At 33.8% G+C, this 57,129-nt stretch overlaps 4 protein-coding genes and 1 non-coding gene across 6 annotated transcripts; 1 reads left to right on the plus strand and 4 right to left on the minus strand.

Annotated features, from left to right (window-relative positions):
- Positions 1-11,123: 11,123 nt before the first annotated feature.
- LOC147395248 (metallothionein-like protein type 2) lies at positions 11,124-11,960 on the minus strand. Its single transcript, XM_086451802.1, has 3 exons — positions 11,802-11,960; positions 11,614-11,700; positions 11,124-11,533 (listed from the first exon to the last, which is right to left on the minus strand). Exons 1-3 carry the CDS (start codon positions 11,864-11,866, stop codon positions 11,446-11,448), a joined length of 240 nt encoding a protein of 79 aa, XP_086307928.1. The 5' UTR covers positions 11,867-11,960; the 3' UTR covers positions 11,124-11,445.
- An 8,334-nt stretch (positions 11,961-20,294) lies between these two features.
- Positions 20,295-20,367, minus strand: TRNAK-CUU (transfer RNA lysine (anticodon CUU)). Its single transcript has one exon. It is a non-coding gene; the product is annotated as a tRNA-Lys (tRNA).
- A 4,342-nt stretch (positions 20,368-24,709) lies between these two features.
- Positions 24,710-28,989, minus strand: LOC147395250 (actin-like). Of its 2 annotated transcripts, none has more exons than XM_086450569.1 (4): positions 28,835-28,989; positions 26,117-26,672; positions 25,185-25,798; positions 24,710-25,047 (listed from the first exon to the last, which is right to left on the minus strand). In XM_086450569.1, exons 2-4 carry the CDS (start codon positions 26,433-26,435, stop codon positions 24,982-24,984), a joined length of 999 nt encoding a protein of 332 aa, XP_086306695.1. In that variant the 5' UTR covers positions 26,436-26,672; positions 28,835-28,989; the 3' UTR covers positions 24,710-24,981. The 2 variants fall into 2 exon arrangements, with proteins under 2 accessions (XP_086306695.1, XP_086306696.1); XM_086450570.1 differs by lacking the exon at positions 28,835-28,989 and having other exon boundaries at positions 26,117-26,519; positions 26,612-26,668.
- Positions 28,990-44,583: 15,594 nt separating this feature from the next.
- On the plus strand, positions 44,584-48,759 carry LOC147395251 (uncharacterized). Its single transcript, XM_086451519.1, has 3 exons — positions 44,584-44,978; positions 45,253-45,402; positions 48,242-48,759. The coding sequence occupies exons 1-3, from the start codon at positions 44,967-44,969 to the stop codon at positions 48,575-48,577; spliced, it is 498 nt and encodes a 165-aa protein (XP_086307645.1). The 5' UTR covers positions 44,584-44,966; the 3' UTR covers positions 48,578-48,759.
- Positions 48,760-51,534: 2,775 nt separating this feature from the next.
- LOC147395252 (putative E3 ubiquitin-protein ligase XBAT31) lies at positions 51,535-54,794 on the minus strand. Its single transcript, XM_086450975.1, has 8 exons — positions 54,524-54,794; positions 54,326-54,385; positions 54,130-54,201; positions 53,905-54,026; positions 53,643-53,783; positions 53,445-53,552; positions 52,872-53,130; positions 51,535-52,317 (listed from the first exon to the last, which is right to left on the minus strand). The coding sequence occupies exons 1-8, from the start codon at positions 54,701-54,703 to the stop codon at positions 51,931-51,933; spliced, it is 1,329 nt and encodes a 442-aa protein (XP_086307101.1). The 5' UTR covers positions 54,704-54,794; the 3' UTR covers positions 51,535-51,930.
- Positions 54,795-57,129: the final 2,335 nt, after the last annotated feature.

Consider the following 57,129-nt stretch of genomic DNA (forward strand, 5'->3'; position numbering starts at 1 on the left):
AGAGAGAGAGAATGAAAGCTCGCAAGAGAGAGAATGAGAGCTCGCGAGAGAGAGGTCGAGCGAGGGTTTGCGAGTGAGTGAGAGAGAGAGAGAGAGAGAGAGAGAGAGAGAGAGAAAGGGTTTTACAGAGAGTCCATTCGAGAGAGAGAGAGAATGGAGAGTCTCACTCTGTTTTTTTTTAGTTTAATGATAGAGGGAGGTAACACTAAATAATGGAAAGTATAAGGATGGCTCTGTAATTAATGTAAAACGGATAACTTATACGTTAAATCGAAGAGATTGAATCTGAACCGTTCATTTGCATTAAATCAGACGGCGCCAAAATGTTTGCCAAAATGTTTGTCAAAATGTTTTGCGCTGAACATTTCCCATATATATATATATATATAGGGTCCCTTTCAGCAACAAACATTTTGGCAAAACATTTTTCAAAACATGGGTTAGAGGTTTTGGAATGGGCTGATTTTTGGTGAGGATGATCTCTACGGTGAGGAGATCATCCTCATCAAAAATCAGCCCATTCCAAAACTTCTAACCCCATGTTTACAAGTTGAAAAATTGTGGACCGTCCAGTTTTTGTAAACCATTTTTGATGAGTTAGAAGTTTTGGAATGGGCTGATTTTTGGTGATGATGATCTCCTCACCGTAGAGATCATCCTCACCAAAAATCAGCCCATTCCAAAACCTCTAACCCATATTTTGAAAAATGTTTTGCCAAAATGTTTGTCAAAATGTTTGTTGCTGAACATTTCCCATATATATATATATATATATATGGGTCCCGTTCGGCACCCTAAGTTTTACCACACACTTTAACAAACGCGTTTTGTCCTACATGGGTTAGAAGTTTCGGAATGGGCTGATTTTTGGTGAGGATGATCTCTATGGTGAGGAGATCATCCTCACCAAAAATCAGCTCATTCCAAAACTTCTAACCCCATCAAAAATGATTTACAAAAAATGGACGGTCCACGATTTTTCAACTTGTAAACATGGGGCTAAACATTTCGGAATGGGCTGATTTTTGGGGAGGATGATCTTCTAATCATTGAGATCATCCTCACCAAAAATCAACCCATTCCAAAACTTCTAACCCATGTAGGACAAAAAACGTTTGTTAAAGTGTGTGGTAAAACTTAGGGTGCTGAACATTTCCCTATATATATATATATATATATAGGGGGCGTTCAATGGCCAACTTTTTAGCAAACTTTTTGGCAAAACATTTTTCAAAACATGAGTTAGAGGTTTTGGAATGGGCTGATTTTTGGTGAGGATGATCTCTATGGTGAGGAGATCATCATCACCAAAAATCAGCCCATTCCAAAACTTCTAACCCCATCAAAAACAGTTTACGAAAAATGGACGGTCCATGATTTTTCAACTGGTAAACATGGGTTAGAAGTTTTGGAATGGGCTGATTTTTGGTGAGGATGATCTCTACGGTGAGGAGATCATCATCACCAAAAATCAGCACATTCAAAAACTTCTAACCCCATCAAAAACAGTTTACAAAAAATGGACGGTCCACGATTTTTTAGCTTGTAAATATGGGTTAGAAGTTTTGGAATGGGCTGATTTTTGGTGAGGATGATCTCCTCACCGTAGAGATCATCCTCACCAAAAATCAGCCCATTCCAAAACCTCTAACTCATGTTTTGAAAAATGTTTTGCCAAAAAGTTGGCCATTGAACACCCCCCCCCTATATATATATATATATATATATCTCATTCACCACCCTATGCTTTACCAAACGTGTTTTGTCCTACATGGGTTAGAAGTTTTGGAATAGGCTGATTTTTGGTGAGGATGATCTCTATGGTGAGGAGATCATCCTCACCAAAAATCAACCCATTCCAAAACTTCTAACCCCATAAAAAATGGTTTACAAAAAATGGACGGTCCACGATTTTTCAACTTGTAAACATAGGGCTAGAAATTTCGGAAATGGCTGATTTGAAAAAAAATAAAATTCTTTGAGTCCGATGAAGGCTTTGTAGATGGACAGTCCATGATCTCCATTTTTTTAACGAAACATATTTTGAATCTAAGTGACATGGCTATCCTTCAATTGTCTAATATCACTACAGAGTACTATAAGGAAAACTCACTACAGAGGATCCACTTCCATTATTATAGTGTTTGGAAAAGCTGTGCGAAGGCCTCAACATGTTGAACACATTTCTAGTTTCCAAACTTGGTTGTTTGGTTAGAGTTAAAACTCTTTTCAACTAATCCAGAAATTTCAGTTGATTCTCTCGACCATCAATAAGTGAATGAGGCTCCGTAAAAATCACATGACAACAAATCTTTTCGACATCCTCTTGGTGTTTTTTGAAGATTTTTCTCCATTGTCTCTCATTTGTTTATGATTTCCATTCTCGTCATCTCCAATCAAATTCACCATTAAAGAGCTAAAAGCTTTCTTCTTCGAACTCTTTTTCTTTCAAACCCTCGCGTTATTTTCGATCGAATTTCCATTAAAGAGCTCAAAATCTCTTGAAAAACATAACAAAAGGTGAGCTCAGATTCTTAGAAGTACCTGAAGAGAGAGAGAAAGATCTACCAAACAGTTACGAGCTGAGGTTGTTAGGTTGGCTCATTTTACCTAAGTTTCAGCTAAAGAGAATAGATAGTGAGAGAGATGTGTTTGGTCGTTAGTAGTTCCAGATCATACACCAACATCAAGAGTAACTAGAGAGTCTTTTTGTGAACTTCAACTCAGGTAAGTTATGTTTTGTGTAATAGTCATTTCTTTCATTTTATTTTAATATTTCCAAGATATACTCGATAAGTGTCCTATGAATTATAGCATGTAGTGTCTTAACTATCAAAATTTGTAGTCAATCTATCACATTTATGGTAAATGACTCGGGTTGAATGGTTATATCTTGAGAATGCTTAGGTTTATCCCTAGTGCAACTCAACCTACCACATTTATGATAAATGACATAGTAAAAAGGTACATAGGCTGGATTAATAGCTAACCAAATAACACATAAACTTGTGCTTTGTATTTTATACACTGAAAGCCACATTTTGAATGCCTCCTACATGTAGATTGTATTCCTTGAGCCCATTCTATTCACTATCTTTTAATTATAACAAGAAAACTATAGAAACTAAGGTTGCAATAGCTATGAACCACACGATATCTTAATAATAATCTCTTCTATCTTTGTAACAAAACAATGTATAGGTCATTGATCTATGGATCGCCCAATTGTCTATTAGCCTTTTTTTATTGTATCTCAATTTACAAAATCTCTTAATTTAAATGCCATGAAAAAAATCATGTTGGGGTGCCATTAATAGCTTCTTATAAAATCATGTTGGGATGCCATTGGTAGCTTCTTATAAAATTATAAATTCACCAATAGCCCTTATAAGACTTTTGTTTGAGTCATGCGAATAAAAGCTTAATTTTTTTTTTACTATATTATATCTTTTTAGTTTTTGTAGTTTTTATCAAGATAATATCTAATCAACCATCAGTAAAGGCATATTGGGATTCAACGATACATAAAATTTAGGTGAAATGTTATGTTGAAGTAGTTAAAAAATATAGTAAAAGATGAGAAAATCTAATATCAAAAAAGCATGATTATTTTACAACTATATTTGAAGAAAAGTAAAAAAAATCTTACATCAAAGGTCAATACAAGAATCGTTGGGATTACGTGAAGGATAAATGGAAAGCATGAAAAAAAAATCTTAAGATGAAATCTGGATTAGGATAGGATGTACATATTGGATCCTTTGAAACAACTGAAGAATAATGAAAGTCATATGTTTTGGTATTTTTTTTTCATAAGATAATTGAAGTTAAATGAGTTAGTTAATTTTTTTTCTTCTGATTATGTTTTATATCTTTTATCAGTCAAATAAATATTTCAATCAATTTTGATATAAGACATTAGAGTACGAAAATGAGTTAAACCAAATATTTGGTAGGACCGTTGCAATGGAAAAATATTGTATGATTCCAAATGAGACTTCTTTAATCATATAAGATAATCGTGTTTCTCTAGATAATTTGAATGCAGATATTAATGATGTGAATGAAGAGTTAACACCAAATACTTCAATTGATCCAATTGAAAAATCTATTGAAGAGAAACGTACAAGACATCATAAGATATCAAATAAGTTTGAACCCTCTTTTACTACAAATGTAAATACGAAAAAGGAGTGCAAAAATGGATGATGTTGAAGTCTATAAAATGCTTTGAGTGATAACTAACAGTATAGAGGCAGATTAAAAAAAAAATGATGTAGAATGCAAACAAAGATATCTCATGCATCAACCTATTGAGTACTTTCCATGACATTTATCAGTGTGGACCAGTATGGATGTTTTTAGTTGACAAATTGTTCAAAGAGTCTTCTAACAATAAAATTTTTGTTGAATTAATGAATATTGATCGCATATTTACATTAGAGTGGATTAAAATGAAGTTTGAAGAGGTTTATAAGATCTCGTAGTGGACAATCTTCTAAGGATAAAGTAGATTTATGATTATAATTTCTTAAATATTATAATAGAACAATGATATATTTTTATTTTTTAATTACTTTTGTTGCTAGTAGACATTACTTTAGTTTATTAAATTTTTACATAAATTTTTACTTAATAGTTTTACATTATAGTTGATAGAAATATTTGTATTTAACTTTTTTATTTTTTATTTAAATTCTATAAGACATGTCTACATCAGGGAGTCGATTGAGTATACCACCTAACGAGTCATATTATCAGGACTCATATTTATTGTGGTTTAAATTTTTTCATAAAGTTAATTTCTTAAAGTAAGAGGATATATTTAAAAATTCATGCAAAATATTTTATCCTAATCTAAAGATATTTGGATAAGTATAAGTCATTGATTTGACAGCACACCCACGATAGATAATTTTTTGATACACCTCTCATTTAGGTGAAATTAGAAAAACTCTTGGATTTTCAAATTCTTGAATCACCTTTGACTTCAATCTTCCATTATAGATCGATATAAAATGTGTGAAATGCCCAATGTCTTCAATTTCAAAGGTAAAAAATTTTAATCAGAATAGATCAAATTTTGAGTTTGACCAATCCATTGATAGCTCTACACATCTCAAGTAATCTTGATCAAATATTGGGCTCATACTCTTATGTTCATATAATATTGAATAAAATGACCCACAACTTCAACTAATGGAAGACAAAATTTAGAACGGGAGACAGCTGGAATAACGATCAATCAATTGGATAAATTATAATATTGTTTGGGTAAAATAAAATGGGTTTCATTTTGTAAACAAAATCATTGGGTATTATTAAGAATCAATCAAATACCATTCAATGCTACAAATATTTAATGTATAACTCATTAATTTGTTATGGAAAATGCTAAAGTAACATTAAAATGTACATTAATTCTCACATCACTGACGTGGAAGTATGTACATAACCATAGATGCTTTTCATCGGTATACAAGTGAAAAGTATTTATGGTTATGTGTGCACCTCCACATCAGCAATGTGAGAATTGATGTACATTTCAATGCTACTCCAGCATAACTCATTTCTTATTTATAATAATACAAAGGATAACAATATTTAATTTAGGAGTCGTGCTGGAGTGCCCTCAAAATTGGATCTCATATGACACTTCTTGATGTGTAAATAGATAAGAACCATATATGCTTTTTCACTTGTACATCGAGGAAAGCATTTATGATTTCCATATGCTCTTGTGTGAGGATGTGCGATGTGAGGTCCAAGCTTGAGGTTAACTTCAGCATTATTGTTAATTTAGTCTTTTGCTGGTAGGCCCAAACCGACTTATTATTTATATTTTCTTCTTTAAAGTCTAAACTTTTTCAACTTTGTTACAGGTTCTTTGTGCCACAATGTTAACTATTTTTATTCTAAATGACACAAGTGTCCATCATTAATATCTCTGTCCACTACAATGACTATTTGCTTTTATTTTCTTCGAGTTGCACATATTTGAAGAATTGGCATGATTTTGATTGCTTGCGGTGGTGCATCTTACAATAAATTAAATCATGGCATGCAGTGGGCTACACTTCAACAGTTATTCTTTCTATCTGATAGACTTTTAGGTGAATGTTGATGAACTAATTAAAATATGTTCTGGGTGTAATATTGTTTCTAAGAAGATAAACTCGAATTTCAAATCAAGAAATTAAGATTGACAGAAATTTAAAAAAAAAAGACGTTTGAATCCAAAGAAATGTTGATAAAGTTTAAAATTGAATTTTCTAGAAGGAAATAAGGATGTAATGGTTTTGAAGTAAATTAAGGTTACGCGTTGAACACTGTAAATATTTAAGATAGACTGAATTTCCCGAATATTTTCTTTTATCTCCAGTTAAATTCTTGATAAATAGAAAAGGGTTGAGACCTGTGGACTCATGAGAAAACACATGATCACAACTATTTAGATACAAGATCCAACACTTGAGATTTATGTGGATCTGATAACACATGCATGTAGTTACAGAACCACCCTACCTACAACATTAAAAGATTTGATGTATTTCAACACACCTTAATAAACTACTACATAGCTAATATAATATTTTCTTACAATCACATGGTCAGTTGAATAAGGTACTTGCGATTAATTACATTTAATGTGACAACCCTTGTTTTAGTAATTAAATTATCGATGAATGATCGAAATTGTTTGTCAGCTTGTTAGAGATTGGTATTTGTTTATTGATGAGTCTTGATGCCAATGCCATGCCGTTGATTTAAAAGATGAGTTTATCTTGGTTCTTGAGAGAGAGAGAGAGAGTAGACGATCGAGCAGTAATAAGCTCAACTCAGATGGGTCTCAATTAAGTCAATTGTCGATTTAGGCTAGATCGGAACCTAATGGATTTTTAATCTGAAACTGATAAAATAACAAAATGGTCTACAATGGATCAATAAATGAGCTTAATGTCGATTTGATCATTCACAATGACCTCTATTGAATCTCACAAAAAGTGGGGGTTCATGTTGGGCCAATGGGCTTTTTGGCATCAGATTAAGCCTCTAAGAACCACAATGAAGTAGATTTAATAAAGATAAGGAAAGAAGATGAACTCTTTCAATGAAAGTCCATGGAGGTAATTATCACAAAAGAAATGGGTTGAACCAACGAAAGTCCTTTAAAATAAACATAGATTTTGGGCATATTTACTTTGATCTCTCACAAAATGAGGGACAGAATTGGGCATTGGACCCACTAGTTACAACTGGGCCGTAACACACATTAAAGCTTGAGGCTGTGGAAGGATGTAATGGGCTGATTATTTGGGCTTACTTAAGCCTACATTAAAGGAGTGCCCAATGCTTCTCAACAAAGTCAAAGTGCCTAATGGCTTGCTTACCTTATAGATGTATTATTCTTCAACCATAGAAAGAAAAATGAGAGATGATGTTTCAAACACTCTCTTGAACATGCATAAATTGGTTTCCAACGGTTACAAATTTGAATTCTAACAGGAAAGCACATGGATAAAATCAAATTATTTCCAATTTTGTCTAAACAGAACGTTTATTGACCACCAAATTACACATTCGGGACTTAAATATCCTTCAACAAAGCAAAACATGACTTAACATGTAGGAGTGTTTTGGGATGATTTTATGATTTTTTCATAAAATTATTCTTGGGACCCATTTATAAAAAAGCTCAAATATGGCACCAAAAATAAAAAAATAAAAAATGAAAAAATAAATAAAATTTCTGAGCAGAATTTAATTTTATACCTTTACAATCTTTACGATAAGCATCGCCTAGAGCAATAGGTACACCAAAAATGGGCTGGGGTGTTCTTTACTTTTACTATCTTCATCTAAGTTCTTTTGGGTCTAACTATCGCTCTTTTACGACTTTAAAATTTAATATTTCTTCCAATTGGTATTACACTTCACCTTTGTTGTACTTGCGCAACCATCTCAGCTGACTTACTATTAAATTTATCGCCTATTGGATCTGCTCCTAAAATTTCTTAAATGTGTTCATTTCTACTTTATTTTTCCTACTTTTTCACTCATCATCCTCCTCATCTATGTCATGTCACGCTCTATTAACACAATGTTTCTTGACTGGCCAACATAATCTCCATAAAGCATAGTTAGTCTTGCTGCACACTTATAATTATCCAAATTATACACGCCAAATTCCTCTCCGAAAGCTGGTCTGGGCAGCTTCACGCTTGTTCCCATTTTCAGCTTTTGCTTTGTCAAGTTTGTTGCAAAATAAATACTTCGAAACTCCAAAAGTGCTTTCCAAATGCATTTTCCAACTCCACCTTAACCTTCAAGGCTTGATTTTCTGGTTATTGGTTCAAAGGAGCACCCTTTTTGCCTTGCCTCTACAAAAATCTTGGTTTATTTAACATGAAGATGGCCCATTTTGATTCATTTTAGACAGAGATGGATAGGCACCATTGAAGGACAAAAAGGGGTAAAGTTGCTACTTTTTATATGTATAGTTATTCCTTCTTTTGGAGGTGGTTGTATTGTTGTTGTAGAACATGATGTTGTGGGGCACACAACATTTTCCGACTCCACCTTAATGTTGCTACTTTTTATATGTATAGTTATTCCTTCTTTTGGAGGCGGTTGTATTGTTGTTGTAGAACACGATGTTGTGGGGCACACAACATTTTCCTGACTCCACCTTAATGTTACTCCAACACGGTTCTTATGTAAAACCTTACTATATATATATATATATATATATATGGAAATGTTCAGCAACAAACATTTTGGCAAAACATTTTTCAAAACATGGGTTAGAGATTTTGGAATGGACTGGTTTTTGGTGAGGATGCTCTCTACGGTGAGGAGATCATCATCATCAAAAATCAGCCCATTCCAAAACTTTTAACCCCATAAAAAATGGTTTACAAAAAATGGACGGTCCATGATTTTTCAACTTGTGAACTGGGGCTAGAAGTTTTGGAATGGACTGATTTTTGGTGATGATGATCTCCTCACTGTGGAGATCATCCTCACCAAAAATCAGCCCATTCCAAGACCTCTAACCCATGTTTTGAAAAATGTTTTGCCAAAATATTTGTTGCTGAACGGGATATATATATATATATATAGATATGGGTCCCGTTCAGCACCCTAAGCTTTACCACACACTTTAACAAATGTGTTTTGTCTTACATGGGTTAGAAGTTTTGGAATGGGCTGATTTTTGGTGAGGATGATCTCTATGATTAGAAGATCATCCTCCCCAAAAATCAGCTCATTCCAAAACTTCTAACCCCATCAAAAATGGTTTACAAAAAATGGACGGTCCACAATTTTTCAACGTGTAAACATGGGGCTAAACATTTCGGAATGGGCTGATTTTTGGGGAGGATGATCGTCTAATCATAGAGATCATCCTCACCAAAATCAGCCCATTCCAAAACTTCTAACCCATGTAGGACAAAAAACGTTTGTTAAAGTGTGTGGTAAAACTTAGGGTGCTGAACATTTCCCTATATATATATATATATATATATATATATATATATATATATATATATATATATAAAAATGTTCAGCAACAAATATTTTGACAAACATTTTTCAAAACATGGGTTAGAGATTTTGGAATGGGTTAGAGGTTTTGGAAATGGCTGATTTTTTGTGAGGATGATCTCTACCATAAGGAGATCATCATCACCAAAAATTAACCCATTCCAAAACTTCTAACCCCATAAAAAATGATTTACAAAAAATGGACGGTCCACGATTTTTCAACTTGTAAACATGGGGCTAGAAGTTTTGGAATGGGATGATTTTTTATGAAGATGATCTCCTCACCGTAGAGATCATCCTCACCAAAAATCAACCCATTCCAAAACCACTAACCCATGTTTTGAAAAATGTTTTGCCAAAATATTTGTTGTTGAACGGGACCCATATGTATATATATGTTCTATTTTAAAAAAATGAGTAATCTGTAGTTAAGAATTTTCTCTTCCTAATGAAATCATTGTGGCCCATGGACATACTTCAATCTTGAAGGAAGCACATGAAAATCTATATTTGCATCCGTTCTTATTTTTCTTCTCTATTCTTCTTCAACCATCCAAATGCTCTTTGGACTCTTCTCATTATTTTAGAAACTTCAAAAGAACATTTTGTTGCAAAATGTCATTACCATGCCCACTTTAACAGAGACATGAACATCCTAATCAAAATTTGAAAGTACCACTTATAGTCATATTTCTACCTTTCTCCAATGTCATATATCAGGAGCCATAGTCCACCCAAGTACAAATTACTGTTCTCATTAAAGACAATCTTATATGCATAGCTTAGTACAAATGCAACTTCGACGGCGAAGCTTATGATAATGTAAACTTGTGTTCAACCCCAATTTACCAATGAAACAAAATTGAAAATTGAAAACTTATTAAAATTATGGGATATCCTCTCCTTTTTTTCTTCTTCTTTTTTAAGTTTGGTTGTGGTGTAATTATTAGTTATACAATATATATTATACAAAATGACTAAACCACCTTATTCATTTTCATCCTGTTAATCCAAAACGCTACTTTTCTTGCCAAGAGCGCATATCTCTAACACACTAATCAATCTATAAATCTCCCCAGCCAAAAAAAATGAAAAAATAAAAAACCCATCTTGTTTAAAATGACTAAACTACCTTATTCATCTTCAACCTCTTGACCAATACCTAGATTTTTCTTACCAAGAGCGTGTATCTCCTCCAAGACTCCAACCTCTCTCTCTCCCAACGGAGAGGGAGGGACTCAACAAAGGACAAGTGATTCAACGAATATCACTCTCCCCAATTTCTTACCAAGAGCGTACATCTTAAGACTCCAACGAAAGGGCCCAAGGACTAGAACAGAACAAATATCAGCTCAAAATCATCCAAAGTTTTATTACCATTCAGAATACCCCAAACCCAAGAACAAAAAAAATAAAAATAAAACCCCAAACCCAAAAACAAAAAAAATAAAAATAAAACCAGACACCTATTAAGGCATACCATACACTATCAATTTTCAATTATTTTCAATTTTCAATTTTCGCAGTACACCAAACCAAAAAACAAAAAAAATAAAAATAAAACCAGACACCTATTAAGGCATACCATACACTATCAATTTCCAATAATTTTCAATTTTCACAGTACACATAAGAGTCTTTTACATAAAACATTCAAGAGAGATCAAACCAACTTTTAATAGTCATAGACAAGAGAACCACACTTAATAACTACTAAACAATCTTTTACTTAATTTTAACACTATAAGGGAGATAAATACATCACTTCTGCTAAGCAGCCATGGATGCCATGGTCACTTTATTTATAAAACCTTCACCCAAACTCCTAACAACATATGTAAACCCAACAAACCCCACACGACCATATTCTACATTATTTCATATAATATGTCTCTCTCAACAGTTGCAAGGGTCACACTTGCAAGGGTTGCAAGTGCAACCTTCATTCTCTGCTCTTTCCCTCATCTCCAATCCCTCTACAAATCTGCCATTAAAACCAAAATTTTAATAAATTTCATTATTAAAGAATTTAGAAAAATAAAAATATTTGAGATGAAACCTTACTCTTTCTCAGGTGCAACCCCAGCTATGACAGTCTCAGCTGTGTTCACCTTCTTTCCTTCCACACTGAAGTCTGCGTATGTATTACATCTGCAACCAAACCAGAAAAATTAGAATTTTTTTTCCAAAATTTCATAAAAAATAATGGAAAAAACAAACTCTATTGTTGATTAATCAAAACCAGATCTTACCCTCCAGAACCGTTTCCAGATTTGTCGACAACATCGCAAACACTCTTTTCTTCACAACAAGACATTTTCTCAGATCAAGAAATACTTAAACTAAACCAAACAAACGCTCTAGAATAAGTTTACTCAGAAGAGAATCCAATATATTTATAGAGCGAGTGAGGGAAGAACTAGTGGTTCAAAAATTTCTACGTGGCGCAATCTGAGATCAATGACGTACACACAGTGGTCGAATTCCAGACGTTTCTACCGCTCAAAATCTTAAAACAAATCATTGACTGTTTCGTGTTCAATTTCATTATTATTAGAGAGATTTACAGGGCGGACCCATCTGTTGCAATTTTATTACAAAAACTCCCTTAATTGTACAAACCTTACTTTGTGAATCACGCTACCGTGCTAACTTAGTAAGATTTCAAATCTTAAAAAGGGTTGTTGGTCCACATGATTATCAAATTATGAAACAGACTTGTAGATTTCATGAAAAAATTGAATTAAAAAAAAAAATCCTTTTTGGGCTGGATGGTAGAGTAGGTATTGAATTTTTTTTTTTTGATAAGTAAAATAGATGATTTCCAACTCTCAAATTTAAAATTAAATTTTAAAGTCTGAAAATTAATATTTTTTTTAAAATTCTTAGAACTTTATCCTTTTTAATCCTGCATTAGATCATGGTTTTGGATGCCACAAATTGATACGATTAGTATATTAAGTAATAAATTAATTGCATAAATTTTAATTTTATAACGTTGATGCCCCCTTTAGGATTTTTCCTGGTAACAAACTTCATAAAGTAAGGTTCCCTTGGAGTTGGCAGAGCTGCGAAGAGAGGATTTTTTTATGTAATAAAAATGCACAACAACTTCATTAAGGTTCCCTTGGAGTTTAGGTAATTCTCTCTAACGAGTTCATCACTTACTAATCAACGATCTCGTTGATAAAATACCAACGAACTCACTATTTAAAATATAAAGGATATTTGACTTTAATATTACCTACGATCTTATTAGTAATTTATTAGCGAGTTCACTAACTTTAAAAGTGGTAAACTCATTGGGAAACATGTTACCTTCCCCATAAATTTATTACTTATAAAGATAATGGTTTTTAGATATAAAATAACATTTAGTTATTTTATTAATGCTGTTATAAATGATATATAGGTTTTTTTTTTGTTGAAGAAATTTGTTTTTTTACATTAATTTGTAAATTATATGTAAATGAGATGAAACCCTACTATCAATCGAGATATTTTTTTTGTCCTATCTATTTACCTAGAATCGAAATCAAAGGGTACCTAGGTTTTTGGTAATTCCGGATCTAATTCCGCTCATTTTATGATCAAAATTGGAACTTATAAAAATCAAAACAGGAATATATATATATATGATTCTGGTTCTAGATACCTTAGGAATCAAATCGAAAACAACCAATTGAATTTAACATATGGACAATGGATTGAAGTTACTAGAATTTGAACCCCCACTCACTCACTCATAAGGCCATCCCTTAAGCCTTCGTCAATTTGAAAACACAAAGGACATCTCAAATATTCATCAAAACTAAAGGAAGTGTATGTTGAAATTACTCAAATAAAAAATGAATGGGTAAAAGGGTCATATTGCATCAATTATTGAAGCTAAACCGACTCACAATTTAAGTAAACTTCGTTTGAAAGTTGGGTTTGATTTTTTATCATCAATTCAAAGGAGATATCTAGACTCGAGAGATGAGTGTGACTTTCCATGTAGTGCTTTTTAATTGGTAGTAATTGAAATCTTGAAAATAAAATCAAACAACTCATCTTTATATGGATCATGGTGTAGATCAGATTTGAAAAAAAAAAATAGAATTAGTTAAGTCTGATGAAGGCATTGAAGATGGACGATCCACGATCTTCAATTTTTTAACGAAACAAATTTTGTACCTAAGTGACGTGGCTATCCTTCAATCGTCTAATATCACAATAGGGTACTGCAGGGAAAACTCACTACAAAGGATTTGCTCCCACTATGAAAATCGTCCTTTACTTGAAATCTTTAATAAAAAATCCACTTAATCCACGTTTTGAGAGTGATTTGTTGGACTAACGTTTATCTTCTCACCCCAGAATATATATAATTTTACGAGTCATGATAATATGACTTGTCAACTGCCATACTCAATCGACTTCTTGACGTGACAAGTTTGAGAACCTTAAATTTATATACCTCGGGATACACAATTGTATTTCCCCATAAAAGTGTATCTCGAGATGTATAGATCTACAACTCTTGAACTTGTCCACATCTAGAAGTCGATTGAATATGCCACCTAGCGAATCATATCATCAGGACTCATATTTATTGTTGTTTAAATTTTTTCCTAAAGTCAATTTCTTAAAGTAATAAGATATATTTAAAAATTAATAGAAAATTTTTTATTCTGATGTAAAGATAATTGGAGAAGTATGAGCATTGACTTGATAGCACACCCACGATAGATAACTTTTTTTTATACACCTCTGATTTAGGTGAAATTTGAAAAACTCTTGGATTTTTAAATTGTTAAATCACCCCTGACTTCAATCTTCCATGAAAGACCAATATAAAATGTGTGAAATGCCCATTGTCTTCAATTTCAAAGGTAAAAATTTAAGATATTCAATTTTCAAGCTGATGGAATGCCCCTTTACTTTGGTCTTCAATAAGAGATTAATAAAAAATGATAGAGATACCTTAATCTTCAAACAAAATTCGATTTGTTTTATGTTCAATATCAAGGTTTTTTTGGTTGTCCTTGTAGTTGTGTGTGAGAAAGAGGGGGGGGGGGGGTCAATGATGATGAAAAGTGAATCCAAATTTATGCTATCATCTCTTATGGACTTCATCAATTAAACTAGTCGACGCCTTCCTCAAGATTTTATCTCTTTAAACTTTCGAATATCATGAATAAGATAGGTTTATGGGATATAGGAAGATTGATTTTTTGGCAAGAACACTAATCTACTTCCAAATCAACCTTCAATGGTTTTGGATACAAAAGTCAAGATGATCAATTGAAGTGGTTGTACATTTTACCTTAGAAGTTGAAAAGAACACATTTTTAGAGGGAAAATCAAGAAAATTTAGTGAAAGATTGAAGATGAGGGTATTTAAGTCATTTACTGGTGTATGATAGAAGACTATAGTGAAAGAGACATATAATCATTTTCAAAACTAATGGGTCTCTAATTTTCTACACAAAATACTTATAAATTATCTTAACTTTTATCAATTTGATTAGTATTGCATGGTGGGACCCACATGATGCCAGATTGCAATAGCTTATTTAATAATAGATTGATGATGAAATGACACGCTAAATCATACGTGGTCAATACGTGATTGATGTGACAAATATACATAATCATAGACCTTTTCCTTGTGTATCTCGAAGAAAAAGATATATGATTTTGTACACTTACCACATCACTACATACTGTTTAGCGTGTATCACGACTCTTAATAATAAGAGTCGTGATAATCTAACTCACTTTTTTGTACATTTCTTTCATAGAGCTGTAAATCTTTTGTTTCGGGATACATAATGCCAAATTTTATGATTTTGTACGTTTTGGTTAAAGGAGCATACAAAAAAGTAAGTCAAGTTATCAAGACTCTAATAATAATTTATCTTTCACATAAGGTAAGGATTAAGAGCATCTTCAACATATTTTTAGAAGTTCGTTATCTCTTTATTTTAAGGAGTGAGATAAAAAAATTGACATTAAGAGATTATTTAAAAATAAATGTTAAAAAATTTTATGATTTTGTACGTTTTGGTTAAAGGAGCATACAAAAAAGTAAGTCAAGTTATCAAGACTCTAATAATAATTTATCTTTCACATAAGGTAAGGATTAAGAGCATCTTCAACATATTTTTAGAAGTTCGTTATCTCTTTATTTTAAGGAGTGAGATAAAAAAATTGACATTAAGAGATTATTTAAAAATAAATGTTAAAATGAGTGTGATTCCACTCTCTACATATAAAGAGTCTCTAAGACTAATTATTTTAATGTTAAAAAATGAAAAATATTTTTTTTTATTAGTAAGATTTTAAATTTTAATTAAGATTCATTGAACCCACATGTATTACCACATTGAAAATCTAACATAACATTTTTCTATGTTTCATGAAAAAATTCATATCCAAAATTTTGCATATATATACATATTGAGCTTGAATTCAAGGTGTTGGAAAATAGATGGCTGCTGAAGTGTCAAAACTTTCCGTTAAAATTTAACTAGAAAAATAATGGTTTTTCTTTTCTTTCAAATTCCTAGAATTTGGAGTCCTGTAGATGCTCCATGAATGATGGGTCTTGGGAGACACATGCACATTTTTTATATGAAGATTATATTTGTGTATTCTTAAGAAAATAATCCATACTTTGTGTGTCGTACCATGTAGTTGTGGTATTCATCGAGTGAACATTTTTTATGAAGATTTATTTTATCTTGAAAAATATATAATATATATAAAAGTTTGAGTATTCATCGAGTGAACATTTTTTATGAAGAATTTTTTTACCTTTAAAATTATATATATATATATATATATATATATATATGTGGGGTCCCGTTCAATACCAAACATTTTGGCTAATATTTTAGTCAATCATTTTTGTCTTACATAAGTTAGAAGTTTTAGAATTGATTGATTTTTGGTGAGGATGATCACTATGGTGAGAAAATCATCCTCACCAATCCTCACCAAAAATCAGTCCATTCCAAAACTTCTAGTCTTATATTTACAAATTGAAAAATCGTAGATCGTCCATTTTTTGTAAATCATTTTTGATGGGGTTAGAAATTTTGGAATGGAACTGATTTTTGGTGAGGATGATCTCCTCTTCACCGTAGAGATCATCATCACCAAAAATCAGCCCAATTCCAAAATTTCTAACCCATGTTTTGAAAAATGTTTTGCCAAAATGTTTGGTGTTGAATATTTCCTCCCTAATAATATATATATATATATTATATATATATATATATATCTAATATATATATATATATAAAAATAAATAATACTTTTAGATTGTTTTTTTTTTTTAATTAATCTCTCAACCTTATCACTAACTTGCTAAAAGTTTATAATAACAATTCAAATAAGTTTATAATAACTATGAAATTATTTAATTTTTATAAAATTATAACAAATTTTACAAAATTATTTAATTTCTCTTTTAACCTAATTTATTCTTGACAATTTTTTTTTTTTTTCTTTTGTAATTTGTATGACCAAATCCCAGATCAAATAGAAGTAGAAGATATTCATAATTGTTTTTGGTTCTTCTCTTTGTCTTTCTACAAGACTCATGGAAATCCACATAAACAGACGTGCATTAATTGAATATTTAGTGAATCAACATCGAAGAGGTAAAATATATGTAGTTCATCTTGATGTAACAGATGACTTGGAGAGATAGCACAATCCATGCAACACTACACACATTATGTCAAACCCAATCTAATCAAGGAAAATTAGCCCACCATGTCAAGACTAATGCAATCCTTACATGGAATCATCACAATCCATGCAACACTACACACATTATGTCAAACCCAATCTAATCAAGGAAAATTAGCCCACCATGTCAAGACTAATGCAATCCTTACATGGAATCATCAACTTTACACCTGTAGATCAATCGCGATTGGATGAGATTGGAGTTAATCCAAACCAATTTTATAATAATTAGCTCAGATTTATAGCTTAGTAATTTGGTTCAGATCGGGTCAAGTTGATTTATCGTAAAAATTGATCCATAATAATTAGTAAGTCTTCACCACATTCTTGCCCATGAGCTTCTATATTAATCAATTCCTCAACTAACACTCACTTTTTCTCGTTGATCAGATGTTGAGTAAGCAATGGTAACTGTTACTACTAGGTCAACTAAGTCAATCCAATCCAAAATTTTCTGTTTAAAAATATTATAATATATCTAATAATTTGATTTAGTCTGACCTCTAATGAAGTAAAGAGGAAGGAAAATGTTTAATAATTAATTGTACATCAAGTAAAACATACTTGTCCCCAATAATGACTGCTAATTAATGTCACGTTTGTGTCTTGTATTTTAATTGTTAGTAGTACTAGTTAAGATGGTAAGGACGAATGTATTTGCTCTAAAGGGCACATCTACAAATTTTTATATATTTTTCTATATAAAGTTATTATATTTAACTATTGTACATGTGTATGTGTGATTCACCAAAACAAAAAAAAAAATACTATATGGGAAGAATGGATTATACAGTAGCAATGACTCTACAGGCACAAGAAATTTAATTTTTTTTTCTCTAAAGACATTTTCATCTTTGTATAAATTATAGTAAATTCGTTTTAGAGTTTCTATGAAGGAGGTATCTAATTTTGTTGAGAGGAAGTGAGATTAAGAGATTATAATCTTTTTTTTCTCATGAAAATAATGTGATGACCTCATCATCCACCATGGATGGATGCAGGCAATCTTGTTGAGAGGAAGTGAGATTGAGAGATTATAATCTTTTTTTTTCCTCACGAAGGTAATGTAATGACGTCATCATCCACCATGGATGGATGTAGGAAATCTTGTAGAGTCGTGTAAATGTGTGGTTTTATGTTTTTCCTTATCTGTATTGTCTTCGCGCACCAATTTCTACATTTATAGTGATTTATAGCCAGGAAAAAAAAATGTTCAAAGTATATTTACTTTAAACTGATGGAAGAGAAAAAATTGGTCAAATCATTTCATCGGGTATATATTATTAAAAGATGTTTGGGCAAATTATTATATAATTTGTGTATGTGTGTGTGTGAGAGAGAGAGAGAGAGTAATAAATTTCAAAAAATACTTGAAGGAGAAGAATAGATGGACCCATGGTCACATGGTTGAGGGTCCCATTAATAGAGAGGAAAAAGAAAGATGATGTGATGCCCACATTCATGGTGGTACCCACCTTTTCCCTGACAGTGGTCCTTCAACCTCTCCTCTCCTCTCCTCTCCTCTTGTTTTTAGCTTTAAATTAAGGAAAATGCTGGAATGACACAAACGGAGAGGTAAAGATGACAAAAACAATGTGGTGGCGTGCACATAATCGTTGATGCTTTTTACTCGTATATCGCGGAAAAGTATCTATGGTAATGTGCAAAACAACACATCATTTTGTCACTTTTGTGTCTCCGTTTGTGTCACCCTAGCACGACTCTTAAATTAAATGGGACCAAAGTGTATGACAAAGAAATTCTATAAACAATATGATTAGAACTCGTCGTCAGATTTTTTTATTTTTTATTTTGATATCATGGGTGTCCCCACCCTTCGGAGGGGACTATTCTCATTGTCACAAGCACCGCCCTTTCATAAAATCCTACATGCAACAGGTTGAATCAAGGGTCAACATGACCCTAGAGGGTGGTCCCAAGAAATTGATAACTTGTCTGGGGAATATGGACGGTGTTTCCAATGAAAGTATTTTTATAAGAATCGTGATCATTTTGTGAGTGTTCACTTAGAGATTGGATGTGTTGGGTTTTAAAACCCGAAAGTTCTAGAAAACTAATTGAAAGCAAAACGATGATTTTTTTTTGTCATTACCCCAATTCTTTATACTTTGATAATGATGGGAACAAAACTAAAATATGAATGAAAGGGTAGCCTCCACTATTTTTAGAAAATAAATCTCCTAATTTTCAATCTTTCATGAAAAAAAGTGGAGAAAAATTAGAGGTTCCCTTCCCCCTCCCTCTTTCTCTTTTCTCTTAAAACCACTTGATCAAATCAGAAAATTAATTTGTGATGGATCGAAAAAAAGATTTTTAAACCAACAAGCGTTGGACGTAATAAATAAGGCATCCTTTCAAAAAAAGGAGAGGTCTTGAATTCAAATCCTTTCATTGGCCACTCACATGAATTTATCCCTACTTTACTTGGTATAGGTGATTTGTGGGATATTCAGGGGAATTTGAGAGAGATATGCATGGTACTTTGAATGGTTAGTTGCCTTGCCCTTGCTAATCAGTTCTACCAGCTTGAGGGAGAGAATTTTAGATTAAAATAAAAAATTTCCCACATCCCTGTAGCGGATTGAAATTTCAAACAAGATATTTTTTATCAGCCTTCCCAAATTTTGGTGGCCCCTAAAATGTTGGGACATTAGGAAGCAATTGGGGGGCATGGTCTCATGAGTTGGGCTTAGAATCAAATCGACAAATGCACAAACTTATGGCCCATGAACAATATTTAGTTTAAAAAATTCTAAAAGAGTAATCCTCTGACACACGCCATAGCTTCATATTATCACTAGAATGTGCCAGATGGCATTTAGAGAGGTGGACCATTATGTAAATTAATTTAGAGAAAATTACTTGATAGTCCCTGCAGTAGGGATGTCTATCCAAATGCACCCCTTACTTTAGGGAGTTAGTAAAATCTTTCTTTCTTAAATAAAACATAAAACTCAAATCGTTCAGATAGATAAAAATTACGCCCACCGTGGGGCTCGAACCCACGACCACAAGGTTAAGAGCCTTGCGCTCTACCAACTGAGCTAGACGGGCTATTTGTAAAAAGTAGAATCCATTATTTTATATATAAACTTTTTAATAGATTCCCTTTAATTACACATACATGACACATGCTAAGTACAGTATTATTTCGTGAGTATCAACTACCTTCAAGTATGGTACATGTTTATCCTATTCTAAGAAGCCAAATTTAACACAACCCAAAGACAAGAACAATGGGCTTATTGGTTCTTCAAACCATTGAACCCCTTAGCATCCTTAAAAGATTTCATCTCTAGAAGAAAGGAGAGACATAGTAGTCTGATGCTCATGTTTGTTGAATGGGTGATCTTCTTCTATCAAATTTCCAATCTTGGATTCATCTTTCTTGCAACCCAAAATAGAATTTGACTCCTTAGAACTTGTTCCACCTTTAGATTTCTCGATATTGGGTACTTCATTCAAACTATCACAAATTTTTATTGGCTTATCAACAATAACTGGATTGTAGACTTCATGAGTTTGCTCTATCATAGTTGAATTTGTACCTTCTTTTGTGGTTGAGAAATGATCATCTTTTTTATCCTTGTAATTGTTAAAATTAGAATTACACCTCGAGAATGTTTCAATTTCCGTAGAAGACCGCTTGCAGAAACTACCAAACCCTTCGATCCCACGAGTTAGCTTTCGAACTCGATCCCTTTCTTCTTTGAGGAGTGACCCTTTTTCTAGCAACTTCAATGTCCTCTCAGATTTTTTTCTCAGAGTAATTCCCCAATTGAATCTGCATTGAAATATTTGTATCTTGTTAGAATGAAGATCAATTCCGTTAAAGTGATGGTGCACTTTTGAAGTATTACGTGACAGATGCATACCAATCAAACTGAAAGAAAAATTTTACAAGATGGTAGTAAGGTAAACTATATTTTATACGAAGTTGAATGTTGGGTGGTCAAGAAACATCGTATTAATAAATTGGATGTAGCAGAGATGAGGATGTTAAGAAAAATGAGTGAAAATTAAGAAAGATAAAATTAGAAATGATTATGTTTCAAAAAAATATTTAAGAGTAACTAACTCTGGTTGACTAAGATTATTTGGACACAAAGTCATGATTTTCTAACGCCTCCTTTGATGATACCCCCCCGATGTGGCATAGGCTAGAACCACAATTTTTTTTCCCTTGGGATACACAACTATACATCCTCATAAATATGTGCAATTATGTATCCTGAGAAAAATAAACTATGGTGGGGGGAGGGGAAAAAAATCATTATCCTTTGGGCATTACGAGCCCACTTAAAAGAAATATTCTAGTGGAATATCAAAAAAATATAAGTGAGAGAAAGACTCAAGAATTTAGATATTGACAATGAAGGCCATATGTAGTTCTGTGCTCACTCTCAATAACAAAAAAAAAAAAACTTGGCTTTGGATTAGGGTTGGGCTTTGACCTGATGGAATGAGTCTGGATTGAATAACTAGACCCATTTAGATATCAGGCCGAACTCAGTCTTGGGAGTTAGGCCGATGGCCCAATCCAATTTGATAATTTATCTATTATTTAATTTTAACATTAATATATATTTTAAAAGTCTCAAGTACGTGTGGGTTGGGTCGGGTTGGACACGTAATTCAGTATTTGGACTGGCCGGGCCCGACTATTAAATGGATTGCGTTCAGATTACATGGATCGGGCTTGGGGCATTAGGATCGAGCCATTTAAGGCCCGGTCTGACTTGTCTCAATGGCAACCCTAGCTTGGGGAGAGTGGATTCAAGGAACCAAGACCCCAAATCTTTGGGATAAAGGTTTGTTGTTGTTGTTGGAATGAAGATCAAATTGTTGAATAAGTAGAAGGGAAAATAATACTATACTGACCCTCTCTCATCTATATACTGAAAGCTTTGCATCTCTACCATAACATCTCTATCACTCTGAAACTCCTCTGCAACACTCTCTGGTCCATGAGTGAGAAGATGTTCTAGCAATATCATTGAATTATAAGACACTCTCCAATGCTTTCTATCAAATCTCAGAAACCTGAAACCACAAGTTGAAATAACAAATGTTCTATTGGAAATCCAAACAAGAGCACATATCAATCAGAATAGAATATAGAGCCACAATAAGCCTACTAACCTCTTATGAAGAATCTCCACTATTCTCCAATAATCATCCACTTCAAAAGCAGCCCTCGATATCAAACCCATGGTTCGCGTGTCTGGAGCCCACGAATTTCCATTTGTGGCTTCCTCTGTCAATCTTTATACACAAGCCGGGCAAAAAAAAAAAAACAAAAAACAAAACCACGCTTAACTTGAGAGACAGCAAAATAAGATAACAAACGATTTTTATTTTTAATTGAAGTATGGGGAATGAAACAAATCTTAGTTAGTTACACTTGTAATGGAGTACTCTCCTTTGATTAACATTCAGAGAATTTTGCTTGAGGCGCACAAAATAAGATAACAATCAGCTTTTACTTTTATGGACTACTTATAGGGAGATGGGGACTGATAAATATGTCCCTTACGCTACAATCGATATTTTTGATTACTAATCAGAGGAGAACACTCCGTTGTAAATGCAGTTGAGATTTATATCATGATCACCATTCAATCAAATTAAAATCGTTTGTCATCTAATTTCATGCATCATAAGATGTACGAAATTTATTCGTGGACAATGATCAAGCACAAGGTATGAAAATAAAAGCAGAGGCAACCCGCCTACCTAAATAAATTATACGAACAACAGACTTACAGTTGTGAAGGGGTAACATCGGTTAGAGCCAATCGAGCAGTTTTGAACTTCTCTTTGAGAAAGAAGGAAGCATGCTTCTTGAATTCATGGAAGAAAGGGGTACCCATGTTCTGGTTTTTGTTTCGGATGACAGACATGTTAATTTGTGATCGAAAAAAGAAGTAGAAGAACAAGATTGGTTTAGTTCAAAGGTGATAGATAAACTTGCGTAAGCGGGACATACAACTACTCCATTGATGAAACAAACACCACCTACTCTATAAAAAGTGGATTTGCAAATGTAATTAGAAGAAAAAGAGGATGACATGGAAGAGTAATTTAAAGCTTAAAAGGTATGGTTTTCAAGAAGTGTGAGTGAAGGTGGGACATATTTGAAAGTCCCAACTAAAATTTGGAAGGTTTCTTTGTGTCTTTAAGCTACTTTGAAGATGAAGTCAAGATATCAAAGTTTGTGTTTGAATTTAAAAGGGAAAAATACTAGAACAGTCATGTATGAGGCCAAAATTACTGGCCTAGGCATGTTATTAAAATATGGTTGTTTTTTACTTAACTCTCCACGATGTGGAGAATATTTGAGATACCACTCCTTATGTTTTCAAACAAATGACATGCTTTTGTGTACTCAATTTTCTGTGATTGACTACAACAAACGACCTGAATGCCTTGGTCTTCAACCTGTAGTGAAAAAAACTCTATAGATTTTTTTCTCTCCAAACTAGTCATCTTCAACTTTAAGATTCCATCTACTACGATCTTCATACATCAAGGCAAGATAAGAACTTTTGGGAAGTAGATAACGATGGAATTTTTTGTAGAAAAATTAAGGTTTTTATACAAAGGATCAAGATGAGATTGAAAATAATGGAGTGATGGTATTTTATAAATTAAAATAATGTATTTTGGAAGAAAAATCAAGGGTTTTTTGTCAAGAGGTTGAAGATGATGATATTTAGGTTATTTAGGATTGGGTATGAGTAACAAAAATTTCCATTATTGAGGCATGGAAATTCTTATAGATTTTTGGAAGACCTTGACTAAATGGCTCATTTTTTTCATATAGCTTTCATCAATTATATATTGATCTAATGTCACGTCTTAGGATTGTCTCTCCACATATTTTGACATATGTTGATTTATATCTATTTGGCAGTTATTGAAATAGATCTCTCGGATTAGTTCTAATCATATAGTGATTCTATTGCAACCCTCTGAAACTTCATCATGGAGCATGACGTTGAGATGTTTAACACACAAGTCGGAACGTGTTAGTAGAGACTCTTTAAGGTTATGGAGGTTGGTTTCTCTTATTGCATGTAAAGGGTTTGTGCCACGTGTTGATTTTGACGGTTCCACGCAGCATCGCCCTCCTAATGATTTTAATCCTTGTCAATCAACTCTCACCACCCCCCATTGAATTTGATGGTGGAAGGTTAAAGAGTGCCCCAGTCCAAGTATGTGGGATTTCATTCATTCAAAATCACAAGCTGATGAGAAAATACTTCTTATGCCCAAGAGGAATGGGTAGTAAACTAAAGGCTCACTTGGGGCAGCTCTGTTTTCAATTTAAGTGCTTTTATGGAACTACTCCTGTTGGAAACATTTCGATAAAATAACTATTTTTCGATGACAATGTTAAAAAAGAACATCTTATTTAGAGTCAAAGAGAATTTCTAGTGCCAAAACAACATACCCACTTTCATAACTTCTAAGAAGAAATAATAATTAAAATATTGGATTTCCATGATAAAACTCTCCTCAACCTTTCAAGGCTATTGTCCCATATGCTAAAATGACACCCAAAAAAGGAATACGCGAAGGTGGAGAACGGAAGAAAGCAAGCTGCATTTTCTTTCCTGGAAATAAGATGGTGTTCTTTGTAACCTTTCCCATTATCAAGCATGATCAGAAGCACTTCCTGTGTACGATTGACGGCCCAGATTCGTCGTACTCTGCCTTTGCAATCCACATCTGCATTCAAAATAAATAATATATTATACAGTCATAGGCATCAAAGAGAATATTTGGGTCAGAATGGAGTACATAATTATTTGTAAATTTGTGGCGTATTTGTTTATGTCTTTATAGATGTTTGAAATGGAACATACCTGCTGGAAAGTACTGAGGGATGCCAGGATGGAGCCTCCGATCCACACACTGTACTTCCTCTCAGGTGGAGCGACCACCTTGATTTTCATGCTGCTTGGTGCTAGTGCTGTGATCTCCTTGCTCATCCTGTCAGCAATGCCAGGAAACATGGTGGACCCACCACTGAGGACAATGTTTCCATATAGATCCTTCCTGATATCAACATCACACTTCATGATAGAGTTGTAGGTGGTCTCGTGAATGCCCGCAGCTTCCATTCCAATCATGGATGGCTGGAAAAGGACCTCTGGGCATCGGAAACGCTCCGCACCAATGGTGATCACTTGTCCATCTGGCAACTCGTAGCTCTTCTCAACAGAGGAACTGGTCTTTGCAGTCTCTAGTTCCTGCTCATAGTCGAGGGCAATGTAGGCCAGCTTCTCCTTCATATCCCTCACGATTTCACGCTCAGCTGTGGTGGTGAAGGAGTACCCTCGCTCAGTCAGGATTTTCATCAGAGCGTCAGTGAGGTCACGGCCTGCTAGGTCAAGACGTAGGATGGCATGTGGAAGGGCATACCCTTCGTAGATGGGAACCGTGTGGCTGACACCATCCCCAGAATCCAGAACAATACCTGCCCAACAAGTACAGAGCACCAAAGGAACAGTTGTTGTGTACACATCGTCACTATAAAGAAAAAGGTCACAATATGAAAATTATAACTGACACAGATAATATTGCCACGATAAAAATACAAGTTGATGGCGCAATAAGACCATTAATGGAGAGATCGACGGACCAGTTACTACAGTTTTCTTTTCAAGTGTGCAGCTTGGTGAAAACCAAATCCAATATAAGTTTATGACAACTCAATAGAGTTTCTGGCCTTGCCCTCGATTCAATCAAAATTTAAAACAACGATTGAAAACAACAAAGTAACTGAGATGCTTACCAGTCGTACGACCACTAGCATAAAGAGAAAGGACGGCCTGAATGGCAACATACATAGCAGGAGCATTGAAGGTCTCAAACATTATTTGGGTCATTTTCTCACGGTTAGCCTTGGGGTTGAGTGGTGCTTCGGTAAGGAGAACTGGGTGCTCCTCCGGGGCAACACGAAGCTCATTGTAGAACGTGTGATGCCAGATCTTCTCCATGTCATCCCAATTGCTAACAATTCCATGCTCAATTGGATATTTCAAAGTTAAAATACCACGCTTGGACTGAGCCTCATCCCCAACATAAGCATCTTTCTGACCCATGCCAACCATCACACCAGTGTGACGTGGGCGACCCACAATGCTAGGGAACACAGCTCTAGGAGCATCGTCTCCGGCAAATCCGCCTAAAATTTGGTAATTCCAATCAAAAGAACCAAATGTAAGCTCTCAGACTTTACTGGAAAGAAATAATAGTGCTTAAACAACAATGCCAGTACCTTGACCATTCCTGTCCCATTATCACACACGAGAGGCTGAATATCCTCACCGTCTGCCATTAGCTATCACCTGAAGGACAAGAGCATCAACTTCACATAAGAAATCATGGGAAAAAATACATCCGTTTGTCCCATGTAAGCAAATCACAAATTCAATTAGCTAGCAATAACTACAGTACTCCAAATGCATCAGCTTGATTTAGTCCTAAAGTGATAGCTCACCAAATTCCCTTTAAGTTAGAGTAGCATATTTAATGAAGCTAGCAACCCATATCGGTTATTTTATCCTGAATATTGAAGACTAACAAATACCCAATTTGATCCACCTATCAATATTTAAAGGCAAAGTTCCATTTAATATACAGCAATCTACTTCAGCCTCAGACACCAGTGCAATGGAGCATTGCATGAATAACCAGGTTATAGTCAAGAAGCAAAAAATGGGAGATAATAGATTTAACAGCCAAACAGATTGGATTTCCATGATAAAATAGCTGATATGTACACAATAAACTTCATCCCTTCACCCAAGATAACCCAAAATGCCAGCCAAACAGATCTAACAGATAATGGAACATATATAAACGAAAATTGACAATAACTGAACTTTTTCTTCCTCTTTTATTAAAATAACTTTGTCCAACAATCCAAAAGAAAGAAGAATGATTAGACTCAGATTATCCTAAAAAAACGAAGCAATTTGAATACCAGATTTAGGTACGATGCAAATTTCTCAGTGAAGATGAAAAAAATAATAATAATAAAATTAACAAAGAATTACATTATGAGAGCACAACAACAAAAAAAAAAAATTGAAAAGTTAGAATAATGATCTTTGGGTCTCCTTTTTGAAAGGAAAAAGATTGAAATGTATCACATCATATGCCAAATTGTAATCGATGGCCAGGACTGATTTATCTGAAACCTAATTTAGACCAAAATCTATGACAAGAATCCTTATGCCAGGCAAATGCTGGAGGCAGGTTGCCCAACAAGCTTTTATGCTTCGAATTGATAGTTTCCAAACCAAATTAAAAGGGGAGCAAGAAAAAAAAAACTCATAAATTAAACAAAAATGCAATCAAATCCCATAACTTATACCATTTTACATATGAAACAGGAAAAGAAGCTCAAAGCCTTTTAATTTCATAAGATGAAGCAAGAAAGTAAACACTTATTATAGTATTATACAAAGATTACTCAAGAAAATAACTTTTGTAATAGAAAAATTACAAAATATCAACAACAAAAAAAAATTTGGCATTTTGTATTTTTGCCAAATTTCAAATGAAAAACACAAATTATACTCAAACTTCTCACATTCCATGCTTTTCTCATAGACTGAATTACAAACTAGGGCCAAAACTGATTGATCTAAAGCCTAATTCATTCTGATACCTATAACAAGAATCAAAAGGAAGCAAGCAGTAAACCAAAAAGAAAAAATTCCATAAAATCAATCAAATGGAACTACAATTTAAATTCAATTTGAGAAACAGGGAATGGAAAGTGTTTAAAAATTACCATTTTTTTTAAAGCAAAAATTCACAATTCAACAAATGTTTTTTTTTTTTTGGTTTGACAAGAATTGATCCTACAACCTCTTTGGTGAGAATGAGTGTTCCAAGATGACCATGAAATGCAGATCTCTAATACATTGGTAAAAAAAAATCAGATCTTGCATGAGGAGAAAAATTGAAATTTTTATCAGCACAGACGTGCTTTTGAATTTTCCATGAACCGATAATAATCAACAATGCAAGAATCAAATTAACTTTAATAATCTGCCACAAAAAAATTCAAATCAAATTAGTATCTCAAAAAACCTACTTCACCATCCCAATACCCCAAACAAAAAGCCAATACAGATCCACATTAACCACCAGTCAAAAAATTTACAAAATATCAATCAAAAGCCACAATCCCAACTAAATCGAACCCAACAACGATAAAATAACCAAATCAAAAAAAAAAAAACCTTAAAACTAAAATCCAGATCAAACAGACATGCACACTCTTCAGATCAAATTAGCAGTTCTATCCAAACACATTTTCATGAATCAAATATCATAAGATAATAAGAATCCATTCGAATAATCGGAAAATGCAACCTTGGATCTCAAACCACAACGAAAACTACAGATCGATCATCGGTAACTGATCTAGATCTTTCAATGGATCGATCTAACAACAAATTATCAAAAGAGGAGATTATTTAGAAGTAGAATTCACCTCTGAAACCCTAGATTTCGCTTTCCTTGAGAATCTGATCTGGAGAACGACCTCCTTCGATCCTGCCTTCCCGTTCCCCTTGTTTTTGAAATGGAAATGACGCCCAAATAAAACTCAAACCAAAATGAAATGCGCCGTAAATTACTCTATCGAATTCGGACCGTTCGCTCTTATAATATGGATCTACGGTTTAGAATACGGGTCACGCTGATCTGGATCTCTGGTTGTTACAATTTTTTTTCCTGATTATTCGGTCCGTTTTAGCAGTTATAAAGACTAATTTTAAAGTACCATTTTTAGAATCTTGAATTTATCCTAGTCTGTCAATGGATCGGATCTGGAACCATCCGGATTTGATCCAGAATAAATCTGATAATAATTGGATCAAATCTAGAAATAGCCTTTTGTTTAATTGCTCGTGGTGTCAAATTCTCATTGGTACGAGCCCAGAACACAGGGCTGCAACTCGGGCGGTTTGGGCTGGATTAGGGATCAACCCATGCCTAATCCAAACTTAACAAACACCAACCCTGCCCGCACCCAACCCAAGTCGAGTTGGCCCGATTAATTTATTCCCCATTAATACTACGTAATTTAGCAATGATAAAGACTGGCATGCAAAAGAATTTAAAATTTACAATTATTTATCCTAAAATTTACATAATTTACATATGTAAAATTATAAGTAAATTTAAAAAAGACAGAAAATGATGATTAAAGAAAATTACCATCTTAATTCATTTCTAGTTAATCGTAATTTCCAACTAAACAATATTTACATTGTATAACAATATAGTATTACATAAACAAAGGCATTAATAACAGAGCAATTATTTATTTTGTGAAAAATAAGTACACATTTATTTTAATATATAGAGAAACAAAAATATACAGTCTAAGAGGCCCATTCTCACCCAAAGGGACATTGATCAGGTTTGGAAGGGGTTATCTAACTAATTCGAGCTGCCCTTAATCTACAAATAAATTTAGGGTTAGGATCTTTGTTAGGTCCAGACCTCTCCCAATTCACACTTGGGTCATGTATTGGCTAGCTTGGGTTGGGCTTTATAAATTTAAACTAAGCCCATCATAGAACTTAAGTAGTCTAGAGCTTGGTTTTGGGCTTGGGCCTATTTGTTCAAATCTCAATCCTAAGAATTTCACCTCTACTTAATCTAACTAAAAAAAAAAAGTCTCAACATGTTAGCTAAGAATGACCAATGTAGAATCTAATATATGTAACAGTTTAGATTTAGTTGGAGTTAGCATTAGTTACTTATATGTTGTATTAGAGCCCTTTTATATGGGTGTTCTAAAAAATGGCCGAATATTTTGCCAAAATTAGTGGCCCAGTTATGTTTTCAAATTTTCATCAAGAAGTTCTTATATCAATCTTAATATTTATATATGGGTTGGGATCCATTGGCTCATGAGAAAACACATGATTCCAATTGTTCAAATATAAAATCCAATAGTTGAGATTTATGTGTATCTTGATGACACAAATCTTAGAGATACTTGATCCGAGAATAGATATCAATAGTTGGATTTTGTGTTTAAATGGTTGGGATTAAGTGTTTTTTTCATGGGTCAAAGGATCTTAACCCAAATCAAAAACCCAAAAGCGTAAGTATATCTCCCGAATTTTCATAATCTAGTAAAAGACATGACCTTTTATCCAAGGTTCATAAGGCTAAAAAGGTAAAATAAAAAAATATGTGACCATAAGATAGATACCTTGTTTGATAAAAATAAATAAATATCAATAACTTTGGCTACTACGTTTCAATATTACATAAGACTATCACTTAGAATCTAGTCTTGAAGTAATGTTTCTGGATTAAGAGAAGAATTGATATCATTTTGATCGAAACATTCCATTACAATGCTATACATTCCAAAACATTCAATGTTTCCGAATCAATATTTGTTATCAAATTAAACTAATATTGATTTTATTGATCAACAAATTCCAATATTTTGAATCATATATGAGTATGTTCTCTTCAACATGACTATCATATACACAATTTGTGGGGGAAAAAAAAATGAAATAGCAAAAAGACAAACAAGGCACAAAGATTTTCATAAGTTCGATAATGTGCCTATATCCAAGAAATAGAACAAAAACAATTACTATTTTCTCATAAAAAATATTACACGATTGTCCTTTTCATATCCCTTAAAAAAATTGGGACAGGGACGTTGCTCCCTACACCCTCCAACCTTGCGTAACACAACAGATTACAAGACATTTACACCACAAATTCCTTTTTTTTTTTTTTTTTAATTACTAACTTGTGAAGATCATCCCTACAAAAATCATCATTATTATTTTTTTTTATTGATTATAATTGATTGTTCATAATTTTTAACTTGTAAACCACTTTTTATGAAACAATAGTTACCGAATGAGACAATCTTTGATGTGGATGAAATGTCATATCATAATAAGTATCGTTAAAATAATTAGTTGAAAACTTTTCAAAGGTAATTTGGTACCTTTCAATAAAAACCATAAAAAAAAACTGTTTACCCGTGGAAATGGAACAACCCACTGTGGAAAATGTCTTGTATTGTAAGTTTGCATGATTGCGGGGTGAGAAATGTGATTTGGACTTTGGAAGTTTATATTTGTGTATTTTTGTGAGAAAAAGAATCTTTTTTTTCTTTCTAATGAAATGATTTTCCCCTTTTTAAGGAAAAATATTTTCCTACCTAACCAACCCAAAGTATGGTTTTTGTATTGTATTCCAAAGGTGCATGATTTGTGGGAAAATACAATTTCTCTCTTGAAGGTAGATATTTTTCTACCCAACCCTTCAGAAAAATTATTTTCTCATCTTCTGATGTTATTCTCTCAGGATTACAGTAATTAGCGTTCCCCTGAATGAAAAATCAATTCTCTTTTTAATATTTTCCTTGGTGCAATCGACCATTAGAATTCATTTTCCCAAGAAATTTGCTTTTCCATTGATTTATTTCTCTCTTCAATCATAGTGATTCCATGAAAGTTTTGAAGAGAGAGAGAGGGAGACCAAGTGGGTATTTGGAGGGGGTTGAAATTGAGAAGGGATGATTGTTTAGACATGGGTCATGATGGTTTGACTTTGGTGATAGTGGCAAAATTATGAGGCATGGGCATGAGAGTGTGCGTGGAGATGGTATTTAATTATCTTACCCCACATCCAATATAAATAAATCCTTGGGAATCACATTAGACGAATCTCAAAGACCATCTAAAGGTTTCAACTTGTCTCTTTGATGATGAAAACCAAGCACATTTTACTCACCATTCATTTTCTCATTATGGCTCAACATGATTAAAGAAAGAAAGAATAATTAAGGAATCCCCACTTATAATATTAAAAATAAAAAATAAAAATTTACCAAATCTCATCCATCTTAACCTCCTCCAGATTCTATGGGGGAATCCTAAGTTACTAGCCCCAATTGTTGCTTACAAAGCACTCAAAAAAAGAAAATAGAAGTTCAGATCTTGTACTTCAGGGAGTGGGGTTTCAACTTGACTCCCGGTCAACTTTATGTAACACACTACACACTTTGTCAGGTTGGCCATGCCTTAGAAGAACTAGGCATCAAATTTAGTCAACTATCTTGACCATTTTATTGTATAAATATTTGACTCACACTTTTGTAGATATAGGCTCAAAAATAAATATGGATTATAAATTTTAGTTGTATAGTTAAAAATATACAAAAGATTAGAACCTAAGGCATGTCACCTTGAAGATTAAGAATGGGATGATAGAATAGTGGTACCCAATTGGGACAATACATAATCCATAAAAAACAGTTTGGAAGATTTGTCACTTTTCTCGAGATGGTGATCCATAAGCATGAGTCCCAAAAATGAACAATCATGGATCCCTAAGATCCTGAGACAACGTAATAGAGAGAAAATCAAATTATGGTTCAATAAGGCAGGCTTATAAATAAAGAGAATGAAGCTTTATTTTAGGATCTTTCTATTGATTTTTATTATTTTGATAGAAATCCAACTTAAGCATCGAAGATTATTTGACAGGCATCACACGATACCCAAGACACAAAACATTTATGATCTACTAATTTCAAGGAGTTAGTGATTGCAAAGAAAATAGAAGGATAAAATAAAATAATTTTAGATTACTCCTCTAACAAAAAGCTAATTTAAGCATTAAAGAATATTTGACAGATATCATACAGATGTCCAAAATACAAAACACTAGTGATCTTAAGGAGTTAGTGATTGTAAAAATATATATTTTAGATTACATATAGATTCACACTTTGTATTAGGCTTGGAGATCGCCATTTACCAGCCTGATGACAAGGGCGTTGGTAAAAAAAAAGAATCAAATTCTAGAAATCACCTACTTAAACGATATTTGAATCGTTGTCCATTGATGAGGAAATGCAAACTTCATGGGTAAGAAGATCCCATGATTTTAAAGCTCGGCTAAAGCATCTCACAGTTGGAGTAAGTCATGTCGATCTTGAAGGTAACCAAACAAGAAAGTCGCCATGAATTGTCCAACACATTGGCTCATCAAGGATATGAGATAGTTACCCTGTATTTCGAAAATCTCAACCAAGTCTATGAAAACTTAGATGAGTCAATCAGGATTTGGGTGTATAAAATAATTAATTTTTAATAGTTTAAATATTGGCAGATTTACCAAAACATGCACAACTTTTCGTTTATTTACCAAAACGGTACACCGTAGCAATTAATTCCGAAAACGGTAAATTTATCGTTTTCGGAATTAAATTTTTTTACCAAAACGGTAAAAACAGTAAAATATATTTTTTTATACCGAAAATGCCCTTTTTTATTTTTTGACTGAAATTACAAAAATAAAATTGATTTCGATAAAAAAAAAAATTATAAATACATGTGATTGTTGGATTACCGAAAGAGAGTGAATCTTTTTAGTTGGATTTTCATTGTTTTAAGGTTAAAATTGTAAATATATATGTAAAAGAAAAAAGGGTATTTTCGGTATAAAAAAAATATTTTACTGTTTTTACCGTTTTGGTAAAAAATATTAATTCCGAAAACGGTAAATTTACCGTTTTCGGAATTAATTGCTACAGTGTACCGTTTTCGGAATTAATTTCGAAAACTCTACCGTTTTGGTAAATTATTCTTAAATATTTATAATATATGCATGTAAGATTTTTGATTGAACGTTTATTAATTAACTTTATAATAACAAAAAATAATAAGTATTTAAAAAATATATAAAAACCGATTTATAGGGTTTGGCTCATCCAAGATGAGGGAGTCGGATGAGTCAACTCACACGTTGGGTGCAGAGTTGAAATATTTATTTTAAGAACCATGGTGGACCCTGACGAGTTCGGTAAGGTTGTTCAACACCTGGTCATGGTGGTTGTGCACTTTTATCATTCCTTGCTTGCAAACTAAATCAAGCATCCGAGAAATTGACGATGTCATGACAAAATAGAAAATTTTGCTCAGATGGGACCCCAAGAAAGACAGAAGTAAAGGAGAAGAGACTTTCAAATTAAACTCAAACCATAGTATTAAAACTCGTCCTAGTCGACTTTGTGGTCAATTTACAAACTCGGCAGAACTCTTTGTCCATATAATAATAATAATAATAATAATCTAAATCTTAGTAATGCTAAAAGTAATATCTTATAAATATATAATACAATATTTACATGACTCTTATGAGTCAACTCGTGGGTAGGGCTATCGATGGTTTGGGACGTGATTGGATCTGGCTTAATTTGACTAATTCCATATGGATCGATAAGATTGTTCAGACCTAAAACCAATCTGATAAGTATTGTAGTCAACCCTAAGTAAGATTCAGTTTTCAATATGGCATCATAACATTGGGATCGAAATCTGATTCAATAACAATCAGATCAGGTCCCAATTAGATCAAAATCAATTTGATATATAATGTTTAGAAAAACTTCATATATATTTAAATAAAATACACTAGAAAGTGGCATATACCAAAAGGATTTATTTGAAATTTAAGATATTGATTAAAGAATTTTTTTTTTTTTTCCTTAAAGATTATATAATATTTGTAACTTTGAAAAAAATAAGTAGTATGCAAGTTGCAAGTTTATTGTTTTTTTTTTTTTTTTTAAATAACCAAATGGGTAGTGCTGGGGTGACGCAGGATTTACTGTGATTCTCACAATTCTGATGTGGACATGCATACATAACCGTAAATGATTTGTACTGATATCGCGAGGAAACACATCTATGGTTATGGCCCATTCCACGTCAAACTTGTGAGAATCACAGTAAATACCGTGTGTCATTCCAGCATTTTCCTAAATTTAAATATAGAAGTGGAAGGCATTTATTGCAACTCAAATTTTGGTGTGAACCATCCCACTCCACTTTCTCTTATTATAATAGTGAAGATAATATATATATATAAGGGTAGCTACTTCCGAAGAATCGAATTCACTTTCTACTTTAGAGAATGCAGCAAAACTACAACTTTCTTGCTTCGCTCTTTCCTTCTTTAAGTAGAGTTATATTTGAACATAGGAACCTATCTCAGCAGTTGGTAGACATTATATGTAAGGATGCTTTTAGGCATGCTTATGATAGGGTGTAATCTTGTTTTTTTCTGACTGGGGGTCTGCCTAACCTCCCATTAATCAATTAAAAATAAAAAAATACATAATGATAAGGGTAGCTTTAGTAGCCAAAGCCAATTCTAACCATCTACAATTCTAAATCACTTTTTATTGGTTAGAAGTTTTAAATTACGCTATTTTTTTTGTGAAAATAATCTCCTTACCATAAAGATCATCATCACAAAAAATTAGTTTATTCCGAAACTTCTAATCCATATAGAACAAAGGCATTGACTCCCTAATGTCGGTTGCCGAACAGGTTTGAAACCCAAATCCACAATCCAGATGCAAAGTCATTGGAAGAAAAGGGCTCGGATTTTGGGTCTGATCCAATCCATTGACGGTTAGCATCAAGTTCACTCGACTCATTGGAAATTTGAGTCTTGAGTTTTAAAGTTTAAAGTTCGAACCCCTTCAGAGGATCCGATGCACTTTCTCTGTCACAGTTAAAACCGTTTGGTTGCTTCTCCTTTAATATCTCTCTTGTAAAACGTGGAAAAAGCAAACAAATCAAAGAAGCTGAAACTCAGGAGAACACAAAAAAACAAATAGAAAAGATGGTGTTTTGGTCGAATATGAGTTAACATTCTACATAGGATAAATATATATATGGAATGTAACCTCTCTCTCTTGCACTCTTTTCTTTGTTTCTCTCATTTGAGTTTTTTTTTTTTTTTTCTTCTTCTTGTATTTTATTCTCCATTTGTTCCTTTATGGGTGTGTCAAATTCAGAGATCTTTATTGCAGATCGTTGTCAAATTACGACTTCATCAGAAGATCATGATCATTATCGACCGAAAGAAAAAGATATTAATATTGAGGAAGAAAAGAAAGAAGAGAAATGCCAGATTTTATTTTCTTCTGAAGAGTTCAAAATTCCAACACTAGGAGGATTCAATGTAGAAGATGATGATGATGGGTTTCGAACTCCGACGTCTTTGGTTCACAAAACTGAAGTGAAACAACAATGCCCACCCGCACCAAGAAAACCCAAATCACTTCCATTGAAGAAAAGAAAAGTGACATCGAATCTGATCCGAATTGATTTGTCCAAAGAGATTGAATTGTTGTTTCCCCCACTTGTTGAAGATCAAGACCGTAAGATCAAGAAAGCGAGAGGTGATAACATCATCAGCAGCAGCAGCAACAACAACTACTACAAGAAGTAACTTTTTCAATGGGTATGCAAGATAGGGCACGAAAATCAATGGGAAAATGATTTTTCTGGAAAATTTTGATTTACAGGTGTACGATTGCTCGTTTTTGTATTTTCCCATCTAGGGGGGAAAATATTCTTCCATTAGATCTCCCAAAATGATTTTCTTGCTATTGTGGGAAATTCTAATGCCATTCTCTCATCATTATCCCCACCCCACCTAAAAAGAAGTTCCTTGTTGATATTTTCCTTGGTGCAATTGATCATCTGAAAACATTTTACGAGGAAATCAATTTGTAAGGATCATTTTCTAAGAAAAATTAATTTTTCTTGAGAAAATGATTTCTTCTTCTCTCTATCTCTCTCCTCTTTTTGTTTTTTGTTTTTTTTTTCATTTTTATATCATAGAGATCCTATCTGTATTTAGAGATAAAATTGTGTTATAGTGTGGGGGTTTGCTCAGTTTCATGAATTAATATATATGAACAGCTTTTTATTTATTTTTTAATTTGTAAGGGTGATATCTTCGTTTGGGTTTGGTGGGTATTGGTCCAAGACCTAGATCTAGTGATATGGTAAAGCTAAAGATGCAAAGATCAACACTGAAGTACAAGCAATGGAAAAGGTGGACGCATAGCATCCCTACTTTACTGAACCATATTCTCTTGTAAACCAGGTTCTATGTTGTTTAAAGAAAAAGGCTTGGTTCTCAAGTCGTGCAGACTATGTGATAAAAAACATAAAAATGAAAATGAAAAATGGAGGTTTTGGTGAGAATTTTGATAATATTATAGATTGAAATTATATTTTTCTTTTTTATTCCATAGTCCATATATACATATAAAATCAGTAACCTTGGATTCCCTAACAAGATGTAATAGAAAAAGATTATTATTAATTTTTTAAATGTTAGAGTTCCAAGATCTATTTTTGTATGGAGATTGTATTAAATTCCCACCCAATTTTTCAAGACAGACAAACATCCTCCATGCATGGTTTTCACCAAATTATTGACAAAAAATAATTACTTCAATAGTAAATAATTGAATATGAGACTTATAATTCTTTTACTTCTCATTGAAGACTTGTTTCCCAGAATCTTAGAAAAGCTTGTGTACCATTACTTTATTTTAACAAATCATAAGGTCTCGTTTGGGAACAATATGTGTTTTGCATTTTTGATAGAAGAACTTTTGCGTAATTGATTGTTAAGTCGTGATAAATGCATGTGATCTTGATACGCAGCTGATGTGGCAAGGGCACAGAACCATAGATCATTTTCATCGGGATATATAGGAAAAAGATGTGCAGTTATGTGCCCTTGCCATGTCAGTCGCGTACCAAGACCGCCTGCATTCATCATTGTTCTTGATTGTTTATGAGTGTTTAGGAAACAACTTCTTTAGCATTCTGGTAATTAATTATATTAAAATTTATTCTTTTTAATTGATATCCTACAAATACTCTAGTCATTTTAGTCATTAACTTAAAAACCTAAGGGTATTGCCATCCCAAAAAAATATGTACTTTTAAATTCCATTATTAGCTTCCACGAACACTGGAAGTGAGAAACTGATTTAGGCAACTTTTCTTGCTTTTCTCATTTTCAGCTTTTGCTTTTGATCGGAAACGCTTCTCAAGTCTTTTACCGAACAATAATCTTACCACTAAACATGTTCCAAAATGTAAACTAATCTTTTTCCATGAAAATGATTTTAGAAATTTGAACTTTTTTCTTTTCTTTCGATACGTCTACGATGTCGCTACATTTAAATAAAATAAAATTCAAATGCATCCCAATGAACATGACTTCCATCATTGTCAATGGACCCACCCTACTACATAAATTGTAAACTTGCCCCCCACAAACTCATCAATCCCCCATCACTCAATCACTGGAAATGAACTTTTTCATGATTGTTGGCCTTGATCTTAAAAAAAAGTTGTCAATGCTTTAGCTGTGGATAAGTTAATTATGTTCCCTAGCTTAATTAGTATGTTGTTGAGTCAGGTGGCCTGACTCAACAGCATACCATGGTCCATAGCTCTCTTGAGTTCACGGGGGTAGACCAGATTTAAAAAGTAAAAAATTTATTGATTCAAGATTTTCATAATGGAAGGCCACCAAACTCGAAGTTAAAATTCAAATCAAATGATTAAAAATTATCTTTACTTTTCAAAAAAAACATACTTCTTAAACTTATGTGATACGTATACCGTGACATCCAATCATGTTTTTGGATGCCACATTGAAGTGAGGTCTTGGAACTTTCCTTACTAACTTAATAAGTGTTTTTGGATGTTTGTTTGGACAACGAGGCATCTGAAAGGCAGCTTATGTTTATCCTTTAACCACTCTCATTTATTAGGAAAATTGTTATTTATTGAGTTTTTTATCCCAGCTGTTAGATTAAGGTTTAATCTAATAGTTAGGATAAGTTCTTCTTTTGAAACCATATAATAATGTTATTCCATATTTTACTTAAGATTAAGGTTTTCTTCTTATAGGTTTTGAGAGAGATAGAGAGAGGGGTGTAAAAGAGTTTCAGGACTTTGATTTGGTATTATTATTCTCCTTTTAGTTTTCTCAATGAAGAAGATTGGATTTTGTCTATGGTCATAGGTATCGTTGCTGAACCACATAAATCTTTACTTTAAGTTTTGCTATATTCTTCTCAATTGTAATGGGTAGGAATTTTTCTCTCCATCATTGGGATGTTAGGGATTCCTAAGAAAAAATGTATTCCTTATGAAAAAGTGTACTAATTCCTAAAGAATCGTAACTGATCTCTAGAAAATCTCTATTTCTCCTCAAATCGTAGTGGTGATGTTGATGGAGAGCTTCAATCTCTGTATAAAAAAAAAAAAAAAGTCTCATTTATTACTTCTAAGAAGAGATCAAAATTGAAGAAAAAAAAATCATCCCTATCAACCCCACCCCAACACCCAAAGAGAAAAGAAAAGAAATAATTTTAAGTAACATGGCATCACAAACTCATGCACCCTTCATCTGTTACATTGGATGACAATAGCTTATAATTTTAGGTCTTTGGATTTTGTGAAACTCCATAGAGCACATGCAAATGAGATGCATGTCTAAAGTCAACCTAGTTTTGGGGAAAATATACCAATTCTTTCCAACATAATCTAGAGTTTTTTTTTCATCTCACTTGCTTATAAAATATTATATATACTTAGATGAATTAAAAAATATTTAAATTGCCCCTCTTAGTTAAAGTCTGATTAAAATGTAAACAAATTACCTCTTTGATTGAGAGAGAAAATGATTGAAAGATTCTGTGGTTTGGTTACAATTTAGTGGTATCAAAGTTTTGATTATTTTATTTGTTAATAACTTAATTTCATTATACCCCTCCAAAGTCACTTTTAACTTGGATTCCCTTTCAATACTCAGAAAGGTCACTTTTGGATTGATCTTTGATCTTGATATCACTTCAATCTAATTAATTAAGTTCTACAAGCATTAAGTATGTACTTACTAAAACACACTTACCATCCAAATCATTCAAAAATAGTTTAGATATTAAGCGCCAAGAGTCATTTGGACTTTCACAATCTTCGAAATCAGTTAAACATTATGCCCCAAAAACTTTGTTCTATTTCCAATTCCATTACCCCATCTAGAGTCAGATGACAAGCTCGATACTTACCACCTTAATCTAAAGAAGGTTGGGATCGTATCGATTGCCTCATAACTCGAGATGACATGTGTTTTATTTTCAAAGATGCCGATTTATCCTTAATAACATTCATCATGACACATGAGCCAAACGCATAGCATATTTTTGATCCACACATCTAGACCTACCCACCTAAAATAGCTTGGTTGGTGATTTTCCAAGGTTGGGAAATTTAAGTTTTTTTTTTTTCATTAACACGTGTGCATGGATAAAAAAAATTGAATTTTCAAGCGAGTCATGCTGGCGTGACGTGAAGATTGTACCTTATATTGCACATCTTGATGTGAAAGTGTATAAGAACCATAAATACTTTTCCACTCGTATCTCGATGAAAGCATCTATTGTTCCTATACACTTTTATGTCAAGATGAGCCATGTGAGGTTCAATCTTGAAGTCACTTCAGCATTATTCTTTTCAAGCTAATAACAACAAATACTCAAAGCCATTGGATTGAAATCACCAATAAGGTTGATTTTGGCTCGTAGGTGATGAAGGGTCAAAAATTTCATGAATTTGGACCTAAAATAGAAATGTGCCATGTGGCACTTTTCTTTTCGTGGTTCATTGCATCATCTCTTGTTTGGAAAAGGCAAACATCAATGATGGTTATTTTCTGTGATAATTTCGAAGATCTCTTTTCGTGAACAACATTGTATTAAATTCAAATCTAGTGTTCCAAGAAAGGCGAACATCCTTCATGGTTTTCACCAATTAGTGACCTAATTTGCAAGATTCTTTTATTGTAAATCATTCTTTCTTTTATTTTATTTTTATTTTTTAAAAATATTTATCAAAAGGGTTATGCACCCATTTTGGTTTTAAAAAAAAAAAATACTAAAATAGGTATGCATTGAAAGGATATTATACTTAATTTACCTTTATATGTTTTTTTTCATATTCATATAAATAAACTGATTCTTTTTTCCAAAAAGGATACCCATTTAGTTCAATATCTCTTTATACCACTATTTTCAACCTGCTATAAACCCTAAAGAATCGTGATAATCTGACTTACCCACTTGACATACTCAATCGACACCCTTGACGTGATAGGTTCGGAACCGTAGAACTACAATCCTCGGGATATAGAACTACACATCCTCATATAAAAGTATAGTTTTGTATCCTAAAGATTGCAGATCTACGGTTCCCAAACTTGTCAAGTTAGGGTTGTTGATTGAGTATGCCACATGGGTAAGTCAAATTATCATGATTCAACCCTAAATCCTAAATATAGTTTTGACTTTTTTTACTACTTGGTTAAAAAAAAACAAAATGATCTTTTATTTAAGGTTCAAAGGCATAAAGAAAGTACAATTGCAAACGTGACTTACAACGAAGCACCCATTTTGAAAAAATTAAATATATAAACAAATACCAAAATGGATATGTGATTCTTTTGGTAAATAATTTAAAAGCATGGCTGGGCCAGTAACTTGGGTAACATACATGATCGTTTGGGTACTTTTTCCTTAATAATTCTAAAAAGTTCATGAACTAATGAACCCTAACGAATAATTCATGTACCAATCAAATAAAACAGTTTGAACCACCTATCAACTCGACAACATACCTTAGTTTCTAGCTACAATCATCATCAATGGTCCCTAGAGTGGTACATCACCCATTTGTAACTACTTTGTTATACATATTCTACATTTGGAATAATATGTTGGATTTGAAAAGATTTCTATTTGTAAGAGTCAATTACTCATGATTTCTGAATTTTATTTTTGAAGTCTTACACCAATTTCATGAAAATAGATTAGATAACATTTAGAACTATTGAAGATCTTTGCGTTCTTCATCAGCAATAATTAAGCTTCTAGTTATCATTTGTACTTCTCTAGAAGCCATCCGAACAATATGTTTGAGGTAGACCCTACCCCAATTGTTCAAATTGGATCTAGATCGGAGATTTGGTTTCAAATAAGGAATGATTCAATAATCTACTGGATTAATTCTGGATCAATAATGTCCCAATCCAATAAATTTTGAAAAAGTAAATAAATTATACATTTTTTGTTTAAATATATCAGGTTCTATTTATATTTTGTATATCAAATGGATTCGATCCGATCTAAGTGTTATGGTTAGATTTCGATCCTGATATCTAGATCAGATAAAAAAACTGATCCAACATGTGTCTGATCCAATTCTTGCTTGTTGGATCCATTATGGGATCGGATCTGATCTTTATCGGATTCATCCAAGACCAATTCTGATCTGATCAGCCAGATTCGATTATGGTTGAGTTCTACCCAAATCCAGCTCATGATATATGTAGATAATAAAGGACCAATTTGTCTATTTATGGATCCTCATATATCTACCAAACCAAGCCCATTAACTACATAATATAATTTACATACTACGGTACATTTTATCCCCTAGGTGCCATATCTTATGGGTAAATGGTTGATCCAGAACTGATCGAATAATTTATCAAATCAAATCTTTATGGAAGCCCAAATCCATGATCCATATCCAGAGTTTTCAGTTCAGAATGGATTGGACTTCAGTATGATCCAATCCATTGGAAGTCCAAATTTTTGCAATTTAATATTATTTTTAAAATTTAGTTAGTGGGCCTAGTTAAGGGTCCAGGAGATGGTTTGAATATCATAAGGTTAATGGGCCTTCCCAATTAAGATATCAAACAAGACATTTTCATTGGGAGTTACTGTTTATGGAAATAAATAAGGCGTTTCTGTCAATTTACTTTAATTGAACTTTGTTTATAACAATCGAAGCTCTATATTAAGTTTCAATTGACAAGAATTTCATTGCGTATTATTGGAAAGATTTCCAATTTTTGTTGCAGATGTTATTAGTTACTTTTTATCTTCGAAGACTAGTATTTGTTTCAGCCCTAGGAGGGAAGCCTTGTTTCATAGAAGAGTCGTGCTTGGGTGACAAAAACTCGTGGTGTCGTGCACATTACTGTTGATGCTTTTTCGCGAGATACGAGTAAAAAACATTTACGGTTATGTGCACACCATCACATCATTTTTGTCACCTTTGTGTCTCGTTTGTGTCATTCCAGCATTTTCCTTGATAGAATAATCATGATTAGCTTCAAATACATGGGAAAAAGCTGTTTATGAAGGAAAAAATAGCAATAGAACTCGACTGCTCACCATGAATTGCAATTTTCAAAGATAAATATAGGTATCTGTCGATAGTTTTTCGAGGAATTAAGTTATGAGAGTCCGTTCGTATATACATGTTTCCATAGCTTGAAACTTGTTTTATAATCTGCTATACTTTTTTGGAATCTAATTACTAATTTATGTATGATTCATGAATGTGTTACATTCATGTATATAAATTCTCTAATGTGGCTTAGACCTTAATGTATGTGCCTTATCGCCACATGAGGCTAGACACCATCATCTCCATGTGCATAATGTCATTTACTAATAAAATTCAGCGTTACTATCTAATAATCTACATTTTAATATTTTTTCGAAAACACAAGTATTTATGTGATTTGATAGTGTGCCTACGTCCACCACCACCGAACAAAACAAGAACAATCAATATTTTCTCATGGGTCAGGATCCTTTGACTCGACTCCAAAGAATGACTCATGAGAACCGTGGCCAAGTAAATTTAATCCAAGTTTAAAAGCTGGAGCTCTGGTTGAGCTTGAATAAACAATGTATGGGTCATGTCATTGTCCTAAGTGAGATCATGCCACATAGCACCCTTGGTGAAGCGAAGCAACATTATTAGCTGAATCAAGACAGAACTGAAAGTGGGCCCGAGGAAAAAAGTACACTAAAGAAAGGAGAACATATCTTACGCGTGCATGATAGGATTCTTCCCTTCTCGTCACTTTTACCTGTATACTAATTAACCTCAACCTTTTCTATATATGTCTTTGGTGTCCCTAATTTCTGATGAATGATATTTTCGATTAAAAAGTTTTTTTTTTTTTTAAGTTACATGTGGCAAGCAAAGTGGCTGCCCAAAGAAATGGATCATTTGTTGCCACATGTAAGAAAAACCCAACACTGGCCAACTCTGTTAATGTTATGGCACCCCTCATTTATGGACGGTAGTGATATGGTCAAAGATGTCAAAGAGTCTTTTCGCTGATGGGAAAATTGTTTGTTTTTATAGGTAAAATATTATGGACCGTATATCATCAACATCCTCCATGGAGGGGTATTTTAGTAAATTTATTGGGTAACCTGTTGTTTCTGTTACAGCTTCATCTTCATTTTTCTTTCTACAAAATTCTACTGTTGCTTTCTTCTTTTGCTCTGTAAATGAAACCAAGAAGAGCAGACAAAGAAACCAGATTAATGTTTATAAATGTAAAAGACATCTCTTTCTCTCTCTATATGATCATCAATAGTCCATGTTTGTTCTTGGGATTTGTAGTTTTCTTCTTCCTCTTCTCTTTGTTAATGTAGCTGACTCTGTAGTTTCTGTCGAAGAAAAAGATTAGAGAAAGAGAGAGACTCTAGAAATGATATTTCTTTCTGTGAGGTGACCTCACTGAGTTGGACTTCTCCTAGTAAATCAATCATCCCAAGTACTTTTAAATTTTCTCACTTTCTGTGAGGTGACTTCACTCACTTGACTTGCCGCCTTAGCAAATCAACAAGCCCTCAAGGATTTATGACTCATCAGGTATTTGTTTGTCTTTTCTTTTGGCTCTTTGGATTTTTTATCTTTGGTTCTTCTCAAATTTCTTTCTGGTTTTCTATATGTGGATTTGTGAATTTTCCCAAATAAGTGTCATTGATGGGTCTTTTCTTTCTCCTCTTGAACTTGTCTTCTTCTCTTTGTTTTGTTTTTATGAATACTGGGTTCTGTTTCTTTTTAATAAACAATGGTATTTTTAATGAATTTTTGGAACATTTTTCAAGTTTTTGGTCTGATTGATTTGGATTTTGGACTGCAGGAAGATGGATGGCCTCTGGGTTTGAGACCATTGAATGTGAGAATTGAGTTGGTGAGGAATCATGATTTTTCTGGGTCAATCTCATTCAATACTTTGCTTACTGGTTCTCCAAGTTCTGTTACTGATTCTTCATCAGATCTAGATACTGAGGTCAGTTAAAAAGATAAACTGGATTTAGGAGAAAATTTAGATAGACCCATTATGTATGGTACAGTTTTCTTTTTCTTTTTTGGGGCATTTTAAATTCTATTCTTTGATTGTTCTTTGGAAGATCCTCAATGTTTAAAGTAGACTGACATGAAGATACTCAACTGTTGAACACTTAGATCCATTTTTAATTGAAAATTGCTCTCTTGAAAATAAATTTTAGCGGTCTTTTGTGCTCATAAACACCATGGATATGTAGATTATGTCTTGACGGACCTATACAGAAAAATATATTAGTGTTGTATAGACGATAGTTTGAGTATAAGAATATTGAAAAATTCTCAAATCTAATTACTAGAAGTGATCAATCAAGCTGATTTTTCATATATATATATATATATATATGGGTCCCTTTCAGCAACAAACATTTTGGCAAACATTTTTCAAAACATGGGTTAGAGGTTTTGGATTGGGCTGATTTTTGGTGAGGATGATCTCTATGGTGAGGAGATCATCCTCATCAAAAATCAGCCCATTCCAAAACTTCTAGCCCCATGTTTACAAGTTGAAAAATTGTGGACCGTCCATTTTTTGTAAATCATTTTTGATGGGTTAGACGTTTTGGAATGGGCTGATTTTTGGTGATGATGATCTCCTCACCGTAGAGATCATCCTCACCAAAAATCAGCCCATTCCAAACCTCTAACCCATATTTTGAAAAATGTTTTGCCAAAATGTTTGTCAAAATGTTTGTTGCTGAACATTTCCCTATATATATATATATATATATATATATGGGTCCCGTTCGCCACCCTTAGTTTTACCACACACTTTAACAAACGCGTTTTGTCTTACATGGGTTAGAAGTTTCGGAATGAGCTGATTTTTGGTGAGGATGATCTCTATGGTGAGGAGATCATCCTCACCAAAAATCAGCTCATTCCAAAACTTCTAACCCCATCAAAATTGATTTACAAAAAATGGACGGTCCACGATTTTTCAACGTGTAAACATGGGGCTAAACATTTCGGAATGGGCTGATTTTTGGGGAGGATGATCTTCTAATCATAGAGATCATCCTCACAAAAAATCAGCTCATTCCAAAACTTATAACCCATGTAGGACAAAAAACGTTTGTTAAAGTGTGTGGTAAAACTTAGGGTGCTGAACATTTCCCTATATATATATATGGGTCCCGTTCGGCACCCTAAGTTTTACCACACACTTTAACAAATGCGTTTTGTCTTACATGGGTTAGAAGTTTTGGAATGAGCTGATTTTTGGTGAGGATGATCTCTATGGTGAGGAGATCATCCTCACCAAAAATCAGCTCATTCCAAAACTTCTAACCCCATCAAAATTGATTTACAAAAAATGGACGGTCCACGATTTTTCAATGTGTAAACATGAGGCTAAACATTTCGGAATGGGCTGATTTTTGGGGAGGATGATCTTCTAATCATAGAGATCATCCTCACCAAAAATCAGCCCATTCCAAAACTTATAACCCATGTAGGACAAAAAACGTTTGTTAAAGTGTGTGGTAAAACTTAGGGTGCTGAACATTTCCCTATATATATATAGGGTCGGGTTCCTGTAACACACATTGCGACACACATATAGACAACGTGTTTGTCTTATATGGGCAAAAATGTTTGGAATGGGCTGATTTTTTGTGAGGATGATCTCTGTGATGAGGGGATCATCCTGGCAAAAAATCATCCCATTCCAAAACTTGTAACCCCATCAAAATTGATTTACAAAAATTGGACGGTCTAGAAGTTTCATAATGAGCTGATTTTTGGCAAGGATGATCTCCTCACCATAGAGATCATTCTCACAAAAAATCAGCCCATTCCAAACATTTTTGCCCATATAAGACAAAACACGTTGTCTATATGTGTGTAGAAATGGTTGTCGTTTGAACCTGACCCATATATATATATATGGGAAATGTTCAACACCCTAAGCTTTACCCTACACTTTAACAAATATATATATATATATATATATATGTTCCACTAAACTCTCACTAAAACATTAGTGAGCCCAAAATGTTCTACAAGACATTGCATGTACAAGACGACATCAAAGCAACAAAAGCACACTTATAGTGCATGGTGGCATCCGTGCATTTCTAATGGATGTTCCCCCATGAAGGCATGAGGCATAATTGATGGAATCCTAGAAATTTGAATCAATGTGTTCTCAACAAAACTAAATATGTGAATGTGTCGTGATAATCTGACTAACTCACGTGGCAAACTCAATCGACTACCTTGACATGACAAGTTAGGAAACCATAGATCTGAGCTCCTCAGGATACACGGCCTCACTTCCCCATAAAAAAGTGTATCTCGAGGAAACTGCGTATCCCTATGAGCGCAGATCTATGATTCCCAAACTTGTCACGTCAGGTAGTCAATTGAGCATGCCACGTGGGGTAGTCAGATTATCACAACTCTATGCGAATTGCTGTAAATATATGTTTTATTTTTTATTTGTTTTGGAACCAAGGCATCCGGACTTCTTAGAGTGACTAATCCTCAAGGCTTGTGCAGTCCCCTCCCTCCACACATACCAAGTAATTTATGAGATAAATCCCCAATGATGGCCTGTAAGGGAGGATTTGAACTCAAGATCTCCGCTTTTTGAGGTGTGGTCTTGAACATCTAGCCAACCGTTGGAGGTTATGTAAACATGATTTTATTGTAATTTAGGCTAATGTACATTTCGTATGTTTATTTCACTTCTAGTAGTTTTGATTTCTGCCCCTCCGCAATGTGAAAGTAAATATATATAGGACTAAACTAAATATGTACAATGCCATGATTGGTTTCAGTCTACCGGGTCTTTCTTCCATGACAAGAGCACCACATTTGGGAGTCTTATTGGTGTCTCTAGCGTTCTAGAGCTGTCAGGAAGATCAGTGGGAGGTAGAAAAGCTGAACCTTTGAGAAGCAAGAAGAGTTACATTTCCAAAACTTGTTTTTCCTCTCTATGCTCAAAGGCTAGTGTTGATACTGAGAATGTGAAATATTCTCCATCCCTTGGTCATTTTCTAGAAGTGGAGCGAAGAGCTGCTACTGATTACAGAAGGAATCTGAATCCAATGATCTATGAACCCGACGAGTTCGTCGAAGCTCGCCCTGTTTCAGAACCAAACTCACCATGTTAGCTTAGTGAGGCTTGAGACCAATGTAACCGAGGCACACATTTCCAGTATTGTTTTCATGTATTTGTGGATAGCCCACCACTTGAAGGGTATCATCTCCTCACACACTTTATTATGTTTCTATTTAATTAGGGTTGAATTTCATGATCTAGAAGTGAATAAAACTCGCATCTTTTATCATTTAAGGAGAGGGATTTGTAATTTGTTTGTTTGTTTGATTGCTGGATTTGGCGATTGGAGTTTGGGAGAGGCAATGTTTTCAAGATATTCCTTTCAAGTGACCTCTGACCTTTACAATTTCTAAATTGGGAGTCTTCCAAGGTAAATGCAATAATAATATACAAGTCCCCTTCTCAATTAAGGTTTGTGTCTGTTAAAGATTCTTGGTGTTTGTCTAGCATGGCTGGTTCTATAAGTTATTTGTCTTGGGTTGCATTGGGATCTACAATCTCTCTCTCATGTAAAGGTGCATGGATAAGGTTTTATGTGTATTTATCTGTCTGGCCCATCCAGGATTAGAGTTCATTAAGTTCACCATTATTGATAAATTGATCAAACAAGAAATTCCCGACTTTATGTTGTAAGCAGAAGATTATGGCTCAGCCGTCTCAGAAATTGCTCTCCAAAAAAAAATTTGTTTCCTATGAAAAAATTTCTTTCAAATGACAATAGAAAAAATGATTAGAAACATTGGGGCAATGTGAAAATTACTGAAAATAGATTCACCCAAAAACTAAAAAATTTTGTTTGAGAACCAAACTAAGCAGGGATTGAGATTGATGTCTTGTCCTTTTGGACTTATGGGAGGCCTTATTTATACTACGAAGGAGGGAAGGAGGTGAGGGAAAGGGAAAATTTTGATTAGCTCATGCTTTGTCTTAGTTTCTGTCATGATTGATGCACCAAGTCGCTTTCACTTTGAGGTAAGTAAAACAAGTCTACATTGTTCTGACACTTAAAAGGATGATTCGGGTTTATCAGGATATCAAGCTCTGCAATAGTGGGTTGCAATACTTCTAGATCTGTTTTACATTATGAGTTACAGTGTATCCTCAAAGGTATCCAGCTTGCTGCAGCCTCCAACACCTGGAGAATCACTATTCAGCTTGATTCCTTAGTGACGGTGAACATCCTCGATGACACTTGGAGCTGCCCTTGGCATGTTCACCACTTGATCCTCTTGATTAGGAGCATTCTCTCAAGATTCCAAGAGGCCTCCTTCACTCATATTTTCAAAGAAGCTAACAGGGCTATTGATATGCTAGTTTCGATAAACGATAGTCTAGATTGCATTTTTTTTGGATTGTAATTTGCTCCCTAGTGCTCTATTACCTATTCTTGCTCAAGATAAGAGGGGGATGCGTTATATGAGGTTGTAGCTGGTTTAGGTCTGCCTTAACCCAATTAATCTTTTTTTTTTTAAAAAAAATCGCTTCTTCATCGTACATCCTCTCATTGGCACTTGAGATAGCATTTCCCCGAGGCACTGGGTCACGATCAGTCCAAATCACTCTGGTGAATGAGCTAACGAAGTTTATGTGGCCCGCCACATCAATCCCTATGTTATGGCTCTTCTTAAGTTAGTTGGCAATGTTGTCACCAACATCTGCACCTGATTCCTTAGTTCATTTTATTCAAATTTGGTGTTGGAGTTCATAATTTGCTCTACTTTTTATAAATTATTCACTCATGCAAGTAAATTACAAGTTCAAGTATAAAGTTAACCCCGAGGGGTTGGCTCAATGGCAATTTCAGAGCAATAAACGGTTAATGCCCGTAGGTCGTGAGTTCAATGCTCAATATGAACATTAATTACTTTGAGGCCACCCGCGATGGTGCACCCTCACTTACCTGGTGCGTGTGATGTGCGGGAGTTACACGTGACCTATGATTAGTCCTCGGACAAATCCATGGTCTATGGATTGAGAAAGGCCTAGATACGGGCTCGATCCACGATCTAGAGGGATACCCGGTAATTAAAAAAAAAAAAAGTCTAAAGTTGAAAAACTCTTTATATTTATATGGTCAAGTGGAGGTGACTTATGTAAAAGCACACGATCCTCGTAGAATAAACATGAAATCGAAAGGTCCGGATTTATATATATCCTGATAGATATCTCAAATATACTTATCCCAAAGGGTGAATTCTGACCGTTGAACCAATCCAATTATATATTCGGATAGGATCCTATCCGATCCAAGTCCAAATCCATTGGTTTAGCACTTAACAGCTACGTGGCAATCTGTCCATTACCCACGTCACTTTCTTTTCTTGTCTCAACATAAGGAACCAATCCGTGTACTTGAACTTGAGTGTCCGCTTCTCTCTCTTGAACTATATCAACGACTCCACGTAAAAAAAAGAATCTTAGACCGTGCAATCTTGTTTTATTCGCCACGTGGACCAACGAATCGATGTAGCGTTTCAGTTCTATCCAAGTAAGTATCAAGCAGTGTGGGGACCCAAGCTGTAAGTCAATAATTGAACACGTCACTTCAGAGAGACTGAGATTGGCTATTTGTATTCTCCACATTTCATACTCTAAAAACCACTGTTCCTCCCTAGATCCAGACCGTCAGATACATCCATCAGGTACACGCCAACTTTAAGTGGTACCCACTCCTCAATTGTTAGTTTTCTTGTTAGAGAGGGACCAACGCCTATAGTCTCTCGATAATCGAGATTTTCTCTAAGTTGTTCACTTTTGTATAGGCCAAGGTACATCATCACCTACAGAGAGCCACGTGTCAATCTGACTTCATCCTTCCAAGTTTCAGGCTTGATGAATCACTAGTGGGTCCCATTCATTATTAAAGGGAGGGTCATAAAACTTATCTGAATAAATAATGGAGGCCCTTGAACTGTTGGAATTATGAAAACCAATGGAACTGAGACATGGTCACATGACAATTGACAACCAACCCCCCCAAAACAGGCTTTTTCTCTTCTTCTTTCTCTAGATCACAAGAAAATAATTTTATATTTACATCCCCTAAATAAAACAATATTACATTCAAGACCCACAATTTCCTAAGACAAAAGGGAGGTTTGTTATGGTCTAAGCAAACACTGAAGAAAGAAAGAAAGAAAGAAAGGGTGACATTTCCATTAAAGAACATGAATCTTTCTCTTCAGGTACACTGTAACAGACCCTCCAAAGGCAATACTAATGCTTCTTCAATCTAAAGTTAAAAAAAAAAAAAAAATTACACTAACACCCACAAACCCAAACCTCCTAAAAAAAAAAAAACTTCTTATTTTGAATCCCTCTCCTTTTGCTCTTAGAATTCCCCAAATCTACATAAGCAAATGGATTTTTAGAAATGTAACCAAACAAGTCCTCAATCACTACGTTTCAAGGCTTGTCCACCCAATCACTGCTGTCGGCCGCAACCTTTCCTGAACCACGGCCCATCTTCCCAAGTGAGCCCATGGCCGATACCCCTTTAAAGCTACTACTGCCCTCACTGAAGTTTCGAGATTTCCTAGACCTCTTCAGTTTCGAGGAGGAGATGTCTCTGTCTATTTCATTGTCGATCTTTATCTTAGCTACCACCAGTTGGGCAATGCTGCTGCGACAAAACGGGCAGAGTGGGGATGGAGGACACGTGGAAGTGGGGTTTGGTTTGTTGTGGCAACACAGGGCTAACGTGCAATGGGCACACATCTGGTGACCGCAGTCTTGGACTTCAATTGTGCAGACTTGATCAAAGCAAATGCAGCATAGCTCACCTTCACTGACCTGCATAGAACCAATGTACTATTAGGCATTATTTTCTTATTCTGATAGTTTAATCAACTTAGGCTTCCTATGAACACAATTTACTTTTCTCCCAAGAGACTAACTTTCAATCTTTAGGATCAAACTTTGTAGAAACCACTCAAGCCAAAAAAAAGGAGGAAACTAAAACTAATGTAACTGACAGTATTTAGGACACAAAATATGGATTCGGTTAAGTTCTTTCTAACAGTTAGGATTCTAACTCTTCTTTGAAATCAAATCCTTTTCTTCAGCTTGGATTGATTATGAAAACAGAACAAGGTTACATAAACAAGTTATCGCCTTAGGGTGAAGTACTATCAAATAAAATGTCTATAATGATGTCTCGATTCTGTCTATATTGAGGAAAATGAGTAAATATTTTCTTGTGGGATGCTAATATCTTCAAAAATATGAAATTATTGGGAAACTGTCTTAAGGAGTAATTTAGTAAAGTTCTATACCAATTTTTTCCGTTTGTGGTGTATGTATTCGAAAAATGGAATTTCAACCAGAATGGGTGCGGAAGAAATTACCTCGGACATATTATCTTCAACCCCGGGATCAGAATATGAAGGGGATGGAAGTGAGTAGGCCGTTCCCTTCAAGATACTTTTTTCTCTCTCTCTATTCGCTTCCATGAGAGCCCTCTCTAATAGTATCTTTGCCTCCGGATTAAGCTCACTAATGAACTTCAAGGGTGATGGCCAGACCAAAGGCTCGGCCGATGAAGGGTTCAACAGCGCAGCACATGCTCCATGCTTGTATTTTAATGCAACTGTGTATGGAATTCTCCTGCAAATACCCCACCCCATTATATAAATTCATTTGCAGACATTTACAACCCTAAATAAATAGATAAAAACACAAAGATGTTTACCAAGATCAAGTTATTTCTCAAATATTAACCACTTCTAGAGTATCTCTTCAACTAATAAAAGTCTAGAAATATATTGTGATAATGGCTAATGGTATACAAAATGATTAAACAAACGTAGTGCTAGAATTAACTACTTCGATTAATTGGGTATGACAATTATTCTTTAATTTCAACATCTATAATACCCAACAAAAAAAAATCCAATAGGACCGAATAAATTAAAGCTTACCCAGATGCATCTCTTTGAAGCCGATCTGCTCCCCACGCTAGCAATTCTCGTACACAATCCAAAGAACCCGCTCGAGCGGCCAAATGAATTGGAGTACTCCCTGGACAGCTGCAATTACCATCGTCTATCAATCTAAAAGATAAACAAATTATCACAAAAACTCGGAAAAAGATAAGACCTTGTGTAAGGGAGTATTACCCGTATCCTCCTGTCGAAGCACAAACAAGAGCTCCACAATCCAAAAGAATATGAACACAATCAGGTCGGCTTTGTCGGGCTGCTAGATGTAAAGGAGTTGCTCCTTTAGCATCTCTAACATTCACAAATCTTGCAAATCCCCTACCACTCAATCCAAAACATGAAATTACCAAATTGAACTTGAAATCCAAGAACCTCGATATCTAATCACACAAATCTCATAAACAATAGATTTAGAAAATATATTAAAACAATTACTCACCAAGAATCTGCAACTGGGGTTGAATGTGCAGCAGAAAGGATGGTTTGTAGGCATTCTGAGTGACCATAGTAAGCAGCATAATGCAAGCAAGTTCTTCCATGAAGGGAATCAAACATCAAAATCTGGTAAATTAAAAAGAAACCCAATTTATAATTCTCAGTTGTAGGCCAAAATTTCATTAAAAAAAATCAAATAAAAGAAGAACAAGAACAGATCTTTACATACATTCGCCCCTGCTTGTAAGAGCTTTTGTACGGCCGAGATCTTCCCATGCATTGCCGCCAACATAAGGGGAGTCTAAACCAATCAAAAAGGAAAAAATTAAGCTAAATAACAAGATCAAACATTTCCCAAATCAAAAAATCAAATAAATCCAAAATTTTCTTTTCTTTCCTAATCAAACTTCACAAAAGCTTATTACCTGTCTATTACGATTCAAGATATCTGGATTAACAGATCGATCCAAAATCATAGAAAGAACCTAACCCATCACCAATCAACCACCATAAAAGATACCCATTAATCCAAAATCAAAATTTTCCAAAAACAAATCCATTAGATCCACCAAAATAACAAAAAAAACCAAGAAAAAAACATAAAATTATAAAAAAAAACCCACCTCGATCTGACCATTTGCAGCAGCAATATGAAGTGCAGAGTGCCTATCGTAAACGGTGGTTTGATTTAAGAGATTTGGTTGTCTCTCTAACAGAGCTTCAACACTCATCAAATCTCCCATTTGAACAGCACTGAAGAGCCCATGTTCAGGACTCGCACTGCAACTCATTCCCTGCCCCATCTCTAAGCGCACTTAACAGCCTTGGAGTCGGAGGCGCACCACCTTATCATGCGCCACCTTCCGCAGAGGTGGTGGCGTCGATTGTTGAAGGGAAAGGTCACGCTTTTAAGTATGAAAGAAAGAGAGTAGTTTCGGGCAGCTTGTAAGACTGACCGGGGCAGTAGTCAGATATTTTGCGGACAATTTGATCCCATATACATTTAAATTAGTTTGTCTATAAGTCTTTGTCCAAGTCTTCACGCGGACTTCAGATCATTCAAAGCTGCTTTTTAGGTGAGATCACGATCGTTCCTTTCCACTTGTTCCTGATCTTGACCATTGATTGGTTTTCTTACAAAAAAAAAATAGTAAAAGAGAGATAATAACATGGTAAGTTCACATGAATTTGAAGGTTTAATTAATTTATTATTTATAATTTTATTTAACTAAAATGTAAATATTTGAGTATGGATTTTCTTGGGTATGTACACATGGGTTGCATCCAATGCTCGATTCATTCTTGTGAGATAAGGCTTTAAGTATATATATATTTATTTATTTATTTTAACGAAGGATGAAGATATCAAAGAACAAATTCAGAGCTCCATGTTTAAAGGGGAGATAGAGTTTCTTGAGTGCAATGCGATGGATGCATATTAATTAAGTTAATAGAAAAAATTTATAAGATAATAATAAGATTAATTATGTTTTATGAAATCGAATGTGGGATGGTTGAGTAGTATTTTATTAATAAGTGAGTGTAATAAGGATAGAGATGAGTGAAAAGGTAAAACTGAACTAAACAAAGTTGAGAAAATGTAGGAGTAGAGATTGTTGAATGATAATTTGGGCATGTTCCATGCAGGCATTAAAAAAAAAAAACTTTCAAATTGAAATTTTCAAAAGAATGAGAGGAACAAGTTAAAGAAAATGGATTGAGTTACATGGATATGATTATATGAAGAATAATGATTTTCTGATGCCCCCTCTTGACAAACATCTCTATCATGATCATTTGCATCATGATACACATAATCATAAATCTTTTTTCTTATTAATTTTGAGGCAAATGATCTACGATTATGTGATGGGGGTGTAGGTCAAAGGGGGCATCAGATTATCGCGACTCTTATATAAATACACATCCAATGAAAAAGTATGTGACTCTAGATGGAATCGAAAGGAGGAACATGATTCAATTATCATGGACGCCAATATCCTTGGGATAAGGTTTTGAGATAATGGTATTTTTTTTTGAAGATATTATAGGTAAGGTCCTCAATATCTAATAAGAATTGAAATTGATTGTATGATATCCATGTTTACCTATTTTAAGAACAAATGGAATGGTAATTTTCTTTGAGTTCAATAATTTTGGGAGCTATGAATAGAAATTTTACTTGAAATTATTATATGGATTGAAAATGATGACTTATAACAAGGAAGGAGAGATTCCCTTTTGGGAAATTATTTTTACCTAAATGTGTGGATACTTAGAAAAATTAAACCAAATGACTTTTTATCCATTTTTAAGTTCCATACAAGTAAACTGATTTGTTTCCCAAAAAGGTACTCTTTAGCTGAATTTACCTTTATACCCTTATTTTCAACCTGTATTAAATCCAAATGTAGTTAACAATAATGCAATTGACCAAAGGCTACCCATTTTGGTAAAAACAAAGAAATATCAAAGTGGATATATGTCTCATATGATATATCTTTTAAAAGCATGGTTGAACTAGTAATTCATACTTCATGCATAACCGTTTTGGTATTAGGTTACCAACTTGGTTAAGCCTTCTAGAAAACTACATTTGATTATAGAATCAAGAAACTAGCAAGACTTGTAAAAATGTCAAAAGTGAGAAGTTGGACAAAGAACAAACTCAAGATGAAATAGACACAAGGCAAGGATTCTCGAACACATACTTTTTCAACAAGGGAAATCAACACACTACAAGTATCAAAATGACTTGTAATACAAGAGAAGTTTTGATCAACTATGTGAGCTAAATCAACTTCATTATTGTTAAAGGGATAATTAATTAGGTAGCGTTTGGGAATACATTTGGGGGCCGTTCCCATACTAACGCTCAAAAAGTACTTTACTGGTATAAAACTTAGTTTTGATAGCAACTTGACTTCTGCTTCCTGCAAAATGTAGAAAATGAAAATTAGTTAGAAGTAGAAGAAGGTGCACTAGTTTTCAATGTTTGTGGGAATCATAAAGAACTTAAAAGTTACATGTTAATAACTTTTGATATATTATCAAAATAATCAAAAACATTATTTTACAAAAGCTACTTCCTAAATATTTTCGCCAAACGACTAATTTTGCACCATGATTCTTATGGAAGGGATTTAAAGTGACATAAGCACTTCCGATAAATGCACCATATTCCCAAACGAGGCCTTAGTGCTTATGAGTTTACTTGTGAATCATGCTT

The sequence above is a fragment of the Akebia trifoliata genome, chromosome 8 (genome assembly GCF_017979445.1).
Source record: "Akebia trifoliata isolate Shusen 1 chromosome 8, ASM1797944v1, whole genome shotgun sequence".
Lineage (NCBI taxonomy): Eukaryota > Viridiplantae > Streptophyta > Magnoliopsida > Ranunculales > Lardizabalaceae > Akebia > Akebia trifoliata.

Coding starts and splice junctions, on each gene's coding strand:
- LOC147395248 (XM_086451802.1), bottom strand. CDS start 11,866: ATGTCTTGTTGTGAAGAAAAGAGTGTTTGCGATGTTGTCGACAAATCT. Junction 11,701..11,801: donor TCTGGAAACGGTTCTGGAGG/GTAAGATCTGGT, acceptor GTTTGGTTGCAG/ATGTAATACATACGCAGACT. Junction 11,534..11,613: donor GGGGTTGCACCTGAGAAAGA/GTAAGGTTTCAT, acceptor TTTTAATGGCAG/ATTTGTAGAGGGATTGGAGA.
- LOC147395250 (XM_086450570.1), bottom strand. CDS start 26,662: ATGGCAGACGGTGAGGATATTCAGCCTCTCGTGTGTGATAATGGGACA. Junction 26,520..26,611: donor TGTGTGATAATGGGACAGGA/ATGGTCAAGGTA, acceptor GATTGGAATTAC/CAAATTTTAGGCGGATTTGC. Junction 25,799..26,116: donor TGCTAGTGGTCGTACGACTG/GTAAGCATCTCA, acceptor CTTGTTGGGCAG/GTATTGTTCTGGATTCTGGG.
- LOC147395251 (XM_086451519.1), top strand. Junction 45,403..48,241: donor CATCAGATCTAGATACTGAG/GTCAGTTAAAAA, acceptor GATTGGTTTCAG/TCTACCGGGTCTTTCTTCCA.
- LOC147395252 (XM_086450975.1), bottom strand. CDS start 54,703: ATGGGGCAGGGAATGAGTTGCAGTGCGAGTCCTGAACATGGGCTCTTC. Junction 54,386..54,523: donor CTGCAAATGGTCAGATCGAG/GTGGGTTTTTTT, acceptor GTGATGGGTTAG/GTTCTTTCTATGATTTTGGA. Junction 54,027..54,129: donor TCTTACAAGCAGGGGCGAAT/GTATGTAAAGAT, acceptor TTAATTTACCAG/ATTTTGATGTTTGATTCCCT.